We start from the raw sequence: 72,089 nt of genomic DNA, 5'->3' as shown, positions 1-72,089 counted from the left end.
CACAATGGAGTTGAAGTGACCATCAAAGCGGATCCAAATCCATTCATATATTGCAACAATCTGCAACCTAGATCAGAAATAACAATCCAAGCCAATCGAGAAGCTATTCCTTCATCAGCATATGTGGATCCAGAATCATTAAAAGCTTCTACATCAAAGCAAGCAGAGCTCAAAGAAAAATTCAAGATTAAAGACATGGGATGTGGTGAGTATATCTTTCATGTTGATCAACTCCCACTATCTCCTAAGGTATTCAGTCAACAAGAACAAACTGCAAACAATTTGCAATATCAAGGAATTGGATGTGAACCACCTAGCGTTGTGGCTACTGAGTTTGAATGCAAATCTCCTCCAGTGGTGCAAGCAACTCTTGATATCAATAGTCCTAAGAGTGGTTCCAGCGAAGAATCTATTGAGCATATCGCCAGCCCTCTTGATAACTCACATAGCTTTACCATTTCATCCACTCATTCCATTTCCACTCCACTTCCGGACTTGGATCAACAAGAATTACAAAAGCCCTTACTCATTGGGGATCAAAAATCAAGCCTTGAAAAGAAAAATCTAAAAGTCAATAATAAAGAAAAGTCCTTTAGTCCAAATCAAAATCAAAAGCTATTGGACTCTGCAAAAATCAAGGTCAAGGATAAAAATCCTGTGAAGCAAAAAGAGCAAGAGTTGATCTCCCCTAATATCAAAATAACTGGGGGCAAAAGTTCTACAATTTTAAGTCATAAAGCATACTTGTTGATCTTAAGTCTCCATCATGCTATCTTACTTTCACTTCTTTTCGCAATCATAAGCCTTCATAACTCATCCACTTGTTCCACACATCCATTCCCTTCTAGCGATACATCATGGACCTTTAATGGAGCTTCCTCGAAGGACTTTGCTATCAGTGATGCCCAAACTTCCTCAGGTGACACACATATGGGCCTGTGTAGTCCACACACTAGTAATTCTATCTCAGTTCCTTCATCAAGGAAGACAGACACTCAAGCTACACATCATTCAGTCAAGGAACAATGCAGCTACAATCACAAAGTCAAGCCTCGCACGTTTGAGGTAGGTGACTTGGTTCTCAGAGAAAATCCCAAGAATCAGCAAGACAGCGAGAAGAAGGGCAAGTTCGAACCAAACTGGCTTGGTCCTTACATCATTATAGCAGCCTATGGATCTGGTGCATATCAGCTCTCAACTACAGAAGGTGAACCTTTGGAGGATCCTATCAACAACATGCACCTTCGCAGGCTCTACACATAGTTCTTTGGGATATCCTAATTCAAAAATATAAAAAAAATAAAAAAAAAAATTCAAAAATACAAAAAAATTAAAAACAAAAAAATTGTTACTTGGTGACAACCTGGCAAACAAGCACCTTGTGACACAAAAAAACTGAAAAAATTGAAAAAAGTAAAGAGAAATAATTTCGTCCAACGATGAAAACCACTTCGGTGGCTCCTTGGGCAAGTACCATGGTGAAAACTGGGTCACCAGCGCCATGTGTAGAGACATTGCTCCTCCCTCCTTTAGGATTCACTTTCATCACTTCACTTTGCACACACTCACAACCTATTCATTCATAATAAACTTACCCATTCCCATCATGGCTTGTTATTGATCTACCCAAGATTGGTTAGCCATTCATAATAAACCTCCCTTTTCACCTCCCTTTCCATCCATAATAAATCAGATCCTATCTGTGGCTAAGGCAATTCCTACGTCTAGTGATGGGTGTGGAACTAAGAACATCACATGTTTCAAGGAGTACAGTTTCTTCCAACTTTCTTCAGTCTGTCCGCGCACAATCCGCAATAAAGCAACATTTGCATCACAGATCCGCAATAAAGTTTCATCTTCTCTGCAATAAAGTATCAGTTTCATGGATTCAGTCAGTTTCAGATGGGACATAGTAGCAACAATGGGCTTCAACAAATCAAACCTTTCAATAGACTTAGACAACATATGGTTTAGTGTTATCTATCCTTTTTGTGAAAGTAAACATTGTGACCACAATCAAAATTCGACTTATACAAGTGACAAGAGACACTAAACTTGAGGACTACAGTGGATGTTGGTGTCGAGTCTTGGTTTTCTTTTGATTTTATCTTTTTGGTGACATGTCTTTTAGCTTTTCCAGGATGTCTCTGACTAGAGATTCTATCTCCAGGATGTCTTTGACTAGAAAGGCGAGGATGGGGTATCGTCACCTATTTGCATTTGCTGTCTGTGGATTGTCTCTTGGTAATGCTATGACTTGTCCAAGGATATGAGGACACTGTGAGTCTAGTGTGAACTGGGGCATTCCTTGTTTTTGACTGTCTTATCTCCATGCAAATAGGTACAATGACTTTCTGGGTCGAACATATGCCTCAATTGTCATAACCTACTTGCCATAATAAAGCTCAATGATGATAACGCACAAGAAGCTCTTTCACGTTCATATCTTCTATCTTTCATCCCCCTTTCTTGATTGACTTCCATCATCCTTCTTGAGTCCACGTAGTCTGCTGTCACATGACTAAGTATAATGACACACCAAAAACATTTGCATTTCACGTAGTTTGCACCTACATTACCACATATAAGCATTTCATACATACATATAGATATCACAACTGCATCACATCCTGCACACAACACATATTAGCACATTTTACATTTTCATCATGTAAATAATCATCTGCATTATCATATTCATCTGTATTTCATACATTCACATTTGCATCATGCATACACATATAAAACATAAAAGAACAAAAACATTGCATTGTATCATATACATATTAGCATCACATAAAACATGCATCATAAGAACATCTCATCACATAGGTACACATGCATATAGCTGCCGCAAAAATGAATCATCTCATATATATAATCAAAAGTGTCATGATACAATGATGTCAAAATCATATGGCTACAATCACCCACAGGTGTCTACATCATCATACAAAAATGGTACAATACTGATACATAGGGAGCCCTCTACGGCTATGATGAACTCCCTCCCTCAGAGCCAGCTGGCCTCGACGGAGTCTAAGCCCTAGAAGGACCCACCCCAAGATCATCTCTCCTGGCCCCCGTGTCCTTTGTAGCCACCCCTTGTGTCACCCTATCCAGACAGAAGAACCCACTGATAACTCCTGCCAACACTATTGGTAGTGCTATTCTTGTCCATGTCATGGTAGCCCATGCCACATGTCCCAACCTCATGTCCAATGCCAGATCCTAGAACACTCATCTAAGGGCATCCCTATCTCTGTCTCGATCATACAAAATCAGCTCCCCATCAATCGGTATCCACAGAATCCTATATACATCCTCCAGGGTGACTATCATCTCCCCCATCAGCAAATGGAATGTGCAAGTCTCGGAGTGCCATCTCTCCGCCAGTGCAGTCAGCAGTCCCATGTTTGCCCGAAACTCAGGCACATACAGAATATGTCTCAGACCCATAGCCTCAATAGCCGCTTGGTCCTTGAAGGTCAACTCAGGTCGCAATCTCTATGTCGACAGGAATCTCTCCCGTGACTCTAGCATTGGCAAATACTCCTGCAGTCAAGCAAATCAATCGTGTCAGTCATAGTGGCATTCACTTTTTATCACAAAATGTTACTTTTTATCTAAATGCACATAGCTATCTATCTCAGTGACACTCACTATTCATCACAAAGTGTTGCTATCTATCCTAGTAGTGCTCCCTGTTCATCACAAAGTACTACGTGTGTGACATTCCCTGTTCATCACAAAGTGCTACTCACATTTTGCACTCTCTGTTCATCACAAAGTGTTGCTCATAGTTTGGGTACTCCCTGTTCATCACAAAGTATTCTATCTTGGTGCTCCCTGTTCATCACAAAGTGCCTTGATCTATCCTAGTCTTCCTAGAGGACCTGCTTGAGTGTATCCTCTCAGCAGCTTATCCAATCAATAGCGTATGTTCATCACAGAACTGCCAATTTGACCTAGAAGACAAAACCTTGCATTTTTCAGACATAAACGCGTTTCTAACTCACAAACACGCCTATTGACTGCACAAGCGCGCCTAAACAACACAGACTCGCCTGTTTTACATAAACGTGCCTACATTTGTCACAAACGCGACTTTGCAACATAAACACCCCTGAAAGACGTAGACGCGCCCGCATTCGACACAAATGTGGTTCCAGAAACAGACGTGCCTGGCACCGACATAGACGCGCCTGTCGGACACAGACGCGCCTGGCACCGATGCAGACACGATTTCACGTTTTTGCACTTTTTTGTACACTATTCCTACGTTCATTTATTGCCCTATCTACCATGCATTAATGACAAAAGCAAATGCATCAAAGTACGAGGAGGTTTGGTGGTACTTACCGGCTCTCCTGCCTCTGCTGGTCTTTGAAATCGGCGAATGCGGTCGAATCTGTGTATGAAAGCCATCGCTGCTGACTGCTGCTGCTCTTTTTCTCGCTCTACACTATGATCTCATGAAGGTGTAGATGACAATGAGGATGTCTTTTGCCCGTGGTCTATCTTATAGCCTACCCTAGCCTTGGCCTTCATTTTTCAAGTCAGTCTTCTTCATCTCGTGACTTTGTCACTTTATCCGACCATTCCATTCTAGCCTTTCTTTCTTATCGAGAGATTGTCTGCAATCTTTCCAGAAATTTTCATCCAATCTCTCGAGGGGGCATATTATTCCCATTCTGGGGCAACTTTGTATCAGTTCATCTTATCTTCTTTGAAACAACGCGACAAGCCGCATTGTCTCAAAGAGTGGCAAAATGTAGACACCTAAAATTGTCTAGTCTAATTAAATAAATATTTTATTTATTTAATTATCTAAGCCTAATTCTTCTATTAATTAAATAAATCTTTATTTATTTAATTAATTCATTTATCCTCTTCTAGCCTTATTTCTCATTTAAATAAATACATTTATTTATTTAAATTATCCTTTTCCTAAATTAAATAAATATTTTATTTATTTAATTATCCTACTTCTTCTATTAATTAAATAAATCTTTATTTATTTAATTAATTCATTATCTTTTTCTACACATGACACATGTCATTCATCTCTTAATTCCTACACTACCTACCTCTTACATTATTTTGGTATTTCTTTTACCTACCCTCTAATCCTAGCCGACCTCTCTTTTTACACCTCTCAATCTTATCCCTCCATTTCATATTGTGTCTTCTATTTAAGGAGATGCCTTCTTCATTATCAAACCCTAACAACTTGATCAATTGACTACATTATGATCCTACTTGCAACCACATTCCGTTCTTTGTTGAACTCTTGTGCATATAAAATCTGAGAGCAAATATATCAAGCAAGATCAATGGAGATAGGAAGAATGGAGATCAAAACCCTATTGGACATGTGATGGTATAATCTTTGTGATTTTGTTTTATTTACATTGTCTTAGGTAATCTTCATATGTTATGGTGGATCTTTGTTGATTGTTAGGCTAGGGTTTTGTGGTTGGATTCATTTAGCCTTTCAATATTGTTATTATTGTTATCCATTTTCACCATACACAATTGTTAGTTCATATTTGCTTCAAATTTGCTTGAAACCCTAACAATTGGTATCAGAGTGAGGTTTTCTATAAATTGGCAGGACTTTCAGATTTTAGTGGGAGAAAATGGAGGATTCCAAATTCAAGGTCAAAAAGTTTAATGGCCAGAATTGTCAATTATAGAAAATGCAGATGGAGGATTACCTTTATCAAAAGGATTTGTGGTGGCCGTTGGAAGGAAAGGCAAAGAAAGCGACCACAATGTTAGATGAAGAGTGAGACATTTTAGATAGAAAGGCACTGGGATCCATTTGATTGTGCCTTGCACCGTCTGTAGCATTCAATATAACAGAAGCAAAAATGACTGTAGATTTGATGGCGACATTGGCTAAGTTGTATGAGAAACCCTCGGCTTCAAATAAGGTATTTCTTATGAAGCATTTGTTTAATTTGAAAATGAGTGAGGGAGGATCTATAGCGGAGCACTTAAATGAATTTAATACAATTACTAGTCAATTGTCTTCATAAAAATTACTTTTGTAGAAGAGGTTAGTGCTCTCTTGGTTTTATGTTCTTTGCCATAAAGCTGGAATAGCTTGGTTATGGCTGTAAGTAACTTTGTCTCTGGTAAAAATACTTTGGTATTTGATGATATTGTTGGTGTTATCCTAAGCACAGGTGAGACTTCAACATCATCAAGTAGTGTTTTGAATGTGGAGAACAAAGGAAGATCAAAGGAAAGAGGAAAAGGCCCTTGGAATGAAAAGTCATGAGGGAAGTCAAAGAAAGGATGCTCTCAATCTAGAGGAAAGAAAAATTGCTGGTACTGCGGAAAACCTGGTCATCTAAAGAAAGACTGTTGGTCTCAAAAAAACAAAGAAGGAGACAAAAATGAAAATGACAGTAAGGAAGCTAATATTTCAAGTAATACTTTACAAGATGCTCTAATCTTATGTTTGGATAATTGTAATGATTCCTGGGTAATAGATTTTGGGGCTTCATTTCTTGGTACACCCATAAAAAATATTTTCGAGATTATGTTCAAGGTGATTTTGGACAGGTATATTTGGGTGATGATGAGCCTTGTCAAATTGTTGAAAAAGGAAAGATAAAGATCAAGTTGTAAAATGGAAATGATTGGTTTCTGCAGGAGGTAAGACATGTTCCTAATTTAAGAAGAAATTTAATTTCTGCAAGGCAACTAGGTAGTGATGGTTGCATAGTTACCTTCTCATATAGTATCTGGAAGGTCACTAAAGGATCATTAGTAGTAGTTAAAGGTGTGAAGGTAGGCACATTATATCTGTGTACTGGTAACACTTACTCTACCTTGGCTGCTACAGATAAAGTTACTGCAGGGACAACAACAATAGATGTTGCAAGAATAGATTCGATAATGTGGCACCATAGGCTTGGGCACATGAGTGAGAAAGGGATGAAAATCCTTCACTCCAAAAATCAATTGCTAGGACTAAAGAAGATTGATTTAGAGTTATGGGAAAACTGTGTTTCTGGCAAACAGAAAAGAGTTAGATTTCTCAAGGTTGGGAAAGAGAAGAAGAGTGAAAAGTTAGAGCTTGTACATTCAGATGTATGGGGACTGACTCAAGTATCATCTCTTGGTGTCTCTTATTATTATGTTATTTTTACTGATGACTCAACCAGAAAAACATGGGTATATTTCCTAAAACAAAAATAAGATATTTTTGAAACTTTTAAGAAATGGAAAGCTTTGGTTGAGAATGAGACAGGAAAAAAGTTGAAATGTCTCAGATCAGATAATGGAGGCGAGTATTGCAGCAAAGAATTTGAAGATGATTGCTCCTTAAATGGGATTCAAAAGCAGAAGACAGTTCAAGGAACTCCACAGGAAAATGGTGTGTCAGAGAGAATGAATAGGACTATCATGGAATGCATGAGGAGCATGAGATTGCATGCTGGATTGCCCTTAAATTTTTGGGCAGATGATATACATACTGCTATCTATTTGATAAATAGAGGACCTTCAACCCCTTTGGATGGTGGTATTCCAGAGGAGGCATGGACTAGTAAAAAGGTAAATTATTCTTTTCTGAAAACTTTTGGTTGTGAAGCTTTTGTCCATATTGATAAAGAAAACAAAACCAAGCTTGATGCTAAATCTCAGAAATGTACCTTCATTAGATATGGGATAGATGAATATGGCTATCAGTTATGGGATTTTGAAAATAATAAAATAATTAGAAGTAGAGATGTTATATTCAATGAGAAGGTTATGTATAAAGAACAAATGCAGGAAAAGAAGCATGAACAAGACAAACAAGAATATGTGGTGTTGGATGAGATTCCTGAAAATGAAATGCCACAGGTACCTGATGCTCAGCAACAACAAATTGTCCCACAAACTCCTACAAGTGTTAGATGTTCTACTAGGTCAAGTAGACCCCTTGAAATATTTTCTCCTTCTTTGTATTCTATTTTATTAACTGATTCTGGTGAACCCGAAGAATATGAAGAAGCAATACAGGTGGATGCCAAATAGCAGTGGGAGCTAAGCATGAAAGAGGAGATGGACTTCTTGATGAAAAATAAGACTTGGGACTTGGTCCCTTTACCTGCAGAAAAAAGAGCTTTGCCTAACAAATGGGTTTATAGGCTGAAGGAGGAGGAAGGAGGTTAGAAAAGATATAAGGCCAAACTTGTGGTAAAAGGTTTTGCATAGGAAAAGGGTATAGATTATGATGAAATGTTTTCTCCAGTTGTAAAAATGACTTCAATTAGAACTGTACTTAGTCTTGTGGTTGCAGATGATTTACATCTTGAATAATTAGATGTCAAAACAACTTTTCTTCATGGAGATTTGGAGGAGGAAATTTACATGTTGTAACCATAGGGATATGAGGTCAAAGGTAAGGAGAACTTGGTGTGCAGGTTGAAGAAAAGTTTATATGGCCTAAAGCAAGCACCCGATAATGGGATTTAAAATTTGATAGTTTCATGGCTGAACATGGTTATCATAGATGTCATTCTGATCATTGTGTATATTTAAGAGATTGGATAATGGCAGTTATATTATCCTGTTGCTTTATCTTGATGACATGCTTGTTGTGGGTCTAACATGCAACATATAAATGATCTTAAACAAAAATTAGCCAGGTCATTTGCTATGAAGGATTTGGGTGCAGCTAAGCAAAATCTTGGTATGAGGATTACATAGGACAGGAAAAATAGAACCTTGAATTTGTCCCAAAGTGAGTATATAAAGAAGGTGTTGAAAATATTTAACATGCAGGATGCAAAAGCAGTTAGTACACCTTTGGCTAGTCATTTCAAATTGACTAAGGAGATGTGCCCAAAGGCACAGGAAGAGGTTAATAAAATGTCTAACATCCCATATTCATTAACTGTTGGCAGTCTAATGTATGCAATGGTATGCACAAGGCCAGATATTGCACATGCAGTGGGAGTTGTGAACACGTTTATGAGTAATCCAGGTATGGAACATTGGAATGCTGTGAAATGGATCCTTCGGTATTTGAAAGGAACCACTACAAAGGCATTATGTTTCAAAGGATCTAATGCTACTCTGAGTGGATTTGTTGACTCTGATCTGGTAGGTGATATTGATTTATGGAGGACTACTACAGGGTATGTTTTAACTATAGGGGGAACTATAGTCAGTTAGATTTCTAGGCTACAAAAGGTTGTTGCACTTTCAACCACTGAAGCTGAGTATGTTACTGCTATAGAAGCCAGGGTGAACTCACAATACTGGTTCCCACTTTTTGACCAACTTTGATACTTAGACGAATATTTTGAAAAAAACCTTCACTTTCTGACACCTATAACTTTTAAACTGTTAAGAATTTGAAGATGATATAAACTAGTGATTTTTAACATCTTATTTGTAGATTCTAAATATATTTTTTGCAAATTTATTTGAATTAAATTTTATTGATTTTTCCATCTCCCTTAAAAAGTAGTTGTTTGCAACAAACAACATTTTTTAAGAGTGATGTGTATCCCGAAATGCATAATTTTTTTATTATAAATGATAAAAACTTAATTCTTTTGAATTTTGGTTTGTTACATCAATATCCAGGGCATGCACTTGGTTTGATAGTGATATGTTGAATATTTTTTATTTTATTAAGTTTTGAAGTTTTACTAATTATAATTTGGATATAGGTGTACGTTTGAACACATAACTTGTTCTATATATATCAAAATTAAATTTTATTTTTTTTGTTAGAAAGAAAACACCAATACCTAGTGCATAGATATTTTTTAGATATTTTTTTAATTAGTTTACTATTTTTCCCAATGCATTGAACAGAGAATTTCATGTTCGGTGAAAAACCTACATTCATAAGAAATAAAATAAAAATATATTAATGAGATTAAATATATTAAAATTTATACTATTTGGAAAGCTTATAATAAGGAGTAAATACTTTAAAAAATAAAACTTTTCAAAAAAATTAATTTGACCCCCCAAAAGCTAATGTAAAATTAGTTTTTTATCAGCATTTGATAGATGCAAATGAGACTCCATTGCAAGTATGATTTAGAAGTAGAGAGGTTCTATGCAAGAAATTTTGATCTAAGAACCTTTGATTTAACTCTCTTCAATTAATTACTTCAAATGGGACCTCTTAAAGCTTAAATCATTATATTTTTTTAAAAATGTATGATTTCAGCAAAAATCAGGATGTACCAAAAAGTGGGAACCAACTTTGTGAGTTCACCCGCCAGCAAGGAGATGATTTGGTTACAATATTTTCTTGAGGAATTTGGTCAGACACGGGAGGATTGCCCATTGTATATTTATAGCCAAAGTGCCATTCATCTTGCAAAGAACTCTATTTTTCATTCAAGGACAAAGCACATTTAGCTCAGGTACCACTTCATCTGAACTATTTTGGAGGAGGGTTAGTTATGGCTTGAGAAGATTCACACAAGTGAGAATCTTGCCGATATGTTCACGAAGGCAGTTCCACAAGAGAAGCTAATTTCTTCATCAGTTTCTGTTGGTCTTCTTGATTGATAATTGTAGAATTTATACCAATCGAGTCCTAGTGTTTTATCTAGCGGATGTTGCATGTACAGTGGTGTCGTGTAGTATCAGTCTCCAAGTGGGAGATTGTTCGGAGTGGAGCTTGATCAATCTCCAAGTGGGAGATTGTTGAAATGTGGTGACTGATCAGAAAAGTACTGTACACTTAGCACGTATTTTTGGGTAATTTTTTTGTTGATGAAAACTGACATTGTAATAAAACCCTAAAAAGGCCGACTTTGTTTTTGCCCTAAAAATGCATGTTATAAGCGGCTGGGATGCTTAAGGCATTGTAGGGTTGATGTACTATTTTTGATAGATAATAAAAAAGATTGGATGGCTGTGTATGGTGGACGTAACCCATTCTGGGTGAACAACGTTAAATCTTTGTGTTCTCTGTGTCCTATTTTATTTCTTTGTCTTTTGTATTTAAATCTGCATATAATTGCTAGTTCATATTTGATTCGGATCTGCTTGCAACCCTAACATAAGTCTTCCTCGTTAAATTTTATTACACTTTGATTCACCCCCCTCTCAGAGTAAAACCACTTCAAACAACATCCGTCCAGAGTGAACACCCAAGCAAGGATTTATGGGTCGCAATCTACTTTTACTTCATAGCTTTCTGTAAGTTTTGGAAGCAACCTCTACACTCGCTCGACTAGAAAGCGATCGTGTTGCTGCTGTTGTGAGAGCCTTTTCATTATTTGATTTATGGTGTTTATTTTGTAGAGTTCCATCTGAGAGAGTAGCTTAGATACCCTATGATGAAAAAGTCCCAAACAGACCACCCGAGGCACATATGCATTACTGTTTAAACTCATCAGATACACTGGCACTGAGTTTATGGAGATACAAGACAGATTTCCTAATTTATCATCTGACTCATTGTTTTCAGCCTTGTGAAATTCGAACTTGCCCTTCACATCCTCAAACCATGAGGAACGAATTTCTGGGTCCGCTATTGATAGATGCCACTCTTTTACAACCTATTTTTTTCTCTTTTTCGCCATTCTTTGACTTCTTCCACAAGTGAGTAGATGAAAAAGAGACCAAGCAAGAAAGAATCTAAAGTCTTTCCGATTGACGGATGGAAAATCCGTCATAAAATTCAATCTTCTTCTCCCTACCTCATGTGTTAAAGTCTGGCTATCACCTCACCTCCAAAAATCAAGTATCACACATCTCAATGATCAGTCACCATTATATTTATTTTAAATGAAGAAAAAGCAAACATTCCCATCTCTGTGGTTCTCCTTGTCCAACCATTCCCCTCCCCTCTAAAAAGAATGACAAGAAAATGGGTATTAAACTTGATTTACAAATGATAGGTGTACTATTCTGGTTGATAGAGTCCGACATATTTCTTAGTATAGTTTTGATTATTTTTCAATCATTGTGAGTAATCTAAAATTAATATCTCAAGAAAGATTTCAATAACTTATTTCATATAAGTGATTTTGATTTATTGATCTATTATTCTAGACTGAAAGCATGACAAGTATATAGTTGATTTTATTTCTTAAGAAAAATATTCTAAGTATAAAGTTGCTTTTATTTCTTAAAAAAAAATATTCTAAGAAGTTACATGAGAATTCATGATAACCAAATTCATTTCAGCTATTTTTTCTTTATATTTCTAAACTTTATACTTGAAAAAATATACTTAAGAAATTGATGAGGAGTCTCATTCTTCTCTCTAATTACATTATACTAGATTTGACTTTTTTAATGAAATATTTCCCAAGGTTTCTGATAGAATCAATAATTTTATCTTACAATGTAAGTATGATGTTGTTCAAATGTGTGCATGGTTATTTGAATTATGAAATCAAATATGTCCAAAATGATAATTTATAGTTGATTAGGTACATACATGTCACTTAACATGACTATCAATATTTTATTTCTAAAATTGAATTGTGAAAAAAAATAAGAACCTATATGTCATGTACATTATGTAGCTTTGTAGAATCCTAAGCAGTATGGCCATTGTATTGAATCAATCAATGGAAAAAAAATTATAATAAAAATGTTTAAAAATGATTAAAAAAAAATAAAATATTCATATATGATCATAACATATGGTAGATGCTTATCAAACAAAAGAAATATATATAGTATAAATATTCTTTCACTTGAATCAACTTGAAAATGTATTCACAAAAATCATAAAACTTACTAAACTTTGACTATGCAAACAGAACTCATAAATTGACTATTCAAATAATGTTAGAAACTAAATATTCAAAAATAATAAGTTCTAGAATTACTATAAAATTCGTTAGTTTAATGTGTTTCATTTTATTTCCATAATACTAACACATTAGTGTTCTTGTAAAACCACCAACTACATGGTGCAATGTAGTCAAACCCACATTTAAAACCAAGCCCACATCTAACCTGCAAAGTTATATAATATTTAAGTTACCAAAGATAAATGAAACGTTAGCTTCATTCCTAGTAAACTCTTCATCCTGTATTTACATTGCAGTCAAGATTCAGAGTTACAGTATGTTCTCAATCTTAATCATATTGTGACTGAAGCAAAATTTATATACACAATACACACCATCGATATAAAACAGAAAAAAAAAAGGATGAGTAACAAGCCCATTTTCCTGTATCCAGCCTATGGCCGCCTATCTTGTTTTGTGAATATGACAATAAGTTGAACAATTGTTTATTCCTAATCTATAGATAAACACAAATGGCCTAGCACACCCACACAAACAACCTTAAACATTTGAAGGCTATATAAGAGTTTTTAAATCTCAGTAACTATTCAAAAGAACTCTTAAAGAAAATCGAAATAGGACCGATGCAAGATCATGATAACTTAAAAGTACAAAGAGCAATAACAAATCTAGAAGTAAAATATAATAAAATGAAAATTAACACAAAGAAATATCTTGGTTACTCACGATTGTAGATAAGTAGAGCATTAATCAACATCTCTATTCATGGATGGTGCAGTGCATCAGGAAGGTAATCGAATTGGCTTCCTATTATAGCTTTTTCAAAGATGGCACTGTGCCAAAATTTTATTCCTTCTCTCCAATTTGGAAAAGTTGAAGTCTTTATTTAATTCTGACGGTATACCCCATGTTCGTCAGACTTCAGACATCTTGAAATTTCACCTCGGTATTCTGACGAACATGGATTTTACCTATTTATCGGCATATGTTGGTCCAATGATTTTCACAGCCTCTTGATTTCTTCTTACTCATTGGGATAACATAAGCCAATGACCTCTCTTCCTAATAATCGGTGCGAGTTATCCCACTAGTCTCATCGGCCATCGGGATAGTTTAAAATGTGTTTAGGCGATGGGCATGATTTCCCCGATTTCTTTTCCCTCAACGTAGCTCCTCCTGATACGTTATATCTCCTTAGCATAATCTTTGACCCTATATCATCTTAACCTTTGCCAGTGTCCATCGGGAAAAGTCTTACCAATAGCATCATCGACTATCAGCAATACAAGATTTCTCCATTGCCGCTAGTGTGCGTTATGCTGATGGACTAAATCGATGTATTATATCCAGATCACATGGTCTAGTTGTGTTACCATCAGGTTGACTTTTGACGATAGTGCAGATTTCCTATTTCATGTCGGAATTTTGATGAACACATGGTATTTTTTTTTTTAAAAGTAATTATGCACCATCATTATACGTGGGCTTAGGGTGCAAAAATTGGGAGGAAGTAGACACAATTGTTGCAGATAGCTGTTGATGAAGAATTAGCCTCTAGCAATAGCAAGCAACCTTTTCTCATTCACAATCCTCTCTTTCTCTTTATCATGAGTCCCTATTGAGAATCGAACGTGGAACCTCTTCCTTGCAAATTCACCATGCATGAGAAGCAACCCATTGGAGCTAGAAACCCTAAACCCTAGGGAATTCACTCTACTTTTATTCATCAAATTCAAATTGAAGAAAATTGCAGTAGCAGACGGTGGTGCCATTGACACAACAGTTGTCACCATTATTGTTACTACCTCTTACCACCTATGCTTCATGTTATGTGTTGTACAAGAGGTTGGTCCTTTCATTTTTTTCATCAAGATTTTTTTGCAAGTTCCTTTGCTTTCCTTGCATTCTCTTATTCACTTTGTTTAATGGTATCGACTTTGGCAAAATATGGATCCTCAACCTCCTTAACCTCTCCCTTTTGCGGCTCCCTGTTATAAAGACAAGTCGCTGGACATATCAATCACCCCAGTTATGATTCACTATCTTTCTACCATCAAAATCTTTAGGTCTTGATTCAATTATAATTTGATCTTGTGTAATGAGAATCCCAAATAGAAGTCCATAATTGAATAGGTTTCTCCTCCCCTTGCTTGTATCTGACGTTAATCCTCAATTCCTCAAGCCACATGCCCATAAAATGTCCACAAAATAAGATTAAATGCATCAATAATGAGTAAACCTTAAAATTAGGGCAATTATTAGGGTACAATTGCTGCAGATAGATGCTTGACAACAACTATACAAGAGATTGTTCCTTTTATTCTTATCATCAAGATGTTTTTGCAAGTTCCTTTTCTTTCCTTGCATTCTCTTGTTCACTTTGTTTCATGGTATCTGCTTTGGAAAAATATGGATCCTCAACCTCCTTAACCTCTCCATTCTATAGTTGCTAGTTATAAAGTCAAGTCACTTCATAGGAGGGGTGAACAATTCTCTGCGACTGTAAACCCTTTTAGCCCTTAAAATAGCCCTTTGTATGGAAGCAACTTTTCAAAGTCCAAGGCCATCTACAAATTATAGAGGAGAAACATCCATTCATGTGATGCTGTTAGGTTTATGTCAATACCAACTTGGTTGGTTATTGCAACCATTACCTGTTTGACAATTCTTTGCGACTGTAAACCCTTTCAACCCTCAAAATAGCCCTTTGCATGGAAGCAGCTTTTATACGATTATTTAGGACTCTATGGTCAATTGGCTCTACAATTTTCTCCATTGAAAGGGTCTCTTAATTTTCTCCAATTAGCAGATAAAATTCCTCATCCTAGGATGGCTCTTTATATCATACTAGCAAAAATCGTTTAGGGAAAAAATCGGCAAACCAAAAGTATAAGATTTTTTGAAAAAATCGACAAAAAATCATAGTGCACTTCCTTTTTCAATGTCGTGTTAGGATTGTAAATTACCCATTCACTTATTTACTCAGCTTTCCTATTCACTTGTTGTCAATCGATGCTTTTAGTGTATTCATATGACTTTTTATTATTGTGATTGTCATATTAGTTCATGATTTTATCATTGTGTGATGAGAGATATGAAATCTAACATTGTCACTATCACTTCCTTTTCTTCCTATATGATTGTGAATCCTCATAACAATGATTTTATTTCCACACATTTTCCTTACTTTGACTATCATCTTCAAAAATGATTTCTCTGTCTTTCTCTGAGACTATCTTTTACTCATGACACAATTCATCTTTATTGCCTCTAGGGATCCTGACCTCCTTGATAAGGGTTTTAAAGTGACTTTTTTATAGTGGTTTTAGCAAATGAAAAGGTTTTAAATATTAACAACAATGGTTTATGAAGTCTTGATGAGGGTTTTATGAAGAGGCTTTCATAATGGTTTAAGGAATATTTAAATGCATATGGTTTTGGCAAATCGCTTATATTCTATAATAAAGCTACCCACATTTGTTTTAGTAGACCATCCCTAAAAATGGGCTCTCGATATTGAGAATAACTTTCTAGCTTCTTATCGTTATTGGATTCATTTCACCATTTCCTACTAGATAAAACCTCTATCATTCCTTGCAAACACTTTTTCTTGAAAACTCAATGGAGATCTTCAAAAAATACTGAATAATAAAAGACTATAGGCTTTTTCTATATGATAGTGGTAAAGGTGTGAGGGTTTCAACACAATAGACCTGCCTCTTTTAGATGATGCTTATGATATTCATACCTTTCGTTCTCTTACATGGACTAGCAATGACGGTCTTCTAGGGTTCCATAGCCATGTCCATATTTGTATCTTTCATCATGAAACGTCTTTATATTTGTATCTTTCATATTTATATTTAATTATCCCTAAAAGAACTTTAAATCATCAATACACATCAATATGTTCAAAAGATCAATTTAACAAAAATGATGATCAGAATCATTTTGTAATGTATATTAAAAAATATTTTATTTTATATATGAATTAAACTTTTAAATTTGCGATCATTGATACTTTTGTGTTTTCAACCAATAAGAAACTTCTAAGATTTTCAATTGTCCGTCCTTCCTTTCAGTTGTAAAACAAACTCTATCAATTTTTATGTAGAAACAGGAAAACAAAGAATATGAAGAAATAAATAGTGGGCGCCTCTATATTTCAAAAAATTATTGCCAACCATACAACTGTATGCACTGTGGAAAAACATGTTAAAAAACTTACTTGACAGCCCTACGTGACCGACAAATTCAAACACTAACCTGATTCATTTTCAGAAAGGCCATATCCTGCAATGCCATTCATTGGGATCTACGAAAGTATTTGAGAGTCATTGGTTACAGGGTTTCCGATTATCTCCGAGACAATTTCAGACTCCCTATGTAAGAACACTTATTATCTCTTATATGAGTTATTTAGGTAATCACAGATTAAATAAGCACACACAATCCAACCAGAACCTTAGAAGAACAAACTGAATTAAACAGAGCATGGTGGCTTTCGATCAAGAATTGATCTGATTATCCACAAATTTCTTGACTATTGGTAAAAGGGTGGGTACAGCAGCCCCGAGAGCAAGTGCGATTGCCCAAAATATATAGAAGTTCCTTAGAAGCCTGGGATGCCTGATAAAAAAACGTTTCAATTTAACCCATCGCTGATTATTATACCACATATTTAGATCCCGCTTTACCTTCGCAAAGGGATCTTCCTGAACATCCTGCAAATTGAGTCCCTTGCATAGCTCATTGAACAAGTCGGTGACTTCATCATCGGTTCCCATGGAACTCTGAATAACCCCTTCCCTTCTTAGCACGGCAACATCTTTTTCTCCCTCAATCAAGGTATTCATGAGCAATATATAATATGAGACATATTTCATACTTTTTGGCCGGCACACCTCCATGGCCATCAGATTCCTGAAGATCATCTCTGAAGTATCTGTGATAAAAACAGTAGGCAGAGAAAGTGTTTTCTGCCTGAAACATATTTTTTCCTTCGATGGGACTCCATAGTAAGGCTTGAACTTCATACCATTATCGAAGAGCTCTGAGGCCGAACCCTTTATAAATGTATTGAGTTCCTGCTCATCACCGATCTTCTTATCACTCTGTTTTTTGCCATTCTGTTTTTTCAATTGCTCTTCTTCTTGTCTGCTTGTATAGTTTTTTATTGGAAAGCAAATAGCAGAAGAATTTTTCTTGATGTCTGGTTTTTGTTTGCCCTCTAACCGCCTAGCTAAGTATTCTTCTGTCACAAAGCAATGGAACAGTCCCAGGATGTGTTTATATTTCTCCAGATCTCCAGCTTCTTCAAATGAATCTGGTTTTTCCGCGGTGGGAAATCCCCTGGGAAGGAAAGGATGAATTATTGAAACGATTTCACAAATCATTTTGTACAATTCTTTCTGAGCACTCTGAGGCGAATCCATCTCCAATTGTAATAGACTCGACAGAACCTTAATGGGGATCTGATTTTCCATCATGAAGAAATCACCCAGAATATCAAACTGGCAGGTTCTAACCCTATTCTTATTATAGATGGGATCGGAATTCTCCTCTACCTGTGTAGGGGAAGTAAGATTGTCAGGAGGACGATTGATCTTATCTTCCTGTCGGGTTAGAACTCTGAGAATCTCAAGAACAAAGCAGCCATCGAGAAGACAAGTCCAGGCAATAGTTTCGTCCCCAGTATCCATTCCACCTTCGTAGCAGCTTGTTATTTCAGGGATTGATTTCTTGAACAAATCGACTAAAGATGTTTGCTTTGATGGTTGCAGCCTCTGTCGCATTCTCAGAGCAGCATCTACTTTGCGACGGTCCATTGCAGACAATGCTCTGGTGGGCTGATGATGAAAAAGGCCTAACGACACAACCCGTGGTATGTAGGCTTTGGCATTCAGATCCTTGAAATACGTTGGAATTCTGTGAATGGAAATGGTTCTTGAGGTTTCTTTTCTCGCTGTCCGCGTCCAGGCTCCCTCATTAAACCTGTGCCTCACCTCCTCCAGCCATACTGATTCACTTTCTTTGTCACTCATCGTCTTGTCCCCCGCCATTATTGGAGCTTTCGCTTTCGCCGCAATGCGGGAATTCCTTTTCGCTGCCTCGGATTTTCTCTCTTGCTTCACAGGAGTCGAAACTCCTCTTTGCATCTCTTTGTCTGAAAAAGTCAGGACTTTCGTAAGTCAAGCACCATAAGATGTAATACTATTTCATTGAAATGTCATTTCCTCTGTTTTCCCTAATATCAAGTAAACAATAACTGAGAAATCAGGATTTTCGTGAAGCCGAGCACCATTAAATGCAATACTATTTCATTGAAATGTCATTTTCTCTGTTTTCCCTCATACCAAGTATATTACAACAGAGTTTTTATAAGTTATGTATGTTTCGCGTTCCCCACACTGATCAATTCGCACTGTAGCCACAAATTTCATTTGCAGAAAGTGGAAGCGTTAGCACTTGAAGATGAAATCTAGAAAATTTATAATGGCATTTCATCGTTAAATTTTGGCAAACACAATGGAAGACCCCACAACTAATATTTCTGATGTTAAAGAATTTAATTTACAGACTAATGTTGCAGCTTCATTTTTAACTAATGGAATTAATACAATCACCAAGGCCTGATTGTGAATTTGATGTTTATAGCCATTCGTTAAAGAAGAAATCCAAAGATCCTTGAATAATGCATCACAACAGAGATTTATGTTTTAATAGTTCTTGTTTTTTATTTTAGATCAGTTAGGATACAGATCTTCCATTTATTATTAATATATGCGAAATACTGACCTCTTAAGACCAGTCCGTCTTTGGTTAATTGAAATTTATTTCTAACACCCCAAGCCGCTCTAGAATGCGTAGGGCTCTTAGACTGGTTTAATTTTCATACCATGTTAAGATTTTAAAGAATTCTTGAGGCTCCTAATCTCAATAATATAGATGTGTTCTAGAAATAGGCTTGCAGAAAAATCAATTATGATTGTGCTAGGACTATCTTGCATGGGCTGTGGTTCTTGGCAAAGCTGGGTTACCAGGGAAAATTTGGCATCTGGGTTTTTCTCTTCACAATGAGATCTTTAGGCAGGCTTTTTTGGTCAGATTTCTTGGCTTTAGATTATTGGGAGGAGGTATTGGATGGTATAGCTAACTCATTCAGGGCATTCTGGAAGACTTGACATTGATGATTAAACCAAAGAGTATCTACTGTCTGCTAGATTCTATGTTAATGTGGTTGTTAGTAAAGTGCTTCTATCACTTTGTATTGCTATCTCTCAAATTAAATAAAAAATAAAAGATCGATAGTCATGCAGGTATGTTTCGAAAGATCAATCAAAGAAGCAAAATCCATGAGAAAAAAGACTCAATTGGTGCCATCTCTCCCTTGATCAGATGTGGAGTTACCCGTGGTTCGAAGTGGCAGGGAGTTTCCCTCGTCTCCACTCAGGGCTCTTTTAGCTTAAATAAGAGGTTGGGATCTAAGGAAAGGTTCTCTTCATGCCCCTTGTTTATTTGTAATTCAAGTTTGGTTTAAATGAATGGAAGTTCTTTCCAAGAACCAAAAGAATTGTATCAATAAGGTAGTGGGGAGGAATGATGCGGGGGTTCAGAGCATTCTAAAGTACTTTAACTTCAAGTCACATTGAGCTGGTTGCTCGTTGTTCATCATTAACAGTTACTGAAGTTTATAAACAATCAATTCAAAGTTAAGGTAGTTAAAAGTCAAAATGTTCAAAAAAAAAATTATTTTTCTTATTATGATTTGGTTTGTTTTTTATTACTTAAATAGGAAAAGGGATCCTGATCACTCACAAAGTTAAAACATCACACGGTACAAAAAAACAACAACAGAAACAGCAACTGACATCACACACGAGATAGTAACCTTGAAACTAACAATTAATTTGGTTTGTTCTTACTAAACTTCTTTATCATATCTACTTGAACTTGTACTAATGAGTTGAGACCCTTTCAAAATCTCCACGTTTAATTCACTCAAAAAATAACTGCTTATAAAATTCAATATTTATATAAATTACTGCTTCGAAAAAGGTTCTGTAAAATTATATAAATTCTGCAAAGGGCATATGCAATACTCGTGAATTACAAAGGAGAGCAATTTTGTAATATTTATTAATTTAAGATAGTTTTAAGAAACAAATGTTTTAATGCTTCATCTTTAAAACATATTCTTGATTGGATTATGAATACAGTTTCTTGGTTTCTTGATTTCATGTTTCCTTCTGATCAATATACATCTTCCTGTTTCAGATCACCTTCAAATCCTAAAAGTAATCTTCTAATACAGTTTAATAAGATAAAGTATTTGACAAGTTCAAAACAAGATTGTTGGAATATCTAATAATTTCTTATTTTGTAGGACGAGAATGCATGCAAAGTTTTTGCCAGAGTTAAAGAAGAGTTTTACATGAATTTGCATGCGACTATTTTTAGTTGTCTTTCAATTTATCCAAAACTTCTATATGATGAAATCATTGTAATGCATCCTTTCTCTCTGATCTCTAGACATTATGATGAAATCATTTAATCATTGAATCAATAAAGAAATTATATAGAAGTTAATGTAATGCATCCTTCATCTCTGATCTCTAATCAAATTATCAAATCATTTAATCAACACGAAAACTACATGTTTGTTTTCTAATCTCTTCATAAATAAATAATATGAACATAATAATAAACAATGTAAAAAGACCTCACTCTATCTTATCTCCGACGCCTGAAACTTGTGCAGAGGCAAATGCCCACCGATTGGCAGTAGAAACACTTATATCCAATTTATGTAATTTGGAGCAAAATTACACGTCATACCTCCCCTTTATTCTCTTCAGCTGCTCTCTTTTACTTTAGTTAGAAATTCCGAATTCTCAGGCTTCTTTTGCTTTCTCTTTTGACTACTTCAATTAGAGATTATCTTCAATAAAATTGTTTGATCTCTTTTGACTACTTTAATTAAAGATGGAGAATAGATTCTTTTGGTTGGGCTGTCTTTTGTTCATTGCCTGTCGTAGCTGTTTTTACAGCTGGTTTTTAAATGACTCTTATTCCAATAAAAAGATCAAAGATTATGCCAAAGTAACTGAGAAATGATAAGAATCAAGACACTTCGCTTCTTTCTCTTTTAATGACATCTAGTATTGGTAATTTTCAACCTCTTATTCCAATTTTTTTTTGTCAACACTATGATAATTGGTCTTTTAGAATGAAATTAACATTTGATTCACATGAGTTATTAGACGTTGTTATAAATGGTTATACTGAACCACAAGATGAATCTATCTTGAGTCCAGATGATAAGAAAAAGCTTAATGAAAATAGGCAAAAGAATAGAAAGGGCATTGCAGATACTTGCGCAAGGATTGGATGATACAATTGTTGGAAGGATCAAGCTAGTCACTACAGCCAAACAAGCTTGGGACATCCCTGAAATAACATATCAAGGTACTAGCAAGGTAAAAATTGTCAAACTACAAGCACTTAGAAGAGAATTTGAAAATTTGCAAATGAAATATTCTAAGACAATAGATAAATTTACATATCTTGTTACGGATTTGGTTAATCAAATAAGGCAAAATGGTGATGAATTCACATATCAAAAGGTTGTAGAAAACAATTTAAGAAGTTTGCCTAAAAATATTGATACTATTGCTATGGTAATTGAGGAATCCAAGGATTTAACTACATTTTCTATAGATGAGTTGGTTGGTTCTTTGAAAAAGCATGAAGATAAGTTGAATAAGAATGATGTTACCTCATTGGAGAATGCATTCAAAACACAAGTGACCTTTGGTAGAGGCGGAGGAAGAGGAAATCTAGGATTCAGAGGAAGAGGAAGAAACAATTATCAAAGAGAAGAAAGGAGTCCAGATCTAGGAGGAAGGAAAAATCAAAATTTTAGCTCAAGGGTATGTAATAACAATTAGGTATCACAAAGGTTTGACAAATCAAATGTGCAATTTTATTACTCCAAGAAGTATGGTCATTAAGCAAATGAATGTCGAAAAAAACAAGTTGATATGAATAAGCAAAATGCAATTTTTTCTAAGTGGTTTCGAAACATTATTCATTACATGCCATGTAGCTCAAGAAAGTTCAAATAATATTTGGTTTCTAGACAGTGGTTGTAGTAATCATATGACTAGAAATGAGGATTTGTTTGAGAATTTGGATACTTCAATCAAATTTGAAATCAAATTGGGTAATGATAATATTGTTGAAGTAATGGGCAAAGGTGCAATTAATGTGATAACTAAACTTGGTAAGAAGACTATTCCTTATGTTTATTTTGTACCTAGTTTGAAGCATAATCTTATAAGTGTGGGACAAGCTATTGAAAAGGGCTATAGAGTTGTTTTTGAGAATAATGTTTGTACTATATTTGATATTTCTACAAGTATCATGGTGATTGCAAAGGTTGAGATGACAAATAATAGAATTTTCCCACTTCGCATGGAAAGTGAAATGATGGAGGAGATGGAAGCAAGTTTCAAGGCAACAAGTCAAGATCAAGCATGGGTATGGCATTTGACATATGGCCATCTAAATTTCAAAGGATTGTGTTTGTTGCAAAGAAAGGAAATGCTAAGAGGTTTACCCCCTATTGAAGCACAATTAAGTTCATGTGAAAGTTGTATTTTGGCTAGGCAACATAGACAGAGTTTTCCAAAAGGAGTGTTATATAGAGCTTGGGTACCTTTAGAAATTGTGCATACAAATTTATGTGGTCCAATGAAAACACCATCATTAGGGAGGATTATTTATTTTCTAACATTCATTGATGATTTTAATAGGAAACATGGGTTTATTTTCTTAACTATAAATCTGAGACATCTGGAAATTTTAAGGAGTTCAAAGCATTAGTTGAGAAACAAAATGGCCTGTCCATCAAAATATTAAGATCAGATAGAGGAGGTGAATACAAGTCAAATGAGTTTTTGGATTATTACAGTTATCATGGAATAGGGAAGCAATTTACTACAAATTACACACCTCAGCAAAATGGTGTTGCAAAATGGAAGAACTAGACAATAATGGAGATGGCAAGGAGCATGTTGAAAGGCAAGAATCTACCTAATGAGTATTGGGCTGAAGCAATAGCTCGTGCAGTTTATATATTGAATAGGAGTCGAACAAAGATTGTTAGGGACATGATTCCTCAACATGCATGGAGTGGTAAGCATCATAGTGTTTCTCATTTCAGAATATTTGGTTGTATTGCATATGCACATTTACCTAAGGAAACAAGAAGCAAATTAGGTGATAAGAATGAAAAATGCATCTTTATTGGCTATGATGAATACTCCAAGGCATATAAGTTGTTTAATCCTATAACCAAGAAAGTCATTGTAAGTAGAGTTGTTGTGTTCAAAGAAGAAGAATCATGAGATGGAAATATAGACAAGACAATTACAGGTGTAATAACAATAAACAATTATGAACAAGGAGAACAAGGAGAACAATCGCATGAACCAGGAGGAAGTCCATCAAGAATCCCACAAGGAGAAAACTCATCAAGGCAAGTTGAGCAAGGAAAATCATCAAGTCCACAAGTAAGTAATGATTCAAGTCCTACAATTGAATCTTTAAAACCAAGACTAAAAGGAAAGAAGATTAGAAGTTTGCAAGAAATTTATGATCAAGGAGATAGGATAGATATGCAATCAAATTTATCTTTATTTGCTCAAGATCCCATATATTTTGAAGATGCAATTAAAGAATAACATTGGATTAATGAAATGAATGATGAAATAAAGTCTATTGTGAAAAATGATACATGGGAAATAGTTGATTTGCTTAAGAACAAAGAATGCATAGGTGTGAAATGGGTTTATAAAACTAAGTATAATGCAAATGGTGAAGTTGATAAATATAAGGAAAGGTTAGTAGCTAAGGGATTTGCACAAGAATATGGAGTTCATTATAATGAAACATTTGCACCTGTTGCTAGACTTGATACTATTAGAATGGTACTAGCTATTGCAGCTCAAAACAATTGGAAAGTCTACCAAATGGAAGTGAAATCAACTTTTTTGAATGGATATTTAGAATAAGAAGTCTATGTTCAACAACCACCAAGATATCAAATAAAAGGACATGAAGACAAGGTATACAGGTTGAAGAGGGCACTTTATGGGTTGAAGCAGGCACCAAGAGCATCGTATAGCAGAATAGATTCATACATGATAAAGAATGGATTTAGCAGAAGTACTATTGAGCCCACTCTTTACATCAAAGTCAATGAGCAAGGTCAGATTTTAATTGCTTTTCTTATGTTGATGACTTTATTTTTACTCGAAATCTTTCTATAGACATTTTTAAATCTACAATGAAGAAAGAATTTGAGATGACAGATTTGAGTTTAATGAAATATTTTCTTGGTATTGAAGTCACACAAAATGATAAGGGCATTTTCATTTGTCAAAGTAAATATGCAAAAGATGTTTTGAAAAGATTTAGAATGATAAATTGCAATCCAGTTTCTACTTCCGTGCCAATAGGGACAAAACTAAGTAGAGAAGATAATGAGATAGATTTTGATTCAACTATATTCCGAAAATCGATTGGTAGTTTGATGTATCTCACAGCAACTAGGACGGATATAATGTATGGAGTTAGTTTGATTTCTAGATTCATGGATTCACCAAAGATCTCACATTGGCAAAAAGAAAAAAGGTTATTGAGGTACATTACAAAAACTATGAATCATGGAATATTGTATTCCACCTCAAATAATTTTTAGTTGATTGGATATACTGATAGTGATTTTGCAAGAAGTATTGATGATAGAAAAAGTACATCTAGATATGCATTTCATCTTGGAACAGGTGTTGTAGCATGGGCATCAAAGAAGTAGCCAATAGTCACGATTTCATCAACAAAAGCAGAGTATGTAGCAGGTACATCAGCAACATGTCAAGAAGTATGGATGCGGAGAATCTTGAAGGATCTAATGCATGAGCAAGAGGAGCCTACTACAATCTATTGTGACAACAAGTCCACCATTGCATTATCAAAGAACCATGTTTTTTACAAGAGGACAAAGCACATTGACACCAAATATCACTTCTTGGTATTGAAGTCACACAAAATGATAAGGGCATTTTCATTTGTCAAAGTAAATATACAAAAGATGTTTTGAAAATATTTAGAATGATAAATTATAGTCTAGTTTCTACACCTGTGGCAATAGGGACAAAACTAAGTAGAAAAGATAATGAGATAGATTTTGATTCAACTCTATTTCGAAAATCGGTTGGTAGTTTGATGTATCTCACAGCAACTAGGATGGATATAATGTATGGAGTTAGTTTGATTTCTAGATTCATGGAATCACCAAAGATCTCACATTGGCAAGTAGGAAAAAGGTTATTGAGGTACATTTCAATAACTATGAATCATGGAATATTGTATTCCACCTTAGATAATTTTTAGTTGATTGGATATACTCATAGTGATTTTGTAGGAAGTATTGATGATATAAAAAGTACATCTGGATATGTATTTCATCTTGGAACAAGTGTTGTACCATGGACATGAAAGAAGCAGCCAATAGTCATGATTTCATCAACAGAAGCAAAGTATGTAGCAGGTACATCAGCAGCATGTCAAGCAATATGGATGCAGAGAATCTTGAAGGATCTAATGCATGAGAAAGAGGAGACTACTACAATCTATTGTGACAACAAGTCCACCATTGCATTATCAAAGAACCATGCTTTTCACAAGAGGAAAAAGCACATTGACACCAAACCAAATATCACTTCATTCGAGAGTTGGTCAACAATGGACAAATCATCCTACAACATTGCAGATCAAAGGAGCAGCTTGCAAACATATTCACAAAGGCCTTGGCACAAAAACAATTTGAATATTTAAGAAATCTTTTAAGTATTGTAAATATTGATGTAGTTAGTGCTAGAAATTAAGAGGGAGTGTTAGAAGGTTCTAAAAATTTCTGATAATTTCTATCACCGTAAATCAGCAGTTGAACTCTTAGTTATTTCATGCATAGTTATTCATGCAATCTTCAGTTTTCATATATCAAATCTATATGTATCTCCTGAATTTGTGTAAGTCGACACGTTTCTAGAATTTTCCATATATTTCTAAGTTTCTCTATAAAAAGAGGCAATGTAAATATGTTTTATGTAATGCAATAAAGAAAAAATCAGCTTATCTTGTTAGTGTCGTAGCACATTTTCATTGTTTGTTTTTTTGTTTTGGTTTATTATTCTATTTTTCTATGCCTCTGCCCACCTCACATGTAATAATGAAAAATTGTAAGTCAATCATACAATATTCTGCTCAGACACCTCAAAATTTTGCAGAGGCAAATGCCCACGGATTGGTAGTGGAAATACACACATCCAATTTATGTAATTTATAGTAGAATTACACGTCATACCTTCCTTTTATTCTCTGTAGTAGCTCAATTTTAATTTAATAGGAAATTCCAAATTCTCAGGCCTATTTTGCTTTCTCTTTTGACTACTTTAATAAAGATTATGCCAGAGTCATCAAGAAAAGACAGAAGCAGTTCATTCTCCTTCAATGGTTTTTCCATGGGTTATTCAAATAAATTCGCAACTCATACAACCTGTGCTTCCCATTAACCTATCACTGAAATACTTGTCAACATTCTTTCATCCTTGAGTACTACTATGATTAGGCCGAATGGGATAATTCTCCATCACTTTCATTCTTTCTTTAATGTTAAATTTAATGAAAAAGAAGATGTAAAATAACCAATGCATAGGAAAATAAGAAATACATAGGAATTAGGTGATGTTATAAAGGATCACTCTCTCAGAGATAGATTTTTAAAAAAATTTGATTCCAACTTTGAAATGGTTGAGTGGGCAGAGTAAATTTTTGAATATGTGTTTATTATCAAGTTAGACTTTTATAAGTCATACTATTGCATTATATGGTCTTTTATTTTTAACATGTTACATTAGTTGGGATTTGGTCTTATCATTCTTTGATTAAATTTGAATGTTTTTCATAGATGCTAGTGCAAGGCGGGCAATAATTGACTCTCTTATCTAAATTAACTATGTAAAATCCATCAATCAAGGTCTCCCCATTATTCCCTTTCTATATGTGCTTGCGATTGATGCTCTTGGATACCTCTTCCAACATGTACAACCTTACCCCTCTCTCCTCTATGTTAAGTTCCTCAACCCCACTTCATTGGTGGTGGCAATGTTTGTTTAAAATTCATTAGATGAAGTAACTCACACATTGGATATATTGGACCTTTTCATGTTGTCCCCCCCGTGGATTATTGATGAATAGAAAGAGGTTAAACATGGCCCCATTACTAGGTATCTTCATTTCCTATTCAATGATGATGTTTCTTTGAAAGACACATTGAGGTGGCTTCTCGAAATATTGAAAGAAAAATCATGAACTAGACTAATTGAATTTTATGTATGGTTAATCACAATTAGATTTCCAACAAAATTAGATAAACAGAAACCATGTGAATATCTCATCATGTTCTCTTCCCTTAAAAACTAGTACGATCAATTAAATCCACTTATAAGAAGCTTATGTGGGCTAAGTGGGGGAATAAAATGGGTATACCAACCACTTTATATCTGCATTATATTCAATAAAAAAATAAAGGAGACTCGGAATACTATATGCTTTATAACAAGGTTGAGTTTAATAGATAAATAAATAGTTACATCTTCGGATGTTGAGGCACAATATGAAAACCTAACTTGTTTTTACATCCATTTTGCTAATGTTGGTAACCATTAGACCATTAAAATAGAATGAAAATATTATTTTAGCACTACTCTTTAAAGCTGATGTCTTGGTCCTCTTTAATAGCTTCTAGAAAGCATGACAATATATATCTCATAAAGGTTGACTTGGTCTAATCAAACATTAAGTTATTGTCCAAAAAATTTCACCTCCTTGATTTATTGAAACAATTGCATCCAATGAGATCACAAACCTCTTGGTATTTGTATTTTTACAGGAATGCACATATATAAAAGGGAATTTATATCTTTTGTGACAAGTTGGATCTTTCTAGATTCAAATGGAAAACACAATGATAGTTAAATTATCAATTCCATCTTAGTTATTATGACAAACAATCAATAGGAATTCAATATACGGCTCCTTCTTCTCCATGTTATATCAAAGTAATTTATGAATTATTTTAGATGGTATAATGGTTGTTTCATCATATTCATACCCCTCAAAATACAATTATAGATATCTGTTTCAATCTATTTTCCTTGACAATCCTTTGAAGTCTAGAGGCCTAGAACACATGTCATTCCCTACAACATGCGAAGCAAAAGATCTCTATCATCATCTACATCCCCATCCTCTCTTGTGGCATCACGATCCATAGAAACCCTATCCCATCCTCCTCGGCTCTCACTTTCCATTATTTGATATAGGCCATATGTAAGTTTCCAATGAGATTTTTTTTCTTTAAATTATGTCTAACAAATCTAGTTATCATTATTTACACATTGAAAAAATATGTTACAATTGTATTAGGTTAAACTATGTTGGTTGTACATAAGGGATTTATTAAAAAGAAATTAATCCTAGTAAAAAATAATTGACAAAACTTTATCAAAAAATTCAAAAAAATATCTTGATTGAACTTCAATGATACACATGCATATTTTGGTTGCCAATACACATTTTTTAGAAGGTCACTTTTGTATATACTATGTATCCAAATTGAAATTTTTCATGTAGGTATCATAATAAATTCATATTTTAAAAGTATAAATAAAATTGTATATTTCATATTTTTACACTATATTGATATTCTATGTGTAAGTGCTTTATTGGTTTATCCTAAATATAACAAACCTTGATTTTCCTAGAAAATGCTTCCACATTTTGACTAAAGGATGGAGCCATTATCATCAAAGTTCAATTTCCTAGAGCTTATGATAGTATTGAATGGACATTTATTATTAAAAATATTTAATCTTTTGTACTTAACCATTAATTCCTTTGCTCAAATCGAATGTTATTTATGTATTCTACAACTTATCTCATCTTCAATGATAAACAATCCTCTTCATTTGGGTTATTTAGATTCATCAACCTAAAATTGTCTCTTACTCTAGCTATTTATATTCTTGTAGAAAAAGGTTTTAGCTTTTTGTTAGCAATGTACTTTCCCAATAGAGGACAAGATATTTTCCTTCCCAACACAAATCTCTATCTTTTTATTAGAAACTTTATTGATTATTCATTTTGCAATCTCCTAGAGTAGAGAGTTATGTAGTGAAATCCTTGTAGTTTCTAAATATCTTTTGCCTTGACTTTGGCTCTAGGATACAATGATAAACGTATAAATGTTATCATCAATTACACTTATCAAATCCTCCCTAACTCGACTATTTTTCCTAGAAATTATTTGATAAAAAAAAATATTCATTGTTTTTGTATTCATTTTGATTTTTAATACTCATTTTCAACATTTTGATAGTCTAATTCATCTTACATTAAAAATAAATTGTAATTATAGATTTTAAAACATCTTATCCTTATGGTTAAGTTTAAATTATGTTTCAAAGTTCTTGCTACCACCAATGTGTAATGGTCTTCCTACTTGGTTCCTTTAAAGTTTACATATATTAATCAATCATTTTGTTTAGGCCTCTTCTAATTAGGGATAATGATTGTGTGGAGTTACTTGTGATTTTGTTATCTTTAACATAACTTCATTAAACTTGGCCTTATTGATACTCACAAAAAGGTTTGGACTTGTGTGGAAGTTACATTATTAAATCCTTAAAGAGCAATTGAGCCTAGAAAATTCCTCTTTAACACTATATTAATTTTGAAACTATACATGGTAGATAGGCCTAGAAAGGTCTAGGCTTTCACTACATTCTCAATATAAAAGGATCCTATGCAAGCTCAAGGAATTTTTTCCATAAGTATCTAAAAGTCTTGAGAAGCTATTAAGCCTTCGCATACATAGACTGATAGTGATTTCAAGATTAATATTTTCATAAACTAGTATTTTCTTTGGTGGTCGCATATGATCGCATTCCATGATAGAATTCTTTCTAAATTATTTTATGCTTACACTTGAAATTTTTTCAAAACATCTGTTTCATATAAATAAGACCTCTTTTCCATATCCATTAATTGTTGGTCACCTTGGCCAAAATTTAAAGCTAAATATAAATATAGAAATCAAGAGTTTGAAGACCCTTCTAAACCATTATGAAATCTAATCCTCTTTAGATGAGTCATAATAGTTGAAGTTGTAGAAGGTTTTGGTTGAAATATTGGGAATGGTATCCAAACACTCCTTTATAGAATAAAATTCATTTTTAAGGCTACTCATGGCTCTTTCCTCACCTACCAACATTTTTAAAACTCATTGCAAAGTGGAGTCTCAAATCGATTGATACTCAATGACATCAAGTATGTTTCAAATAATTTGGGCTATCATGTGAAGCCCAAACTGGTTCATTTTTCTTGGCATCTCCCTTACTAAATTCTACTTATTGAATCTTAGATTATACACTTGATTGTCTCTAACCCACTCTATCCTTTGTGTGGATGTTTAGACATAATATTCGAGTGTTATCCATGTTGGAGAGGTATGTGGACCTAGATTAATGGGTTTCTTCAAACACTTTTTGTCAAAACTTTTATCCTATCCTATGATTATTTTAGCTCACTAACCTAGAATGCCTTTGCAGTTTCTCCAAATTTGGCATGCTTTCAAAGTAGAGCTTATATCTACTTGATGGAAAAAAGGAATACTACTTTTTTTTTTCAGTTGTAATGGATGTTCATTTTTTCATCTATATCATTCAATCATCATATGTTGCAATGGTATGTTATAGATTCAATTCAAATTTGATAGAATTGCTTTGAAAGTTTCCCAATTGTAGATTCTTATTGGGCATTAGGCTAGTATTTTGTGTACTATTTCCCATGTTTCACTTACACGTACTAGCAGATATGCCTTCTCTCTACATAGGCATTGTCATGACTATAACCATACTATTTCCTTCAGATGTGGATCCCATATGTCCCCTAAGCATAGATGTCATGGCTAGTCTCCACCATGTGGTTATTCTACTTCTTTGTGTGATAGTGGCATCCTTTTGACTATTATGAAAGTAGGAAGTTTGCTTGGTTCAATGTAACACTTTCTCTTATTTTCACAACTCCAATTGATCATGAAATAGAATAAGATAAATAGGACATAATCAAAGGTTATAAGTCTATCCTTGATTGTTTGGATCTTCCAAATTGTCAAATGAATCCACTTACCATAACCCTCCTCCTCCCATTCGAATAGTTTTAGCTCCATAATAGCATGAGTACTTTACTTATATTTGTGATATTTTGCATCAACTTTTGAAAGTATAATTTCATTCCTCTATTTTCTAAGAGTGGTTTTCTTTTACCACATCAATTACATGCCTTCTTTTCAACTACTTTTACTAAATCACAATATATATCACTATATAATATTATTTTTTTATACAATATTTTAAAAGTTCCCTATATTCATATGTATATAACATTGACTTCGAAGCAAACACCCTATGCAGTAAATAGACATAATAAAATATATGTAGAAACCAAGATTGATTTGAAATTGCATAAAGTCGTCAATATACATAATAAAAGTGCGGAAAACCAAACAGACTTATTCAGTGGACTCGTGCTACCGTGGAACCTAAAAGAGTCCACCCTACATCACAGGGTGGAGAAAAAACTAAACTAGAGCTGGCAGGGTGAGCTTCATTCAAGAATTGTTTTGACTTTTTATATATTTTTGGAATATTGGGAAAAGAGTGGGTAGACCAGCCGCTAAAACAAGTAGGATTGCCCAAAACATAGATACGTTCTTGACAAACTTGGGATTTTTCTTCATCCACTTTTTCAATTTTACCATGTGCCGGTCATTATACCAGCCATTCAGATCAAATTTTACCTTCACAAATGGGTCTTCATCAATATCCTGCAAGTTAAGTCCTTTGCAAAGCTCATTGAACAGATCGGTCACTTCATCATCGGTCCCCATGGAGCTCTGAATAACCCCTGCTCTCCTCAGCACGGCAACGTCCTCCTCTCCTTCAATTAAGGTATTCATCAGCAATACATAGTATGAAATATGTTTGGCACTTTCTGGCCGGCATGCCTCCATGGCCATCAGATTCCTGAAGATCATCTCGGAAGAATCTGTGATAAAAACCGTGGGCAGAGAAAGAGCCCTCTTATTCTTATCAAAAGATAGTTTTTCTTTTGATGGGACTCCATAGTAAGGCACGAACTTCATACCTGAATTAAACAGCTCAGAAGCCGAAGACTTTATAAATGCTTTGAGGAACCGCTCATCATCATGTTTTTCCTCGGTCTCTTTTTGTTTTTTATCACCCTGAGTTTGCAGTTGATCTCCTTCCTGAGGTTTGCCCATACAATTTTTAATTGAAATGCAAATAGCAGAAGAATCCTTTTTAGCTTCTTGTTGGGGTTTATCCTTTTGACCCCGAGCTAGGTATTCTTCTGTCACAAAGCTGTGGAACAATCCTAGCATGTGATTGTATTTCTCCAGATCTTTATCTTCTTCAATCCAATCTGGTGTTTCCTTGCGAAACCCCCTGGCTAGGAAAGGGTGAACTATTAAAGTTATTTCACGAAGCATTCTGTACAATTCTCTCGCAGCATTCTGAGGTGGATCCATCTCCAATTGCAATAGCTTTACCAGAACCACAATGGGGATCTGATTTTCCATCATGAAGAAATCACCCAAGATATCAAATTGGCAAGATCTGATCCTGTTCTTGTTGTAAATGGGATCAGAATCCTCCTCAGCATCTGAAGGAGGAGGAAAGCCAGGCTTATGTTTTTTCTCTTCTGGCCGTGTCAGAACTCTGAGAATTTCAAGAATAAAGCAGCCATCCAGAAGGCAAGTCCAAACAACAGTATCATCCGCGGCATCTGTTTCTTCTTCGTAGCAGCTTGTTATGCGAGAGATGCAGGATTCTTTATTAAACACATCAAATAAGGAAGTTTGCTTTTGTGGTGGAAGCCTTTGCCACATTTTCAGAAGGGCGTCCACTTTGCGACGGTCCATCTCAGACAACTCCTTAGTGGGTTGATGATTGAAAAGGCCCAAGGATACAACACGAGGTGTATAGGCTGCAGTATTTAAATCTCTGAGAAACATGGGAATTCTGTAAATGCAAACAGTGCCGAAAGACTCTCTCATCTTTTTTCTACTCCAAGCTCCCTCTGTGTATCTGTACTTCACTTCTTCCACCCATGCTGATTCACTTCCTTTGTCCCTCATGCCTGTCTCTTTCAGAGTTGCTGACTCACCTCCTTTCTCGCTCATCGTTGTCTCCTCCACAATTGCTGAATCTCAATACCCGATGTGAAAATCCTTCATCCCTTTCTCAGATTTGCCCTGTTTCTTGAAACGTGTAGAATTTGCTCTGATCTCTTTCTGTGGAAAATTCACGACTTTCAACAAGTAAAACACCATTAAATGTAGTAATATATGATATTTTTTAAATGATTAAGAATAAAATATCATTTGTAAAGCAATATTATACATGTTTTAAGAAAATAGTTGGAAAGAAGTCATACGGGGCTAAACTCTGGAGCATAAAAGCACAGAAATGTATAGAACGTCCCTGGACAGGTAAAACAGTAGCAAGAGAGGCAGGGAGAAGGATCCCAATACTTGAGTTACCCCATACATTAACCAAGTCTAGAGTGTTGATGGAATGTCACCTTAGTTATTTTTGTTTAAACTAACCTTAGGTAAATTATAATAGTGGTTCTGTTCATTTTTAAAAATAAAAAATAACTGTATCTCACGGTCTTGTCTACACCTTTCTATTAGATGTCAAGATTTTAAGATGGTCTAAAATTCATTTGTTAGGCTTATTAAATCTGTAAAAATTACGTTATCTAATAATCTTTTATTTTTGCAGGGAAATAAGTCTGAATATATCTGTCTTTATATAACAATTTAAAATATTTTGAGTAAGCATATATAAATCACAACTCACTTTAAGCTAATGCTTTTCAAAGGTTTGAATTTTAATGAATGGTCTTATATCATATACCATCATTCTCACCAATTTTACTCATTCAATTGAATTACGACCCTTTATAATAATTTTATTTTGAAACATATACCTTAGAGCTGTTAGACAATTTTAAAAGCTAATTTTTTTTTTAACAAAAACAAGAAAACAAAATTGATTTGTTAATTTTGATATGGAATGAATTCAACAAAATTCCAAGGTTTGGGTAGTGAAATTCAATTCAATTAACCTACTTCAATCAGAAACCATTTTGGTTTGCTATCTCATAAATAGAGATCACAGCAATGCAGACATTCTCAATACATAAACAAAACAAATATATGCTACATCCAACAACTTTGAATTCTAGAAGCAAGTCGATGCCTAAAGAAGATAATCACAACTGAAATAAAAAATAAAATCACGAAGGCGAATCTACCATTGGCGAAAGCTGTCCATTTAGGGTTTGATTTTGCAATGGAGTTTGTATCAAAACATTTCACTGAACTTTGTGGGCCATGCCTCAAATCAGTATTTTTTTGTTATAAACAGCCCTGCGTGGGATCAGTTGAAATCAGCCAGAAAGGAATTAACAAACATAATTAAAACCCAAAATATCACTGCCGCTATATAATATAAAACCATACCAACCATATAACTTCATATAACAATCTATCTTTCTGAAGATGAATTTGTAAAAATGTAAATTAATTATGTCTTTAAACCATTAATACTGATCTTGTGATTGTTGTAAATATTGATTATCACACAATGAAAGTTAATGTTATAGTATGGTATAGTCTTACGGAGGAAATAGAAATAATACCAGAAGTAATGAAATACTTAGAAAAAATATGAAGAGAAAAACTGTGAATCCCACCTTTACTTCTCCCAAATTTTTGGTGCAGGAGACGCCCATTGATTAGCAATGGAAAGACACGCAATCAATTTATATGATTTCAAGGCAGAATTACACGTCACATGTCCAAGCAATCCCCACATACTATCTTTTACTTATTTATTTTGATCCCCACAAACTACTTTGATTAAAGATTATGCCAAAGGAAATCTACACCTGTTAAGCCTTTTTCTTCAATCAAAGATTATGCTAAATCGACGGAGGAATTCTGCGGATTTTTCCACGAAGCATTGGAGAACTGGACATTTTTTTCCATATTTTCTTTAATGTGAAAAAATATTCTGGAACAAAACTTTTTAAATCTGTATTTTCTGGACAAAATGAAAATAAATAATTGTGGCGAGGCAATAATCATGGCGAAACTTACTCAAATTTATAAAGGAGAGGATTGAGACCATGAAGGAGAACAGAAAAAGTGCTTTAAATGTAAATTCGAAATAAAGATTTATATTTGAATTTGTTCCTTTTACATCGAAGGGTATAATTTTTAGATGGTTTTTTATAAAGTTTTTTGAATTATTTAATTTCATTGAAAAATAGAGGTCCATAAATTCTAATATATTTAATTTTTAATCTTTTGTATTGTTTTGAGAGTATTTTTGATGAATTTAATTATGACAAATCTTTAATTCTTATTAAAAGTTTGTTTGTTAATATTCATCTTTAAATTAAAATGAATAAAACATGAAGTAATGATGGAAAATCAACAAACATATAATTAAAAATAAATAAATAAATTGAAGGACATTAGCAAACGTAGTATCATTTTTAGAAAGGATTAACTTCAAATTGTATCCTAAAGCAATGTATAAATCTACCAAACTTGATACGTATTTAAGAACAGGGATTTCTCACTTAAATTTGTTTTTGTTTTTTGAAATCTTATAGTTATCACAAAGTAAGACATATACCATATCTCCCACAAATCACTTCCATGGTAGACATGACATGATAAAAATAAGAAAAATACATAAATAGAAAATAAAATGGGATTATACATTATTGTTTACTGGGTATTTAAAAGGAGTCTTTGGGAAGAATTGGCAGTATACCTCGCAAGCAAAGATTTCTAGAGAGAAAAGAAGACCACTACCAAGCAGAGGATTTATAAGGTGGTTAAGCAGATTGCAGAAGTTAAGCACTGGTTAAAAGAGCGTGCATCATAACAAAGTTGTAGGATTTTTGCTAGTTTGAAAGGAAGAAATCGTCAGTTAAAAGGATGATTTCGGCTTCAAAGAAAATCACTATTTGAAAAAAAAAAAATGTTCCAGTGACAGTTCATCCCATGCGGTAGATAGTGTGAATGCAGTAGTAGGAGTGATCTCCACCAAATAAGAAAGGAGGAATCATAGTTTTGTTGTTGGAGATCTAGTTGTACATAGAGAGTAAAAATTTCCAAACTAAGAAAAGGAGTCGCTGCTTGGAAGATTGCTATTGAAAGAAAATAAAGTGTTTGATGAAGACGATCACATGGAAAATTTAGTCCATTCAAGGACAAATAGTAGCTACCAAAGAATATCATATTTGATTTGAAAACTATATAAGATTACTAGTATTTTAGAAGCTATAAGTATTTCAAGATTGTTGTCGTTAAGGGATAAAAAGAGAGATCTTCCAAAGTAGAATGGCTTCTAGAGGCTATCATCGTTCAGGGGGGGGAGGGGGCGGGGGGATTCTAAACTCTCTTGGTGGCAGGACGGTAGACTTTCGAACCCTTGGCGAACTGGCAAGAGTTTCCATAACCAAAATAATCTCAGCAATGTCGTTCAGCTTTCTAGAGTAAATATCCTTGGACCTAATGGTCACCCGTGTAATGTAGTCTCTCAGAATAGCTTCAATGATCTTGCTTCTTGGGCAAGTAGGATGGCAACCGGACCAAACAAAATCCCGCTTCCAGTTAAGGGCTACACATGGTCAGCCAAAAGGTTTGATAGAAATATTGGGGCCTTTCCTTCAGTAGTGCAAATCACTTTGAAGGACTTTGGAAGACCCCTACAAAACTCTTTCATAGACAAGCAAGTCTTGGTAGGATCCAGAGAGATAGGATTGCAGGTAGGTTGGAAAAGCTTTCCTCATTTGAATTCTGCTCCTATAAGCTCAATACCTCTTCACATTGTTCGAAAGAGGAAAGGATTAAGAAATAAACTATTTTTTATCCCATCATTTGCATTGAACCCCAAGATAGGGCATTTCAAAGAGAATGCCTTTTTTTCTAAGTGGTGTGGGATTGGAGGTAGTAGCCAATAGATCATGGAAAAGTGGTCTTCTTCCTTCTTTGGTATGGTCTCTATTCATCCCATGCAAAATGACTTCTTCTTCATTGAATGCATTGATTCTAGTCTAAAGGATAGTATTCTCAATGGTAGCCCCATCTTCTATCTTGGTTCAACCTTCTACTTTATTGACTGGAAGTCGAGTTTTGACCCTATTTCTCATAAGATAAAGAAAATTCCCCAGTTTGGCTCTCCTTAGAGGGACTGCCCTTGGAGTTTTGGTGTTCGAAAGTGCTCTTTAAAATTGGCGATGGACTAGGCTTCCTAGTGGGGATTGAAGAGGATTTTTTGAATGGGTTGAAAGGGGATGTTGCTAACATCTATGTTGAAACGAATTTGGAACGAGGCTTCTATGGAGAGATGGAAACAGAGAGTTAAGAGATTGGTTGCAGAAATTCCATGCAAATGCATTCTTAGAAATCAGATAGTTAATGGGAATTTTGTGCAATGTTTAAGGGGCTCATTATTCTAGTCAAGAGAGAAAATGCAACATTTTTCTCTTCATGGCAACTCACAGCAAGTTCCTGTTGTGGAATCCCAAATACAGGACATTGCCTTCGTTCCATAGGATTTTCAAGGGAAAGATGTACCAGAGAAGATCCAATTTCAAAACCCTATGGGGAATCCAAAAGATAAGTAGGTTGGCTACTTCTTCTCCCTTTGATCTCTACATGTTCTTTGAGGATCTTCACCTAATTCTCTCTCCTAAAATAAAGTTAAACACCAAAAACACTTCAAGAAGACTTTTTGGTCAGAAAAAGAACCCTATCTTAAAATGGGGAGAGTTTAATGTCTGTATTCAGAAACCCAGAAAGGTTTCCAAAAAAGGAATCGAGTTAGAAATCAGAAGTATAAGGGGAGCTCTTCCCTAGCAGCTACTTATAAGGAGAACACTTATCATTATCCAATCTTCTATCAGAGGCAGAGATTCTCAAAAAATATATTATTCAAGAGTTTAATGCAACCAAAGATTCTTTTTCTAAAATCTAGAGGCTTCCCCCATTCTGGAGGTTCAGCAGGAGGAGTACAAAGCTTCTCATTCTGACTCATATCATACCTCCCCAAAACTGCAAAAGCTTGTTAGTCTTTCTTCAAAATCTCCAAATCCCTTTATGGTCTCCCCACGACCCATGTGGGCTTCTTGTATTGCTATAAACCTAGATGCAAACACTCAACATCTTCTTAATGACTTTATTAATGAAGAAGAGGGCCCGAAGCTGGCCATTGAGACCCCACTTACTGCCATATATTCCAAAATCAATGAGAAAAGGAAGCTGGTAATTGAGCAAATGATAGATGGAAAGGAAAAGCCGAATTATGGCTTTACTTCTCCTAAGAGAGGCATGAAATTAGTCAATGAGCAGTTAGTTAAAGACGGAGAGAATGAGATTCAAACCAAGCTCACTGGCATGTGGAAAGTAGGGAAGGGATCTCCCCTTCTTGAACATCAATGAAAATATTATCATGGAAGGTTATGGGCCTTAATGCCCCTAACATACAACAGGTGGTAAAGAGAAGAATTCTCTTGATCAACGTCGATATCACTTGTCTCCAAGAATCAAAACTAGACTACCAATAGGCAGAGTCTTTTGGTGCAGGATTAGGATACCAATTCCAAGCTTCGCGGCAGGTTGCAATGTCAGCAGATGGTGCCTCAGGAGGTCTTTTGATAGTTTGGAAACCTTCCTTTGTCTAGATAGAGAGTGGCCTCTTCTACAAATTGATTACTTGTGAATGTTTTTCTCCTCCAATCTAATGTCTCCTTCTTTCTCAATGTCTATGGACCTCCATCCCCTTCTTGTAGATGTAATCTTTGGATCGCTCTAGATTGGGTGATCTCCAAACATCAAGATCAAAATATTTTTATTGGAGAGGATTTTAATGCCATTAGAGGCTTGGGAGATAAAAGGGGTGGTATCAAAAAAATTGATATATCACAACACAACTTTAATGATTGGATAGAAAAAAATGGGCTTCTTGAAATTGAATTAGGAGATAGCACTTTTACCTAGAATAACAAGAGACAAGGCTTCAATAATATTGTGGAGAAAATAAATATAATTTTTTGTTTGGGGGATCTCTCTTCCTTCCCTTTCATCTTGGAGTGCTCTATTCTACCATGCTCAGGCTCTGACCACTTCTTTCTCCTTTCTCTACAAGGGGGCACAACTTGCTTGAAGCCACTCTTCAAGTTTGAGTACATGTGGATGAAAGATCCGAATTTTCTATCTTTTATTGAAAAATGGTAGAAAGAGATCAGCTTTGAGGGATTGAGGCTTTTTTGTTTTGTGTCCAAGATCAAATATATGAAAAAGAAGCTTTTACAGTGGAATGGTTCACATTTTAAAAATATATTATTTGCCAAAAATAACCTAGAATCTCAGCTTGAAGCAATGAATGACAAGATCATTAAAGAAGGTATGTCGCATGCTAACTTCTTAGAAGAAAATCAGTTGTTGAATGAGCATGAGGATATTCTATCCAAAGAAGAAATCTTTGGAAGAAGAAATCTAGAGAGAACTGGTTGCAAGCTAGGAACAAGAACACTAAGTACTTCCATAATATTACAAAAGTCTAGAGAAGCATCAACAAAATCACTAGGATGGAACTCCAAGGAAATAACTTTATTGAAGAACCTAAGGCCCTCATAATAGAAAGATGTATATTCCATGTTAAACCTCCACACTCCAAATCATCAAACCAATGTATCTCTAAAGTAAAAGAGTTATAATACACTTCAAGCTCATAGCCTTAACATGGAGTATACGTCTTTCTCTTATCTAGAGAATTTATAACACCATAATAGTATCTCTATAATAATCACCTTTTAATACTTTTATAATAAACAATACAATAGATATTCAATAATATATAATCTAGGTGCCAAAGAAAGAAAATCCATCTTCAACAAAGCAAAAGAGCTAAATAAAGCACACCATCAATGGCTCTAATTTCATCTTACATATTCAAAAAAGATTATCCTATTTTTTAAAAATAAATCTTAAGGAAAGCATTTTAATCCTTAACTTAGCCTTCAAGAAAAGATAAAAGAAAAAAACTACCTCCTTTTATTTTCATATTAGGAATAAAAACTGCACAACAAGTCTCTCTTCTAAACATAGGAGACAATCAAATTTGTTTTTATCTTTAACATGGAATCTTTGACTTTAGTCCCCTAAATCATAGGACTTCCAAAGTGGGCACCCATTTCCTAGAAAATAGGGATTACATTGTATCTTCTTTCCTACACAATAAGAAACATGCATGCCATTGATTTAGTCTACCATGTAGGATGCCACCTTTCTAAGAGGACCCACAAAGTGAACAAAATAATTAGGAAATAATCAACTTAGGACAAATAAATATGCACCAAAATAATTAGTTAAATTAATGATCAATTTTAGGACTCAAAGGTTGAGACACCTTAATCCCAACAATTTTATGCATATGTTGAAAATACATTTTTTTTGAGGAATTTTATTTAAAATACACTTTTCCATCAAGACTATTCTATGTATTCTCAATAACTTTTTGTACTTATATCCAAAGGGACGATGACACAATATTACATATCAACCCCACAAGAACTCACACAATCTGAAGTTATCTTATTTAATTTAAAATAGGTATCCTAATATAATTTGACTTCTTGATAGTTACTAATGCCCTGCAAAATGGACAAGGTTAGTCAATGATAAAGAACACAAAAGACACAAGAAAATCGTTAGTGTTAGTCAATCAAAAACTAATCTAAATAGGCATATCAAGAGAGACACTAAAAACATGAAAATATATTTAACTAAAGAAGCAAATATGATGAGGCATCTCCAAATCCCTCCTAACATGCTTTTAGCTCCTTCTCCCTTGTTCCTCTCCTCTCCAAGTTCCAAAATAGTGTAGCTCTCAGCAGTTTTTTGCACTATGGATGCTTATGGAGGATTGAGATTGTAGTATTGCTCTAAATGTAAAATAAAAAGCTAAAATACTAGATGATATTAAAATGATTGATTTTAACCCAAAATGACAAGATATTAGTTGATTATGCTAAAATGCTCTCTTAAAATGCCTATAGCTTAAATGCATACAAGTTTTCCGGATCTTGATTATGAAGAAATGGGATCTATTTATAGGAAAAATGGAGCAATGGATGGTTGAGATTGAGTAATCTCAACAAGGGTCAGGATTGAATGATTTCAAATCCATGTGAGGGCTTTCAACCCAATCCCAGGATGACAAGTGTCAATGTGAGATAGGTTGAGAGCAGAGGGAATAAGCATTTAATGCTTGACATGACCTTGGGAGTTAAAGTCAAGGTTGGTTGAATGAATAAACTCTTTATTCAAAGAATAAAGCTTTTATCCAATGGATAAACTCTTGTGCAAATGTGAAATGGATGAATATGGTCAAAACAATAAATGTTTGGGGAGACAAGTTTGAAATAACCATAAATGGTTATGTAAGAGCCATAAATGGTCATTTAAGAGCCATTAGTGGTCTTGGAAGACTTTGGGGGTTAATTTGTTGAACACACAAAGCATTAAATGCTTTTCTAAGACTTTGGAGTCTTTGAGAAGTGACTCCATTTTGCTTAGGAATGTGACAATAATTAGGGGATGGATTAGGCTAATTAGGAAGGGGTTAGAAGAATCTAGAAGGGGATTAGATTTTGCAAGTGGATTTGGTAGGTGAGGGAAAAAAGGATTTTATTAAAATAAAAACTCATTTATTTCAATAAATGTGTGCAAGTTGCATTTGTAGGAAAATGCAAGTGGGGGGGGGATAATGATTTAAATAAATATTTTATTTAATTTATTTAAAAGAGGAATAGGGGGATTTAATTAAATAAATAGATTTTATTCATTTATTTGATTGTGTATTTGATTTAATGAATTAATTAAAATAAATTAAATAATTTATTTAATTAATAGGAGAATGTTTGGAGATGAATTAATTAAATATTAATTTAATTAACTGATAGCTAGTGGATTTTTAATCAAATAAATAGAAAATATTTATTTAATTAAGCTGGAGAAATTTGTGTGACTACATTTGCCCCTCTTTGAGACGGTGCGGTTTATCGCGTCGTTTCAAAGAAAGAAAAACTGGTGTGAGAAAATGCCCCATAAAATGTAAATTTAATGGGTGGCATGCCCCTTCGAGAGATGGACCAAAAAATTTCAAAAAATCTGGCGATCTCTCGAAAAAGAATGAAAATTGGCAGGGTGTTAGAAGAAAAGAAGTTAGCCATACGGGTGAAAAATAGAAGAAAACGGGGGAAAAATGGAGAAATGGGGGCTCGAGAAGTTCATGGGGACCACGGCGGTGAGCGGGGGGAAGTTACAATGACGGTGAAGGGTATAAATGGGGTGAAAGGGATGAAAACAGGATCATTTGTGACCGCGACTAGTGTTAAACCAGAGCTTTCATAAGGACATTTGGAGGAGCGAGCAGCAGTTAGGATGCCAATACCGATAGCAGAGCATAGATTCGAGCGAGTCTAACGGTTCCAGCGCCCAGACAACTATGGACCAACAGTACGCAAATTTGAATTTTTAATTTTTAGGATTTTTTGATATGTTTTTAGCTGAGTCCTAGTCAAGTCGGAGCAAGAACGTTGGAACTTCGATTTTGGCACTTTTGCTCCATGAACTAGCGCTATTGTGCCGTAATGGCACTATTGTGCCCTAATGGCACTATTGTCCCTTTGTTTGAGTGCTTTTGATTTTCTTTAGCGCTATTGTAGGCAAGTTTAGGCGCTATTGATTAATAAGTGCTATTCAGGGTTTATTTGAGCGCTATTGAGCTTGATTAGTGCTACTGTGTAGTTTTTCTAGCGCATTTGTAGTTTGAGCGCTATGGGATAGTTGATTGAGCACTTGTGTCAGGGTTGTAGCGCTATTGTTGGGAAACTATCGCTTTTGATAGTAAAATAGCGCTATTGCTTTAAGATAAAGATATGCCCCAGTTTGGATGAAGAGAATCTCCGGATGCCAATGATGGCTGGATGGCGAGGTGAAGTGGGAGTTGTTTTGAACCATAGCAGCCTGATGAGACTTAGGTCATTTTTTTAGGATAAATGCCCGTTGAAGTCTAGGTGGCCATGATTGCTTACCTGTTGAGACCCGAAGATACTTGATTAAAGTATCTGATGATAGTCTAGGTTTAAACTTAAGAAAGTTTGAAAACAAAACAACTGATGGTGATTGATGAATGTCCATGTGCAGGAGGAGCTAGGCGTGTTGCAGTTACGCGAGCGCCATCCTGCAACATAGGGGTTGCGGGATTGATTGACCGAGGCAAAGATTGATTGCATTGCTGCAACTTGACTATATGAGGTGATGCACATGCCCGTGATTTGTATCAATCACAGTTTGATCATAGCGTTAGCAGAGCGGTGGCACAGTGAGACGTACACCTTCTATCTAGCTCAGGGGGAGATGACAGTGACCCTGGAGAATGTGTGGTGCATCCTACGGATTCCGATTCAAGGGGAGCTAGTCACATATGATAGATCTTGGGGGACTCTTGCAGTGCAGAGGATTTTTGATGAGGATGTTTTCATTGATGATGGCTCGATTGCTTGGGAGGAGATAGCCACTTTATATGAGCCTCTTCCAGCAGTTTTATCAGGTATTGTGGGAGGACTGCTTTGTCCAGATAGGCGATCACATGGTTTGGCCATGGGGTGGGGACAGGTGATCGAGATGATGGTTACCGAGGGGACCCATTTTGCATGGGGGTCGTGTGTGCTAGCACACTTGTACCAGGAGCTCCATGAGGTGATTTACTAGGAGAGGGGTTCATTAGCAGTGGGCATGACGTTACTGCATATTTGGGCCTGGGAGCACCTACCAGTGACTCGACCGGTGAGTCTGCGATTTCGTGTGGTAGATCAGCCGTACATGTTCATGTATAGCGGCATGATGAGTCAACCCCACCTGGGGAAGTTAGAGTGGTGGCATCGGGTGTTGGATGATCTGGATGCAATGATATGGCAGCCATACTTGGAGTGTGAGCTATGGGATGATGACGCAGAGGCACTGCCTTATGTTTTTATGTCTCGATTCCTCATTGGGAGGACCTCGTACCATGTAGAGAGATAGGTGCCTGGGAGAGTGCTGAGACAGTTTGGATGGCAGCAGGGACTGCCCAGTGGATCAGGAGAGTATGCTCAAGTTATTTAGGAGAGGTATGCATGGGGTCCAGTGCTACCATATGATCAGGCACTGGCAGAGTTCCAGACACTGTAGGCGAGACCATGAGATATACGATAGAGGGTCATGGATGCAGGTGTTATAGACGAGTACACGCAGTACCGGGTAGTGCACCCGATCCTACGGATATCAGATCCAGCAGAGCCGATCCCAGATTTTGAGGATGAGAGGGGATGGAGATGGAGGAGAGGAGGAGGAGGAGGTGGGGGAGGAGGAGGTGGTGGAGGAGGTGGTGGGTTGGGGATGCGGAGTCAGCAGTGCGGGAGAGGTGGATTGCCTCTACAGATATCATAGAGACCATTGATACTGGGGGGAGTTCAGCTGAGTGGGAGGGGGATGGAGAGAGAGATCCTGATGGACAAAGGAGAGGAGACTACTGGAGAGGGTGGTACAGGTGAGGTGGCGATGGACATCGGGGAGGGAGCCACTGGAGATCTGTGAGATCATATGATTGTACGCTTGCAAACCCAGATAGAGGATTTGGAGGCGGAGGTGGTAGCTAGGGATGTGCAGCTATTTGCACGGGAGGCAAAACTGGTGGTGGTACTGCGAGAGAGCGATAGTGTAGTGGAGAGATTGGCCGAGCTGCAGGAGAGAGTCCGGATGGGAGTAGGAGCACAGGGTCCTACAGGGGAGGTGATGAGGGAGATATGACGAGCACAGATAGAGATAGACTACTGGCGGGGTTTATATGAGCAGGTTGTGCCAGTTAGTCAGCGAGCTCTCAGCTATTCTCGGATGAGGCAGGCCAGATCAGAGTGATCGTAGAGGGCGTAGAGCAGTGGGGGTGTGATGGGTCCTCTACGGAGGGAGAGATCAAGGGATGCAGAGGGAGTGGGGGTTCGATGAGGCCTCCATAGAGAGATGGATCAGGTGGTGCAGGCACCGGTGGGAGTGTAGGTGGCGATGGTGGTGGTGGTACAGCATCTGGCCAAAGTGGCATTTGAGAGAGCATTTTTGCATATATGTATTATATCATTGTTTATTTTTTGGACTGTATCTTGGATGCCTCTTGATAGCTGATTTTGTAGACTTCATTGTACTCTGATATATGAGATGATATATATGAGGAGATCCCATATTTGGATGATATGCATTTGATTTTTATGGATGTTTATGCAGGATGATGAGTTATTGTTTAGATGGATTTGTGTTCATGTATGCATTTGATGAGATGTTTCTTTTATGCATGTTTTTATGATGATTTATGATGTTGGATACTGACATATGAATGCAGGTTTATATATGTATGATTTGTTTGATTTTTGATGTAATGCTTTATGTATGTAATGCCATGATGATGATGTATGCTTATGATGATTTATGAACAAGATTTTGGTGTTTCCTATGGTGATATAATGATGAGATGATTTATGCGATGTTGTTAATGCAATGGTTGAATGATTGATTTTATGTATGGATATGCATCTAGATGTTTTTAGATGAATGTAATATGGATAAACAAAATGTAAAGTACAAATGTTTATATGATAATGCTTAAACAAATGCATATGTATAATGGATATATAGGATGGTATGACCCAATATTTGGAAACAAATGGATTTATGATTTTAAATGCTCTTATATGTTTTAATTAAAAATGATAATATGATGATATTATAACTGGTGGTTTTAATAACTGCACCTTAATGCAATTTTAAAAAGAGGATAATGAATGTAATGTGAATGAATCTTAAAATGAGCATAATAAGATACTTTAATAATGAATGAATGCACTTTTTCACTAATGAATGGATGCAATAATAAATGATAAAGGATGATGAACTGATGATGGATAATTGACACTAAAAGAATAGGGATCCTTGGTAATGGTTCATGTTCATATGGTTGAGGTATACGCTGTAGTCAGCAAGCCATAATGATCTATGACTGCATTTGGCATAAGATCACGTAGCCTAGTGAACTTCCCACGTAGACACCATTAGTACATGCCCCAAAACTTCATCGGAAATAATGCGCAAATGATACAAAACAATGCTGAAAGATCCCGATATAGATAAACGAATGATTGTACTCACAAATCAACCAAGTATTTGATAGCTTAACATAATTTTCTTGTCAAAGAAAACATCACTTTTGTCTTTGTTTTGGTAAGGAAGGATGCATCCTTGTCTAAAGACAATTTTGAGTGTTCATGTTGATTGTGTGGTTTGATTGATAAATGGTCATTGTGTGAGTATTATGTCAATGTTTGTTTTGCATCTATGTGGATGAGTATGTACAAGGTGTTGCCATGTTTTTGTGTGATTTTCGATGTTTTTGGATTTTGTGGAACAGTTTTGAATGTTTTTGGATTTTTGTGAGACTTTTTTTAATATTTTTGGAGTTTTTTGTGAGACATTTTTGAATGTTTTTGGATTTTGAATCATAAGTAACGTAGAATCCACTTCCATCATCTAGATTTTAAGGGTATTGCCCCCAAGTGTAGACATGACTATGATAGAGTGGGATGCAAGATGCATGAAGTACTATCTCTTTATTGCAGATCAAATAGCAAGCCATGGTTTGGATGGATGGATGTGTGTATGTATGAATCTGATCGCAACGAGCCTGAAAGATATTGGAGCCATTGTCTTTACGAGTGGCACCTGTTTGCTAGGTTTTCACCATCGTACTTACCCAAGGTGCCACCGGAGTGGTTGTTCACCATTTGGATGCATGATTTTTCTTTAATTTTTTTAATGGTTTTTGTATTTCTTCAGGACATTTTTCTGAATGTTTTTGGTATTTTTTGATATGCAGGGGAGCCTGATGCTCTGGATAGCTTAGGTATAAAACTGTTTGAGGTGCATGCTGTTAATTGGATCTGCGAGCAGTTCTCCTTCTGATGTAGCCAACTGATATGCCCCAGACCCGAATACAGCAGTAACAACATATGGGCCCAGCTAGTTTGATTCAAACTTGCCCTGATGTGCTCTATGTGGTTGGTTGCGAGGATTCTCTCATAGAACAAGATCAACTACCTCAAATGTACGAGATCTAACTCGGTGATTGTAGCTTCTACTCATGCGCTGTTGATAGGCTTTGAGGTGATTGTATGTAGCTTGTCGTTTCTCATCAAGTAACTCTAAGTCCTGAAGACAGGATACTCTGTAGGCTTCGTCATCGATGAGATTGTGCAAGGAAACCTGTAATGATGGTATCTCCACCTCAATAGGCAAGATAGCTTCTGTACCATAGACCAATGAATAAGGAGGGTCACCTATAGGTGTTCGAATGCTAGTTCGATATGCCCATAGCACTGGATTTAGTTGAACATGCCAATCACGACCGGCATCATTGACTATCTTCTTGAGGATTCTTAATATGTTTTTATTGGATGCTTTGGCCTGACCATTGCCTTGTGGGTAATAGGGAGTGGAAATGCGGTGTTGGATATGAAATTTCTCACAAAGTTCATGGACATCTTGATTTTGAAAGGAAGACTGTTATCTGTGATGATGGACATGGGCACACCATACCGACAGATGATGTAGTTGAGGATGAATAAGGCGATCTGCTTGCCAGTGACTTAGGTAAGTGGAATAGCTTCAATCCACTTTGTGAAATATTCGGTGGCGGTAATAATGAATTTATGGCCGTTGGATGAAGATGGATGAATCTTACCCACAAGGTCAAGGCCCCATTGACAGAAAGGCCATGGTGTTGTGATTGGTTGTAGTTCCTGGGCTGGTGCATGTATCAGGTCACCATGAACTTGACATTTCTTGCATTTTCTAACAAAGTAGTAAGAATCCTTTTCCATAGATGGCCAATAATATCCAGCGCGCATGAGTTTCTTGGCTAGTGACGGACCACTTGACTGAGTCCTGCAAATTCCTTCATGTACCTCTTCCAAAGACTTTGTTATCTCACCTTGTTCCAGACATCGAAGGAGAGTACCATCAAGACTGCGTCGGTATAGGGTTTCAGTAATAATGGTATATCGAGTAGTTTGGCGAATGAAGGTTTTACGTTGGCTATTAGATTGGTTGGGAGGAAGGGTGTGATCGTGGAGATAGGTGTAGAACTCACCGTACCATGGGGATTCAGAATCGACAAGGCGACATATTATTTTGGATTCGGGGATATCATAAGCGGGAATCCAAAGCTGTTCTACCAAGAACTCATAGCGTGTTGAATTCTGTGGAAGATCTAGGAGAGATGCGATGGTAGCCATAGCGTCAGTGACTCGATTCTGATCTCTTGGTATCTGCTCAAAACTGATAGTAGTAAATGATTATTTTAGATTGTCCACCATTTGCTTATATGGCATGAGTTTATCATCCTTGGTCTGATACTCATCAGTTGCTTGTCGAATGACGAGTTGTGAGTCACCATATACCTGCAGTTCTTGTAATTTCCATTGTACGGCTAGCCTGAGTCCTCTAATCAAGGCCTCATACTCTGCTATGTTGTTGGTGCATGGAAATGTGAGCCTGTAAGACTTCGAGATGTTGTCACCTTGAGGTGTGATAAATAGAATGCCTGCCCCCGAGCCATGCCTAGTGTATGAACCATCAAAGTATAATTTCCATGGTTGTGTTGTTGTGACCATGAATATCTCTTCATCTGGAAAATTGGAAATGAGAGGATGATCGCTTGTGAGGGGTGCATCGGCCAACTGATCTGCAATAACTTGACCTTTGATAGCTTTACGATCCACATGCTCGATGTCAAATTCACTTAGAATCATTACCCATTTGGCTAAGCGACCTGTCAATGCTGCTTTGCTAAGTAAATACTTGAGTGGATCAATCTTTGCAATGAGTTGCACTTTATGTGTTGATAGATAGTGCCTCAGTTTAGTGGCTGCTAAGATTACTGCTAGGTAAGCTCACTCAATAGGTGTGTAATTGAGTTCATAGCCCACCAGTGTGCGAGAGATGTAGTAAACAACACACTCTTTTCCTTCCATGTTATGTTGTGCCAATAGTACACCCAATGTTGTACTTGTTGCTGAGATATAGAGTAACAACGGTCTACTTGGATCTGGTGGGATCAACAATGGTGGATTCATGAGATAGTCTTTAAGTGTCTGAAATGCTTGCTGGCATTGGGCATCCCACTGAAAGCAAATTTTTTTGTGTAGCAAGTGTGTGAATGGGTGACATTTATCGGCCAATTGTGCAATGAATCTTTGAATGGATTGAAGCCGCCCTTGTAATGTCCTTAGCTGACTGATATTCTTTGGTGGTGGCATGTCCATGATTGCCTTAACTTTTGCTGGATCGACTTCAATACCTTTGCTTGAGACAATGTATCCTAGAAGCTTTCTGGAGGTTACTCCAAAGACACATTTTTTTGGGTTGAGCCGAACATGGTATTGTTCCAGTCTATCAAAGATTTTATCTAAGATGTGGAGATGCCCTTCTCTGGTGAGTGATTTTGCTAGTAAGTCATCCACATAATCTTCCATCATAGTATGCATCATGTCATGGAAGATGGTGGTCATTGCTCTTTGATAGGTCGCTCCTGCATTCTTTAGATCGAAAGGCATTACATTCCAACAATATGTGCCCCATGGACATGTGAAGGTTGTCTTATGTTGATCCTCTCGTGTGATCTTTATCTGATTATATCCTGAAAAGCCATCCATGAGTGAAAGCATGGCATGTCCTGCTGTCATATCTACTATGATGTCGACATTTGGTAGGGGGAAGTCATCCTTAGGACAGGCCTTATTCAGATCTCTGAAGTCAGTACAAATGCAGATGCCCCCTTTTGGTTTGCCGACAGGCACAATGTTGGAGATCCATTCTGCATAATCAATTGGCCTAATGAAACCAACATCTAGGAATTTCTTGAGTTCTATTTTGACTAGTACTGGAATTTGAGGATGCATCTTACAAAGCTTCTGCTTGACAGGTTTGGCTCCTTCTACGATGGTGAGGTGATGCATGACTAAATCAGGATCAAGCCCAGGCATGTTTGCATATGACCATACAAAGTTGATCTGATGCTTCTGGAAGAACTCTATAAACTTAGGCTATTCCTCTAGATGAGAAGAGATGCTAGATGTATGAGATGAGGATTTTTAGGAGTCCCCACATTGTATTCTTTGGTTTCCTCGATGAGAATCATTGATCATTCCTGTTGTGCATTAGCAGGGAGAATGTCAAACCCTTCATCCTCAAGCACCTCAGAGAGGTTTTCACCATTGGATAAGCTCTTTCTTTTTACTTTTGTGGGATCAAAAAGTGCCACAGTGTGGTTTTCACTGGAAGATCCATGTTTTATTGTTATATTTTTGCAGCTGAAAGGTTTGGCATCTGCCCCGAAGTATGTTGTGCTATTTAGTTCAATGGTGAATCCAGCTTTGTGATCCCTTCTTGGTAGGTTATCCCTTAATTCCAAAAAGTCAATGATGGCCTCATCATTTTGGAAGAAGTCAAGACATGGGGGATTTGGTTGGTTCCATTCGATGAGTTCAGGGTGGATAATGGGCATTACTTCATCGATTAGATTAAGTGCATTAGACGTATCAGTGAGGGTTAAGACGTTATGGTGAAGGTCGTTAATGATACTCTCCCTGTCAGAATCAGGCATAGGATGAGACATAGGGTCTATGGAAGATGTTTCCAGCTCAAAAACCCAAGTGGTCTTTATCTGTGGTTCTCTGTAAACAGGGATGTCTTTGCGTGGCAGAGGTGGTGATGTGTCTTCCTCATCTGAAGTGTTAAGCTGCACAAAATCAAATTCCCATTCATGTGAGTCAGTCTCTGAATCGCTTTCTAGCATCCGATTACTATACCATATTGGGATGTCCTTTGAGTTAAACACTAAAGGTGTGATTGGTTTATGTACCTTTGTAGTGATCGGTGTTGTAGGGAGTTTGATGGGGATCAAGGAATCTGATATGGGGAGTATCGATAATATTGACTCAATGGTTTCTGCTGGAACTGCTAGTGCCATAGATACTGTTGTGGGTTCTGATACAGTTGTTGCTACTAATGGCGCTGGTGATGGGATTATAGCATCATTTGGTGGAATGAATGGCATTGGTGATGGTTGCGTTGGGTTTGTGAGCCTTGATGGGGCAGTTGGGATGGTGCTTGAGGTTGTTTTAATGATGAAAGGTGTCCTTTTTGTTGTAGGCTGACATAATGGTTTGCTGGGTTTTCCTTTGAATTTGAGTTTAGGAAAGATTTCTTTCTCAAAGCCTAGGCCTGTATTACCTTTGGGTTTTAATTCTGGCAACAAAGGTTCATGTCATCCTTGTTTACAATATCCCAAAGCACTCTGACCATCATATCCCATTTGTTGCATAATGAGGAGACCTTTGCCATACTGAGCTGTAGGAAGTTTAACTTGTGGGATATCAGTGGTGATGGGATCTTTATAGATCCATTCCGCTAAGTCCTCATCTTGGGTTTCTCTTGACTCTTTCCAAGGATGAAAGGCATCAAAGCACATGTTGGCGTGATCAGTGGTGGCTAGAGTAACTATTGTGGCTTACCATGTGTTCTAGGAGAAGTGGGCATCTGTCCCACAAAAAAGAGTTGACTCAAGTTGTATTCCCCGGGACCTTCCTTTGCTATTTTCATTTTAAGCTTTTCTTGCTTGGGTATAGTGGTGTTTGAACTGGTAAGAGAGGCTGGACTTATATATGATGTGGAGAAAATGGCTTCTCTATTATTAGGAACAATAATCTTTGGTTGATGGTTGATATTATGGCAATATGCAAAGGGATTTGCATCGCCTAGGATTGTGATCTCTACACCGTTATGTGGGAACTTGATACATTGATGGTAGGTAGATGGAACAGCTTGCATGGCATGTATCCAAGGTCTCCCTAACAATAGATTGTATGGCAGAGGAAGATCCAGAACCTGACAGATGATGTGTTTTACCACAGGGCCCATTCGGATTGGTAGTACCATAGCTCCTTTGGATGAAAGCTCTACATCATCATAGGCTTTAATTATGATCTTCTTATGAGGATCCACTGATTCTACCACATAGCCCAATGCTGTGACCAACTATAGTGTACAAATGTTCAAGCCTGCTCCATTATCTATCAAGGCTCGCTTGATCCTATGTTGATTGATAAAGCCTTCAATGTGTAGCGAAGAGTTATGAGGTTGCTGGAAGGAAGAGTTGTCGCTTTCGAAAAAAGTGAGACAAGGTGATGACTTTAGACTTCCAACCATGGCTTGAAATTGGTTTGTATTCAAATTTGCAAGGACTGATGCCTCTTGGAGTGCTTGATCCAAGATAGTTTTATGGGATGGTGATAGGCGTAATAGCTCTAAAATGGATATAAGCGCAGGCATTTTATCTAATTGTTCCACAAGATTGTAGTGTTTTGGGATGGAGGTGGTGCCTTGTGGAGCTGCCTTTATGGTGACCTTGCCATGACGTGTAACAACATTGCAATTTGAGTTGGGATTTTTGAAGGTTATAGTTGCAACTTGTTCACTAGCATCATATAGATGATTTACAGTGTAATTATACGCAGCCTATGTATAATCAGTGGTATCAGTGCCTTGCCTGGAAGTGGAAGGACCCCTTTTATCTTGTGATGGAAGTGGATTTTTGAACATTAGATGATCATTATTGGTTGTTTTTGGGTCATGTCCTTCTATTTCAATTTCTCCTCGATCAATAAGATCCTGAATAAGATCTTTCAATCGGTGACAATTACTTGTCTTGTGTCCTCTCCCTTGATAGAATTCACAGTGTTCAGTATCTATCCACCACGCCAGTTTGACTTGAGGCTCATAGTTTGATACTTTATGTAGAGTGACCAAATTTTGAGAAATGAGTTGTTCCAAGACAGTTTCAATGGGTTCCCCTAAGGGAGTGTATGTGTGTTTTTATTTTTGCTGACAAGGTCTTGGTTCATCATGAGATGTGATGCAACCTTGATTGGAAGGAACATTTGTGTTATTCTGAGGTGGAGGATTTTGTCCTACAAACTGAACCACAGGTTGTGCATTTTGGATAGTCCTGGCATCCACAACCCCATTGTTGATGATATTCTTGTTCTTGTTCCAGAAGCTTGGTTTATCACTATTGAAGCGTGGGCGAGGACCATCTTTTGGTTCATTATACATTTTGATGAGTCCTTTCTTGATGAGTGCCTATTCACATTTCAAACCCTTTGTGATCATATCATTAAAAGAGTCTGTGTCTTTGACATCCAGGTGAAATTCCATTTCTTCGTTTAAGTTGGAAATGAATATTTCCACTAGTTCTCATTCAGGTAACTGAAGAGAACATCTACTAGACATTTGGCGCCATTGTTGCAGGAATACTGAAAATAGTTCACCTGGTTTTTGTTTAGTGTTGCACAGATCAGCCATGGTGATGTCGCGTTCAATGTTATGAGAGTAATGAGCGAGGAATTTCTGGATAAGTTCCTCAAATGTTCTAATGCCACCTAGTAAGCGGGAAAACCATGATGTGGTTGTTCCTCCCAAGCTTTGGGGGAAAAGGCGCATTAGGTAGGTGTCTTCATATGCCACTTCAAGACAAGCGGAATGAAATTCTCTGACATGATCACAGGGATCCCCCTTTCCTCTATATTTTTCAAATTTGGGTGTTTCGAACCCTCGTGGAAATGGTGGCATGTAAAGATTCCTATCAAAAGGATAGGGACAGATGTCATTGAGTGAGAATTGGTTAGTCTTGACACCACTATGAAGCTGTTGGGCGAGATTCTTGACTTGTTGCTGCAACATCTCCATTTCATTTGGAGGAGGAGGTGGTGGGTTACCTCGAGGAATGTTATATCTGATGGGAGCTCTACCTCTTTCCTCTTCATGGTGACTTTGTCTTTCTGATGTTTGTCTTAATTGGGCAAGATCAAAGTCAGAGGGGAGTTTTGCTCCTTCTTGAGAAAGTCTTAAGAAGTGAGCATCCACATTGCTCCTGAGTATTTCGTCAAATAGTCTGTTAAAGAGAGGGTTATGTTGGGCCCTTTCTATTGTTGCAGGAGTAGGAGTACTTGGGTTTTCGTCATTCGCATTTCCTCCAAGTGCTTCTTGAAATTCATTGAGATTTTCCTCTTCTTCTTCTTCCATTTCTATTTCTCGTTGCCTTGACTGTGATCGGGTTTGGGCCATTTTGCTTATGAGTCTTTGTTGAAGTTGAGTGAAAATGATGATGAGTTGTTTGATGAAATGAAAGTTTAATGGTTGGTGAATTGTGTTGCATGTGGATCTCTAGCACTTTTAAGGTAGATGTAACCGAAATTCCTTTTTTGAATTGCTCTCTTGTTTTGATAAATTTTGATGTGATAAGGTGTAGAGAAATCTGAGATGTGTTACAGATTTAACTACCTAGCAATGAGAGGATCCACTCATGAACTAGTTTTAACCTGCGTAGATGTGTCTCTTAGGATGAGCTTATCCTAGATGTAGAAACAATCTAAAAAGTGATGTGATGTTTTTGATTTCAAGCAATATCTAAAAGAGAACTTGGGACAAGAACCTCTTAATGTTTTGAGAGTTGAAATGGATGGATGATGAAGTGATAATGAGTGAAGAAGATGATGGATGAAATGTTTTCAACTTCAATAAAAACTTTGTGTTATAAATGGGACAAACTCTACCTCTTCTCTTTCAGGTGTTGGTGGTATTTCTCGAGTTGTGTTGTATGTGATATAGATGTTTGGGAAGAAGTTGGGATTAATCTTACCTCCTTGGTTTTTGTGATAACTTAGAGCTCTATATTGCATAAAAGCTCTGCAGTTCAATGATTCGGAATCAAATTCGTTTGTTTTGCCTTGAAGGTAGAGATGCATGTGATGCAGAAAGACTTTATGTGAGACTAAGATTTGTCTATTTATATAGAAAAATTTCCTCCTTTTTATCAAAGCCTTTGAGCTTAATGGTCTTCTTTTCAAGTTGATATTCTGATGACACTTCTTCTTTCGCAAGATGTGAAGAATGGTCATAAAATTTGACTCTTTGTTGTTTTGCACTTTATTTTTGATGTGTTGGGTTGTTTTTGAGAAATGTTGGATGAATACTTTGTGTTTGGGACTGATTTTCTGGTTTTTCTTTGACAAGAAAACAAAGCAAGCACACAAACACAATAATGTTGCCTAAAAGACACAAATGAGTATGGGTCTAGATCAACCCAATCCTTAGACTTTTTATATGACCCTTCCTTTAGATATATTTTAAGGTGTATTTCCAAAGCCTGAAGTCGGCTCAATTTGTACTTGGTCTTTAAAACGAACACACTTCAAACACTTGTTATCCCTAAGGTCAAATGGCCAGTTGTGATAAATTTAGCCCACATCTTGATATTTCTTCGACTTTGGTACTACATACCTTATGAATCCCGCCATGGAAGGTAAGGATGTGTTATATTAAGTCTTGCACGAGCATAACAAATAGATGATCCCTATGATGGGGGAGTCACCACTTTTATCAAGCCACAAGTGACTTTTCAAAAAGCTATGTTTCTACTCAAGGAAATATGTATGATGAGTATGTTGGGAGCAAAACCATCTATGCTCTTGCACTAAATTATATCGCAAATATCCTCAATCAATAGAACAAGTGGGCTACTACTTAAAGGTGTTTAGTCATGTTCGATGTTTTTGGACATAAGTTCATTCTACAGTGACTCACTTAAGAGCCTTGTAACTAGTGGTGGGGCCCATTTGTCCTTTTGGCCAGTTTCACTGTAGGAACAGTTATACCCAAGGCTACAACTTTCACTCTCACCTAATTTCTATAGCGGCTCAAAGGATTTACCGCGCGAGGTCGTTCCTAAGAGTATCGATCTCTTGGCAGGCCTCTCTTAAAAAGATAAAATTTGAGTGTTACTAACACTTTTCTCTTGCACCTAGGACCATGAAAGCCAAGGGAGAGGATAGTGTGTGTTAGAGGTAGGACCACTTGACTGACTTTTGTGCACAAGTGTGCCAAACATGAAAAACACTTGTTCTTTTTAATCCACCATTGCAATGTGATCTAACTATTTGGAGATGTTGCTCCAACAACCATGGTGTTCTTTTTAACTTCAAAGGCAATGTGTTGTAATCTAGGAATTGGAAATCCTGGTCAACTTAAAAAAACACGTTTGCATGAAGTAAAATCGCCAATCAAAACAAGTGGATTGTGTATTTTATGTGCACCAAAATTTGAAGTGTGGATTTGTAAATTCTTTAGTTTGATGCAAGGAAATCAAATTTGTTTGTTGATTTTAAGCACCAAAAGACAAGTGATCCTAACTAGAAAGCAATGAAATTTTGTTTGTTCAAGTTTTAAAAGCACCAAAAGATGAGTAATCCTAACTAGAAAGCAATGAAATTTTGTTTGTTCAAGTTTTAATGCACCAAAGGAAAATTTGTGATTTTTAATGGTGAGTTTTAACCTGCACAAACAACAAATTGTTAGTAAAATCTATGTCCAAGGGGGGGCTTCCACAAGCCTATAATTTTCACTTTTTTGGTTACAAGGTGATTTTTACGACATTCTGTTACAATAGTGCTAGCCTGTGTTTGAATAGAGGTGCTATTTAACACAAAAGCACTGAAAGAAGGGGAAAGACAGAGAGGCAAAAATGCTGAAAAATGGTTAATAGCGCCAAAACGACGTCAAAAGCACCAAAACAGTTCCAAAAGTGTTGAACTTGAGACAATAGCGCTATTGTAAGAACAATAGTGCTAAAACCATAAGTATCGATAGCACTAGAACGTGTTCAATAGCACCAAAGCGCAACCTGTGTGACACTTTCAACATTCAAACATGTTAGTTTGTTAAAAAATGATGATATTTTTGGTGTTCGATTCACGTCAGGTTCACCAAATGATGCCCTGCAAAATGGACAAGGTTAGTCAATGATAAAGAACACAAAAGACACAAGAAAATCGTTAGTGTTAGTCAATCAAAAACTAATCTAAACAGGCATATCAAGAGAGACACTAAAAACATGAAAGTATATTTAACTAAAGAAGCAAATATGATGAGGCATCTCCAAATACCTCCTAACATGCTTTTAGCTCCTTCTCCCTTGTTCTTCTCCTCTCCAAGTTACAAAATAGTGTAGCTCTCAGCAACTTTTTGCACTATGGATGCTTATGGAGGATTGAGATTGTAGTATTGCTCTAAATGTAAAATAAAAAGCTAAAATACTAGATGATATTAAAATGATTGATTTTAACCCAAAATGACAAGATATTTGTTGATTATGTTAAAATACTCTTTTAAAATGCTTATAGGTTAAATGAATACAAGTTTTCAGGATCTGGATTATGAAGAAATGGGCTCTATTTATAGGAAAAATGGAGCAATGAATGGTTGAGATTGAGTAATCTCAACAAGGGTCAGGATTGAATGATTTCAAATCCATGTGAGGGCTTTCAACCCAATCCCAAGATGACAAGTGTCAATGTGAGATAGGTTGAGAGGAGAGGGAATAAGCATTTAATGCTTGACATGACCTTGGGAGTTAAAGTCAAGGTTGGTTGAATGAATAAAATCTTTATTCAAAGATTAAAGCTTTTATCCAATGGATAAACTCTTGTGCAAATGTGAAATGGATGAATATGGTCAAAACAATAAATGTTTGGGGAGACAAGTTTGAAATAACCATAAATGGTTATGTAAGAGCCATAAATGGTCATTTAAGAGCCATTAGTGGTCTTGGAAGACTTTGGGGGTTAATTTGTTGAACACACAAAGCATTAAATGCTTTTCAAAGACTTTGGAGTCTTTGAGAAGTGACTCCATTTTGCTTAGGAATGTGAAAATAATTAGGGGATGGATTAGGCTAATTAGGAAGGGGTTAGAAGAATCTAGAAGGGGATTAGATTTTGCAAGTGGATTTGGTGGGTGAGGGAAAATAGGATTTTATTAAAATAAAAATTCATTTATTTCAATAAATGTGTGCAAGTTGCTTTTGTAGGAAAATGCAAGTGGGGGGGGGATAATGATTTAAACAAATATTTTATTTAATTTATCTAAAAGAGGAATAGGGGGATTTAATTAAATAAATAGATTTTATTCATTTATTTGATTGTGGATTTGATTTAATGAATTAATTAAAATAAATTGAATAATTTATTTAATTAATAGGAGAATGTGTGGAGATGAATTAATTAAATATTAATTTAATTAACTAATGGCTAGTGGATTTTTAATCAAATAAATAGCAAATATTTATTTAATTAAGCTGGACAGATTTGTGTGACTACAGTTACTATCTAAAGTCTTTCATACAAATAATAAGTTATTGTTTAGTTCTAGAGAATGCATAAACAAAATTTTAAAAATCTATACTTATTGATGTGTTGATCATCTAGACCTATTCATTTGGTGGAGAAGACAAGTTTCTTTCATATGTGTTTTTGAAATTTGTAATCCTAAATTTTTTAATATAAAGATAGATATATTTACTTACACTTATTGAAATCCTATGAGCATGTAATTTCAACAACAATACTTACTATTCAACATTATTCCATAGAAATCAATGTGAAATCAAAAGATAACAATACATTTACTCTTTTAGTTTTAAGTTGACTGAACTCAATAATTGTTGACCCAAATGTTGCTTAACCAATTTAATCCACAACCACATAATTGTCCATTTTGAACTTCATAATAAACCAATTCCAGATCCATTAAGAACCATCAGCACACAGAAAAGTTGATAAGAGATTGTTTTAGAACTTAGTAATTTAAATAATCAATTCAGCACCGCAATGAGATATTTCTTAGACTAATTTTTCAAATGATTAAAGAATGAATGTAGACTATATATTGGTATGAGAGAAATAGTGAATGAATATATTCCCCTACTTTCTCGTAGATATAGTTTTTAATAATGAACCACATAATTCATTGTAATAATCTCTATTTTTAGTTTCACTATTTGATATTATTTTTAGCTCTTTAGACTCAATAGTTTGCACATATTCTTTTTCTATTATGACAGGTTTTCTCCTACAAATGAAATCTATCTATGCATTCATGCAAAAGGGTTGCAGGACAAAACTAATTCTAATGTGCTATACATAATTTTTAGCTACTAAGGCAAATACATAATTTTGAGTTGTCCCTATTTGTCCCTAGTTGCCTACTCCTAGACAGGGTGTAATGTCCAACTGGGCATTCATGCAGAAGGGTTGCAAATTTAGAACTACTAATGTTGATGTGTACCGTTTGCTATACAAAAATTTTAGCAAAACTGTATCATACGAAACCGTTGAATGTCCTACTCTTACAACCTGCTTTTTGTTCTGTGTGGCCGTTCTTACAACCAGGGAAGAAAGGATGCAATGTTATCCTGGTTTACGATCGGAGAATCAAGTACCAAACATCTCAATCATCTCTTACCATTGTTTTTAAAGTAAAAAACAGTAAACAAACATTCCTCTCGCTTTGGTTCTCCCTGTTTCACAATCCCCTTTCTCTAGAAAAGGGAAGAGTACTCGTATTATTCATGATATTGTTTGTTAAAAGCAATAAGATAATATATAGCAGAGTCTATTTTAGAAAATTTAATTTCTTGGGTATTGTGAGAAATCTACAACCCTAGGCTGCTTTATCGTATAAGCCAAAAGATTTACATAATAAAGATCTGATCTTTGAATACTTTAAACAAAAACCTACACTTATTTGGTTGCATGACGTAAAAATAAATTCCTTCCCTCGAATTGAGATGACGTGTTTTCATTTTTCTTGTCAGTGTTGCCCACCAATGATTCGATGCCTTGACGATATCTTTGATCAATCGTTTTTCTTGAGGTCGCTGATTCGATTTTCCAGCAATGCTATGTTTCCTCTTTTTCTTTCTTAAAGCAGTTTTTTATTGTATATAGTTTTCCACCGTGTTTACTCTGCAGTAATTGTTCAAGGTTCTGATCATATGTACTAATAACTGTATGAATACAAGTTGTTTGAAGTGATTTTACAAACATTATCTTTAATATCTTATCCTTCCCATCAGATTATTTTTCCAGATACAATTCACATGTCTACAGAGAGACTGGGCATGGCTGCTATAGTAATCAATCTAAAATATCATTTTTGATGCTCAAACAAAATAATAGAAATATCTAATATATTAATAGATAAATATAAATTTAGGGAGGATAACTATAAAAAGGAAATAGATATATGAATAGATTTGGAGGATAATTATAAACAATGGATTTTTTTGGGGGTTGAATGATAAATATAAATTTAGGGAGGATAACTATAAAAAGGAAATAGATATATGAATAGATTTGGAGGATAATTATAAACAATGGATTTTTTTGGGGGTTGAATGATAATAATTTAATAAAAAAAAATTGAAAAGAAATTGTACATGATATAAAAAATTGTATTCAGCCTATATTCCATAACCTACGCATTATCTTTAATGAAAGTAGTCAAAAGAGAAAGCAAAACAAGGCTGGGAATTCCAAATTTCCGAATCTTAAATGAGAAGTTAAAAGTGAAAGTGAGCAGCTTCAGAGAGTAAAGGAAAAATGTGCAAATAAGTTTGTCTCCAAATTAAGATAAATTGATTGCGTGGGTTTCTACTGCTGATCAGTGGTGTTTGCCTCTCCCTGAGCTCAAATAAGGTACGGATTATTTATGTTAATTATGTTATTATTCTCTCTTCTCGTGTCAGAAAAGAATTATAACTTCAATTTTTTTTTACATGGCAATGATTTACAATAGAATTTAGTATTCAATATTTGTATTTGAAGTTAAACTTAACAGTTTAATGAAATTTAAGTAAACTCTGTTTATTTTTGTAGCACAAAGACAGTATTTTATGAAATCTCCTTATCAACATTCATGAAATTAGTCAAATTAAAGTTACACGATTTACTGTCATTATCAAATAATAATATCATTCTCTTGACAAATAATAATATCATTCTCTTGACAGTAGTTTGTGAGCCAAATCAATTAGTGACTGCAGCATCCTTTTGCAGATCTTATTTCTAACATAGAAGAATCTGAAAGATGTCGCAAGGCAATATTATGTTTATGGAAGAGGAAAGTAAATGGGTAATTGATATGACAGAGAGGATTACTGATAGATCCATCAAGGACTGCAAGCCAGGTTCAGGCTACTTTGGGGTGACCATAAACAGGGTCCCCAAGTTTCTGTTGTTTCTACGGAAGGAAGCCTACACTCCTCGGGCCGTCCGCCTTGGCCTTTATCACCATGTGATAGCGCAGCCAGCATCCAATGTGGAGCGCCTCAAAGCAGAAGCCGCAGAGATGATGGCACGCAGGCTACCAAGACAGGAGGAGCACTTGCATTTACATGATGCAGTCGCACATATTGTTTGTGAAATTAGAAGGTGCTATGAAGAAGAATTTGAATACAAGGACGAAAGCATAGCGATGGTTTTCACTTTGGATGGATGCTTTGTTTTAGAGATCTTAAGAGTTTTGACTACTGGAGAGCAGAATAAACAACAGCCACAGCAGCATTGTCATCCCATTTTCAACAGTAATAGAGTCAAGTCCTGTCAATTTGATGTTCTTAGTGATATTCTGATGCTTGAAAATCAAATCCCCATTAAGGTCCTGATAAAGTTATTGGAAGTGGAGAAAGGTTCAGAGGCAGAAGCTAAGAAAGAGCTGCTGAGATTGCTATGCAACGGTATTATTCCTCAAATTCACCCTTTCTTGCGAAATGGGCCTGACAATCCAGATTTGAAGAGATTTGATGATCTTGAGAAATATAAACATATTCTCGGGCTACTCCAGAGTCTAATTGTGGAAGACCCAAAAGATTCAAAAGAGACACCGCCTAGTGGAGGTAACAAACTTCGCTTTGCAATAAAAGGTCTCCTGCGAAAGCTCCTCATTCAATCAGAAGAGCCCAAGTTAATTAGGCATCAGACTCTGATGGCCTCTACCAGAGACTTACACAAGGCAGGAATGAAGTTCAGTCATTACGACGGACTTCCATCCCTCGAAAAGATGACTTTCAAAAGGAGAACTCTTTCGCTCCCCACGATTTGGATCACTGACAGTACAGAAGTAATTCTGAGGAATCTGATGGCTCTGGAGGTCTGCCAGGGATTCACTGCAATTTCATATTATGTGTATCTGCTGAATAGCTTGGTGGAGACCGAAGCAGATGTTGCTGTGCTCAGGAAGTTTCAAATTATCCAGAGCACCATGGGCACGGACAAAGAAGTAGCCTACATGTTGAATAATCTTGGCAAGGGAATCAATTTTGAATCAGAGCAGGATCCTTTCATGAAGCTGAAGATGCAGATCAATGAGTGGTATAAAAGCAATTTTCAAATCCTGTTAAGTGATTCTAAACACAGGCACCCAAAGTTCTGGCGGAACGCTTCAATCTTTTGGGGTCTCGCGGTTTTGGTATCCGCCGCCATACCCACTCTCGTCAATATATGGCAAAAGATCGTATAGGAAGAAACGTACATCACACGGCTATAGTTTTTTTATTAGATAGCGTGCTGCCTACTCTTAGTTAATTGTGTGAAAGCAAATATGCATTGGTATATTCCAAATTGTTGTAGATTGAGCATTTGAGTGTTTATACGTAGGTATTACATGTTGTCATATTATTTATAAAAATAAAATAATTAGAAAAGTAGTAAAGGAAGAGTTATATATAATTCATTGAGGCATATTTTATTTGTATCGTGCAATAATTGCTAACATAATCTTTGATTCTATTAATTTTTGCAATTGGAGCAAGGTTATTTTTTTATTTAAATATTCTAGTTGTCTATACAAAGATCTTGGCAATAAGTTTTTCCTTATGTCATTTCATATAACCATCAACATTTTATATACCTTTAAAGAATCATTTGACCTAAACCACTTATTTACGTTTTCAAAGTTACATTGGTTGCCATGTATTGTTTTTCATATATCACTTCCACTTCTACATTCATAGCATCAATCCATATTTTTTTCTTTCATTACATCTTAAAATCCAATCAATTCAATGTAAAGCCAAATTAATAATTTGGTTCATATTAGGATTGCTTTGATAAATTTCACTCATTAAGCTTGTTATGTTTGTTGAAGACTTTGCAATTGAAATCGTTGAAGAATTTCATGAAGAAGAAACTGAACTAGCAACACTACTTGGTTTATTTGGAAAACATAAGTATGAATGACTTGAACTTAGCTACTACTAAAGATTACTAGAAGAAAATGAACAATGCATCTTCTCTTTTCTGAACTACTTTTATTGTTTAACGTACATCCTCCTGCCACTATAATTCCACCTTCAATGTAAAGCACTTGCCTTGACTCACAATTTATTTTTTGTTATAAGGCTCTATTTTTATCAAGATATCACATTAAAGTACAAAGGTTATATTTTGCATCTAACATATTTTTCTCTTGATCTAGAATATATACAATTTTATATCACTAAAATCATGAAAATAAGCTACAAAATTCTTATGATCATTCCAGTATTTCTTTGGTATATTTTTCTTTATTGATTTTGTGAGATTACAATTTTTTAGGTATACTATCATTACCAATGCTTCTACAAAATAACTATAAATAGCTTCTTTGTCTTCAACATGATTCGTAATACTTCTGTAACAATAGAATTATTTCTTTCTACAACATTACTTCTTTTTGGGTGTAGATGGTAGTCACTAGTCTCTTGATGCTTGCTCACTTTAGGAATAAATAAAAATATATATATCCCATTTCAAATTTAATCAAAGCTTGTATAAATTAGGTTCATACTTATGTCTTCCCTATTTCCATCTATTATGTGTTTTACCCCCTTGATTATGCTTATTCTTCTGACTCTTGTCTTCTTTTATTCCATTCATAGTTTTATGGTTCTCCATCATGCCATGTCTTTTCTTCCAACTCTGTCTTTCCCTTCTTCATGTCAAGATTTTAGACTTCTTCATCTTTTCAAGACTTTCACCATTGTATTCAATTAAAATTCAAATTTTTTGTTTCTTACATGATCACTTGACCCTTGATGCCTTGAACTATAATTTGAGTATTGTGGTTTGAGAAACCCTTGGGCCTAGATATTTCTTCCTATGTTTTTATGCCCCTTCAAGCTTTATAGCATGTGCTATATTATTTCTACTAGTCATTATTTGTTGTAACTAATAACAAGAAGGATAGGCCTGAACCTTTACATAATTGCTAAACAACAACACCTAGGGCACATAAGGAATGCACACCTAGCCGAAAAAAAAACACCAAAATCAACGAGGAACCACCATATAACTAGACAAAGACCAGAGACAGAACCAACTTGAACAAAAACCAACCAACCACTAGCCAAGACACAATGGGGTGGTCTACTAGGTAGAGGTGTTAGCATCTTGCCAATCTTTACACAATCCAATGACTTAATCAAAAAATAATTTTTTTTGTTAGAATCATTAATAGAGTTCAGAGTACTAGATTTCAAAGTAGATTTGTCCACTAAGGTAGGGAGCTCCATCATAGCAAAGGGAGACATCACATGTCTCTTGCATTTTTCTTTCTTGCAATCAATTTATTTCTAAATAGTTTGCAAGGAGGATAAATTCTTCAAGGCCATCTATTGGCTCAACATAGACATATCCTCAATTTTTCATCTCACGGTCTCTTGGCTTTCCTTCGGCTCCACCACTATGTTACTCTCATCTCTCTAAGACAAATTTTCACTAAGTTCATTTAGCATCCCATCAACCTTGTCCCCCTTCTTTCATTTTCTAACCATATTACTAGCAGCCTCCCAGACCAATTCATCCTTTTCTTCCATTGCCCATTTATCAGCCTTAGCATACACCTCTACCATTTCCTCAAGGTTGTTAATCTTTCTTATAGCCACATTAAACTGCAATCACTCTTGTTGTAATGAAGGATTGCACCCATGATGCTAAGTGTGAAACCAAGAAATCTTGTGAAACGTGGAAACACCTTCGAGCCTATGGGTTGCTCAAAGTGAAGGTGAATCTTCAAGTTATGGGTCGGCTTCCCTTGAATCCCTCCTAAAACTAAAAGACTAGTGTGGAAAAGAGTGAGAAATAATTCTGAAAAATAATGAAAGCTTCAACTAAACTAGGAGGTGATACACCAAAATTATTATGATAATAGCCTAATAACCTACCAAAATATGACAGAAGTTCGCCCACACAAAATAATTGTACTCTTCAACCATATAAATATTTCCCGAGAAGGGTCTAAGGGGATCATAAACTTGGAAGGAAAACCAGTTTCAAAACCAAATTGACAAAATACCCCTTATACACAACCTAAAACCTATGATTATATGAAAAGCAGAAAATACATTCACATAAAATAGATTGCAATTCAAAGGTTTCTAGATCAAGACACAGTAAATCTCTATCAAATCTGCAAATGAACATGCACTATTACCATGGTAGACATACGAAACTCTGTAATATCAAAGGAATGCTGCTATATAAAACTAAAAAACTGAAGTGCTAAGATACAATGCTTTTTTGCAAAATCTATATGCAAAAAAGAAAGAACCAGAGGGAAAAAAGGAGAATAGAAGAATATATAGATACCATGTAGAATATCTCCTCCAAAACTCTAAAAATGAAAAACTGCATGAGAAAAATCTCTGGGCGAATTTCCCCAAAATAGCATTAAAAACTCACGCGTAACCCTGCTTAAAATAGTCTATGCTACCAAAAATAGGTCCCCAACTAATTGTGCATGAAAAAGACTCCCTCTGTTGTAAGTAGAACTTCCAAACTGCTAAATATACCCTTGAAAAAAGAACACATCCTCTAAAAAACTACATGCCATATTCGCCAAAAATAGCACTAAAAAAGAAAGTAAACCTCTTCCATTAACAATCTGCATGCCAAGTCTACTAAAGATAGAGCTAAGAGAAAACAAAAATCTCCCCCCTGAAAACTACATGCCCTTTGCCAAATATAGCACTTGGAAAAAGAAAAAAAAACCCTCCATGTGAAAGGTACATGATATCTCCTATCTTGGGTTTCTGAAATTAGTTTTATTCTAATAATCTAAATTAAAACAATTTGTTTTATTTGAGTGTTAAGGTAAAACTATATAATACTTTTATTTTAGAATTTATTGAAATATTTATTTATTTTAATTTCAATAAATTATAAAGTGAAACTATTATTTTAATTTAATGGGTGGCATGCCCCTTCGAGAGATGGACCAAAAAATTTCAAAAAATCTGGCGATCTCTCGAAAAAGAATGAAAATTGGCAGGGTGTTAGAAGAAAAGAAGTTAGCCATACGGGTGAAAAATAGAAGAAAACGGGGGAAAAATGGAGAAATGGGGGGCTCGGGAAGTTCATGGGGACCATGGCGGTGAGCGGGGGGAAGTTACAATGACGGTGAAGGGTATAAATGGGGTGAAAGGGATGAAAACAGGATCATTTGTGACCGCGACTAGTGTGAAACCAGAGCTTTCATAAGGACATTTGGAGGAGCGAGCAACAGTTAGGATGCCAATACCGATAGCAGAGCATAGATTCGAGCAAGTCTAACGGTTCCAGCGCCCAGACGACTATGGACTGGCAGTACGCAAATTTGAATTTTTAATTTTTAGGCTTTTTTGATATGTTTTTAGTTGAGTCCTAGTCGAGTCGGAGCAAGAACGTTGGAACTTCGATTTTGGCACTTTTGCTCCATGAACTAGTGCTATTGTGTCGTAATGGTGCTATTGTGCCCTAATGGCACTATTGTCCCTTTGTTTGAGTGTTTTTTATTTTCTTTAGCGCTATTGTAGGCAAGTTTAGGCGCTATTGATTAATAAGTGCTATTCAGGGTTTATTTGAGCGCTATTGAGCTTGATTAGCGCTACTGTGTAGTTTTTCTAGCGCATTTCTAGTTTTAGCGCTATGGGATAGTTGATTGAGCACTTGTGTCAGGGTTGTAGTGCTATTGTTGGGAAACTAGCGCTTTTGATAGTAAAATAGCGCTATTGCTTTAGGATAAAGATATGCCCCAGTTTGGATGAAGAGAATCTCCGAATGCCAATGATGGCTGGATGGTGAGGTGAAGTGGGAGTTGTTTTGAACCATAGCAACCTGATGAGACTTAGGTAATTTGTTTAGGATAAATGCCCGTTTAAGTCTAGGTGGCCATGATTGCTTACCTGTTGAGACCCGAAGATACTTGATTAAAGTATCTGATGATAGTCTAGGTTTAAACTTAAGAAAGTTTGAAAACAAAACAACTGATGGTGATTGATGAATGTCCATGTGCAGGAGGAGCTAGGCGTGTTGCAGTTACGCGAGCGCCATCCTGCGACACAGGGGTTGTGGGATTGATTGACCGAGGTGAAGATTGATTGCATTGCTGCAACTTGACTATATGAGGTGATGCACATGCCCGTGATTTGTATCAATCACAGTTTGATCATAGCGTTAGCAGAGCGGTGGCACAGTGAGACGTGCACCTTCTATCTGGCTCAGGGGAAGATGACAGTGACCCTGGAGAATGTGTGGTGCATCCTACGGATTCCGATTCAAGGGGAGCTAGTCACATATGATAGATCTTGGGGGACTCTTGTAGTGCAGAGGATTTTTGATGAGGATGTTTTCTTTGATGATGGCTCGATTGCCTGGGAGGAGATAGCCGCTTTATATGAGCCTCTTCCAGCAGTTTTATCAGGTATCGTGGGAAGACTGCTTTGTCCAGATAGGCGATCACATGGTTTGGCCATGGGGTGGGGACAGGTGATCGAGATGATGGTTACCGAGGGGACCCATTTTGCGTGGGGGTCATGTGTGCTGGCACACTTATACCAGGAGCTCCATGAGGTGGTTTACTAGGAGAGGGGTTCATTAGCAGTGGGCATGACATTACTGCATATTTGGGCCTGGGAGCACCTACCAGTGACTCGACCGGTGAGTCTGCGATTTCGTGTGGTAGATCAGCCGTACATGTTCATGTATAGCGGCATGATGAGTCAACCCCACCTGGGGAAGTTAGAGTGGTGGCAGCGGGTGTTGGATGATCTGGATGCAATGATATGGCAGCCATACTTGGAGTGTGAGCTATGGGATGATGACGCAGAGGCACTACCTTATGTTTTTATGTCTCGATTCCTCATTGGGAGGACCTCGTACCATGTAGAGAGACAGGTGCCTGGGAGAGTGCTGAGACAGTTTGGATGGTAGCAGGGACTGCCCAGTGGATCAGGAGAGTATGCTCAGGTTATTCAGGAGAGGTATGCATGGGGTCCAGTGCTACCATATGATCAGGCACTGGCAGAGTTCCAGACACTGCAGGTGAGACCATGAGATATACGATAGAGGGTCGTGGATGCAAGTGTTACAGACGAGTACACGCAGTACCGGGTAGTGCACCCGATCCTACGGATATCAGATCCAGCAGAGCCGATCCCAGATTTTGAGGATGAGAGGGGATGGAGATGGAGGAGAGGAGGAGGAGGAGGTGGGGGAGGAGGAGGTGGTGGAGGAGGTGGTGGGTTGGGGATGCGGAGTCAGCAGAGAGGGAGAGGTGGACTGCCTCTACAGATATCATAGAGACCATTGATACTGGGGGGAGTTCAGCTGAGTGGGAGGGGGATGGAGAGAGAGATCCCGATGGACAAAGGAGAGGAGACTACTGGAGAGGGTGGTACAGGTGAGGTGGCGATGGACATCGGGGAGGGAGCCACTGGAGATCTATGAGATCATATGATTGTATGCTTGCAAACCCGGATAGAGGATTTGGAGGTGGAGGTGGTAGCTAGGGATGTGCAGCTATTTGCACGGGAGGCAAAACTGGTGGTGGTGCTGCGAGAGAGCGATAGTGCAGTGGAGAGATTGGTCGAGCTGCAGGAGAGAGTCCAGATGGGAGTAGGAGCACAGGGTCCTACAGGGGAGGTGATGAGGGAGATATGACGAGCACAGACAGAGATAGACTACTGGCGGGGTTTATATGAGCAGGTTGTGCCAGTTAGTCAGCGAGCTCTCAGCTATTCTCAGACGAGGCAGGCTAGATCAGAGCGATCGTAGAGGGCGTAGAGCAGTGGGGGTGTGATGGGTCCTCTACGGAGGGAGAGATCAAGGGATGCAGAGGGAGTGGGGGTTCAATGAGGCCTCCACAGAGAGATGGATCAGGTGGTGCAGGCACCGGTGGGAGTGTAGGTGGCGATGGTGGTGGTGGTACAGCATCTGGCCAGAGTGGCATTTGAGAGAGCATTTTTGCATATATGTATTATATCATTGTTTATTTTTTGGACTGTATCTTGGATGCCTCTTGATAGCTGATTTTGTAGACTTCATTGTACTCTGATATATGAGATGATATATATGAGGAGATCCCATATTTGGATGATATGCATTTGATTTTTATGGATGTTTATGCAGGATGATGAGTTATTGTTTAGATGGATTTGTGTTCATGTATGCATTTGATGAGATGTTTCTTTTATGCATGTTTTTATGATGATTTATGATGTTGGATACTGACATATGAATGCAGGTTTATATATGTATGATTTGTTTGATTTTTGATGTAATGCTTTATGTATGTAATGCCATGATGATGATGTATGCTTATGATGATTTATGAACAAGATTTTGGTGTTTCCTATGGCGATATAATGATGAGATGATTTATGCGATGTTGTTAATGCAATGGTTGAATGATTGATTTTATGTATGGATATGCATCTAGATGTTTTTAGATGAATGTAATATGGATAAACAAAATGTAAAGTACAAATGTTTATATGATAATGCTTAAACAAATGCATATGTATAATGGATATATAGGATGGTATGACCCAATATTTGGAAACAAATGGATTTATGATTTTAAATGCTCTTATATGTTTTAATTAAAAATGATAATATGATGATATTATAACTGGTGGTTTTAATAACTGCACCTTAATGCAATTTTAAAAAGAGGATAATGAATGTAATGTGAATGAATCTTAAAATGAGCATAATAAGATACTTTAATAATGAATGAATGCACTTTTTCACTAATGAATGGATGCAATAATAAATGATAAAGGATGATGAACTGATGATGGATAATTGACACTAAATGAATGCCTAGTAAATGATTTAAAACAATTAAAGACAATTTGAGCCCATGAATGAATCTAATTATTTATGATTTATGCAATGATGCAAATGATTAATGAAAACTAATGTCAAAAAAAAATGAACTATATGCAATATTAAGTTAAAAATGACATGAATGGACTTAAATGCAAGATACACCAAAATGCGGTGATGATATGACAATGAGGAATGCAAGGTTTTTAAGATTTTGCATGATGCATTGATGATGTATCAGAGTACTTGGTCGTGATTGTATCCAAGATCAGCTGTAATGGTCACTTTTGCATATAAAGCCTACATATGAATGAATGAATGGATGGGTGATATGCAACAGAATGCAAGATATAAACAAATGAGATGAAATGACGATCCATAGTGCTCTATTTTCATCATTGAGCTTTAAAATGTTGGAAGAGAATACAAGCATCTTGACATAATGATTCAAGATGACCTGAGTATTCCTTACATGGATTTGATATAGCAAGTTAATACAAACGACTTGATATAAGGTTCAAGTCGACCAGAGTATTGCTTGCGGAATAGATAAGGATTATCTCTGTTCATGCATGACTTGGATCGTCCTCCTTGATCTTAGGCTGATCATATCCTGAGACAAGTGCATACCGTACTAAGAAATAAAAACCTTTATCCAATTTGGCTGAGGAGGAACCAAAGAAAGAGCATTGTACGTACAAACAAACAGTATATACATAAAGAATAAAGAATAGGGATCCTTGGTAATGGTTCATGTTCATATGGTCGAGGTATACGCTGTAGTCAGCAAGCTGTAATGATCTATGACTGCATTTGGCATAAGATCACGTAGCCTAGTGAACATCCCACGTAGACACCATTAGTACATGCCCCAAA

The 72,089-nt window shown here is 36.2% G+C and overlaps 3 protein-coding genes across 5 annotated transcripts; 1 reads left to right on the top strand and 2 right to left on the bottom strand.

Annotated features, from left to right (window-relative positions):
- Positions 1-16,883: 16,883 nt before the first annotated feature.
- On the bottom strand, positions 16,884-21,541 carry LOC131076083 (UPF0481 protein At3g47200). Of its 2 annotated transcripts, none has more exons than XM_058013127.2 (2): positions 21,477-21,541; positions 16,884-18,915 (listed from the first exon to the last, which is right to left on the bottom strand). In XM_058013127.2, the coding sequence occupies exon 2, from the start codon at positions 18,905-18,907 to the stop codon at positions 17,258-17,260; it is 1,650 nt and encodes a 549-aa protein (XP_057869110.2). In that variant the 5' UTR covers positions 18,908-18,915; positions 21,477-21,541; the 3' UTR covers positions 16,884-17,257. The 2 variants fall into 2 exon arrangements, with proteins under 2 accessions (XP_057869110.2, XP_057869111.2); XM_058013128.2 differs by having other exon boundaries at positions 16,884-18,996; positions 21,477-21,496.
- Positions 21,542-32,546: 11,005 nt separating this feature from the next.
- On the bottom strand, positions 32,547-35,816 carry LOC131076082 (UPF0481 protein At3g47200-like). Of its 2 annotated transcripts, none has more exons than XM_058013125.2 (3): positions 35,721-35,816; positions 35,280-35,394; positions 32,547-34,268 (listed from the first exon to the last, which is right to left on the bottom strand). In XM_058013125.2, exon 3 carries the CDS (start codon positions 34,138-34,140, stop codon positions 32,548-32,550), a length of 1,593 nt encoding a protein of 530 aa, XP_057869108.2. In that variant the 5' UTR covers positions 34,141-34,268; positions 35,280-35,394; positions 35,721-35,816; the 3' UTR covers position 32,547. The 2 variants fall into 2 exon arrangements, with proteins under 2 accessions (XP_057869108.2, XP_057869109.2); XM_058013126.2 differs by having other exon boundaries at positions 32,547-34,251.
- Positions 35,817-61,695: 25,879 nt separating this feature from the next.
- On the top strand, positions 61,696-63,848 carry LOC131076035 (UPF0481 protein At3g47200). Its single transcript, XM_058013061.2, has 2 exons — positions 61,696-61,784; positions 62,145-63,848. Exon 2 carries the CDS (start codon positions 62,176-62,178, stop codon positions 63,604-63,606), a length of 1,431 nt encoding a protein of 476 aa, XP_057869044.2. The 5' UTR covers positions 61,696-61,784; positions 62,145-62,175; the 3' UTR covers positions 63,607-63,848.
- Positions 63,849-72,089: the final 8,241 nt, after the last annotated feature.

The sequence above is a fragment of the Cryptomeria japonica genome, chromosome 10 (genome assembly GCF_030272615.1).
Source record: "Cryptomeria japonica chromosome 10, Sugi_1.0, whole genome shotgun sequence".
NCBI classification, from domain to species: Eukaryota; Viridiplantae; Streptophyta; class Pinopsida; order Cupressales; family Cupressaceae; genus Cryptomeria; species Cryptomeria japonica.
Note: the sequence above shows the minus strand (reverse complement) of the source record. Positions and strands in the feature narration are given on the sequence as shown.

Bases quoted from the DNA above. Each gene is read 5' to 3' on its own strand.
- LOC131076083 (XM_058013127.2), bottom strand. From the start codon at position 18,907: ATGCAAAGAGGAGTTTCGACTCCTGTGAAGCAAGAGAGAAAATCCGAG.
- LOC131076082 (XM_058013125.2), bottom strand. From the start codon at position 34,140: ATGAGCGAGAAAGGAGGTGAGTCAGCAACTCTGAAAGAGACAGGCATG.
- LOC131076035 (XM_058013061.2), top strand. From the start codon at position 62,176: ATGTCGCAAGGCAATATTATGTTTATGGAAGAGGAAAGTAAATGGGTA.